Source organism: Hyperoodon ampullatus (genome assembly GCF_949752795.1).
Source record: "Hyperoodon ampullatus genome assembly, chromosome: X".
NCBI classification, from domain to species: Eukaryota; Metazoa; Chordata; class Mammalia; order Artiodactyla; family Ziphiidae; genus Hyperoodon; species Hyperoodon ampullatus.
The window spans coordinates 97,867,026-97,939,114 of record NC_136913.1 but is presented as its reverse complement, the minus strand read 5'-3'; the positions used below and the strand labels follow the sequence as shown (position 1 = coordinate 97,939,114).

General features: G+C 42.4%; 2 protein-coding genes across 2 annotated transcripts; both read left to right on the top strand.

Moving 5' to 3' along the window:
- Positions 1-15,154: 15,154 nt before the first annotated feature.
- Positions 15,155-60,793, top strand: AMOT (angiomotin; the record flags this gene model as incomplete). The annotated part of the gene is made up of 11 exons (XM_079727693.1): positions 15,155-16,026; positions 22,250-22,751; positions 27,748-27,892; positions 28,722-28,814; positions 31,344-31,489; positions 48,406-48,555; positions 49,519-49,709; positions 57,167-57,289; positions 58,298-58,530; positions 59,662-60,345; positions 60,696-60,793. 11 exons carry the CDS (start codon positions 15,155-15,157, stop codon positions 60,791-60,793), a joined length of 3,237 nt encoding a protein of 1,078 aa, XP_079583819.1.
- Positions 42,741-45,479, top strand: LOC307069370 (serine/threonine-protein kinase PLK4; the record flags this gene model as incomplete). The annotated part of the gene is made up of 1 exon (XM_079727694.1): positions 42,741-45,479. The coding sequence occupies one exon, from the start codon at positions 42,741-42,743 to the stop codon at positions 45,423-45,425; it is 2,685 nt and encodes an 894-aa protein (XP_079583820.1). The 3' UTR covers positions 45,426-45,479.
- Positions 60,794-72,089: the final 11,296 nt, after the last annotated feature.

The following is a 72,089-nucleotide window of genomic DNA, read 5'->3' as shown; positions in this document are numbered from 1 at the left end:
AAAATTCACATTCAATACTGTTTTGGATTTGGAAATTGAAATCTCATTTCTGGTTTATGAAGTAGGATTTATTAGACTAATGCATTAGTAAGGTGTCTTATGGAGTTGCTTTTTCTGAAGTTTTTGTAAAGAACGAATCAGTCTCTTTCTAGAAAGCCTTAAGAACAGTTTATTCAGAAAGCAGAGGGATGGATGCTATGACCTTGAGGTCCCACTGAGTGCCAGAATTCTAAGTGGGTACATCTGCTTCTGTGCCTCTCCTAAGAGCCCTCTCCCAGGGCCTGTGCCTTCTTTAAAAGGGTGTCTTTGTAATTAAGCAGCCCTTCTCCCCCATCCCCCTTTCTTCCTCTGATCCAACTTTTTAAGGGCTTTTTTCCATTTGGAGACAAGAGGAGTTTCTCACATTCTCCTACTTTCCTCTTAAGGTTTCTTTTCCTTCCTCCCCCCAAAAGTGCCCCAAAGTTCTCAGGATGGTTAGAAATTTTGTTTTATTGGGGTGAGGGGGTGTTACCAATGAGGAAGTGTTGAGGATATGTTCCTTCTTGAGAAATGTTTGTGACCAGGTAGCCTCCTCCATGGAGACTGAGCATTTGGAATGCATGAGAACAGTCTATTCTTAGGGACTGTCTGGAAGAAATTGTCCTTTGCACCCATTAAGCCCAGCTTAAACCCACTGAAAGGAGTGGAGAGAGGTGTGTGTGGTCGTGGCTGAGCCTTTTAGGATGGTAAATGGGTAAATGTTCCCAAATCTCCTATTACATCACCTCTTTCCCCCATGGATTGAGTGGGTTTGGAGATCTGCTTGACAAGTTAATTAGCTTGGGACTAAACCAATTTGTTTAGAATTGTGCTCCATTGATTTCCTGTCCCCAGGAATTTTCGTTGGTGGTTTACTACGATGTGTTGTCTTTAGTCTTGCTTACTTCTTCGTTTCTTGCTGCCTTTTGTGGACTTTGGTCCAAAATCTAGGGTCCCACCCCCAAGTCAAAGGTTAGAATTTGGTCTCAGGAACTAAGGGGGCATTAAACAAGCTGCCCATGCTGCTTTACTCTCCTCCATGGTGGGCTTCTGACCCCTTTTAAAACAGAGAAAGGAGGGATGTCTCCCCTTCCACACACAACACACAAAATCTGAACTAGAAAAAAGGAAAAAGCAGGAAAATAGGAGGTCATTTGCTTTATAAAAGAATCCACTACAGTTTTCTTTGAAAGAAATAGCTTTCCTAGTTAGTGCCTTTGAACTAGTGCCTTGATATATAAAAATTCACTATAACTGAGACTGCTCAGAAACATATTTATTGCATAAAGGAAGGCATTAGAATTTTGTTGTAATGATTATTTCTTGAATTAAGTGAGGCCATTATTTGGCCTTTGAAATCTTTTAGTTACATGGCATGGAGTTAATTGTCTAAATCATTCTGGCTTGTAATAATGCTGGCCACGTTTAGCCCCAGCCTACATCTACTTGTAGAAGAGAGCTAGTATGATTTTCTGGAAATATATCAGACTTCATGGATTTTGGTAAGTCTAAGGATGGGACTCTATCCCATATAGGTAAAAGATTTAAATTCTAGTTGTTGTATTTGAATAACCCAAGGATCCAGAAAATTTTTTCTGGTATTCTGTTCATGTATCTAGCAAGGCTGTCGAAAATAATAGCAACTGATGCCATTTTTAATCAAAGAATCCACAATAAGCTTTCCTAGTGAGCCTATTGGTGAGAGGGACTTGGCTCTGGGCCCAACTCTAAATCAGTTTACCACCCTTAGCAAGTTTCCTCCTCTGTAAATTGTGGGGGATTGGACAGGGTGATTTTGAGAACCAGTTATCAAAAGCTTATGGTTCTCTTCTTAGGCCTCCATTTCTGGTGTGAATGTGAATGATTCCTACTAGAATGAGGTGCAACGGTTGTTAGAAGTGCAATCATGTAGTCACCTGGATGTAAAAAAAAAAAAACCACAAAAAACAAAAGAAAAACCTCTAAGGAGATATCAATAATCAATATATCAATATAAATGCATTGTGTTTTGTATTTTAACAACATATCAAATTAAAAAGCTAAGACCCTGCCCAAAACTTCATCAAGAATCCCATCATCCTAACAGATCACCTGTTTTCATTTTTTCTAGTTCCTTTCAAGTCCTTGTTTCTGTACTTGTATGAATTTTACAGAGTGAAGGTCATAGAAATGTACAATGCTGCTTTTAAATTTTAAAAAGAGCTCACCTAAGACTTAGCTTTGTAAACCTATGTGGAGGAATGAAGTCAGAACCTGACTGAGTACATATGAGAAATCACACACGTTTGTTCCTCCAATGCCAGAAGAAACTAACAGATTTAGTAAGTAATCCCTAAACCATTTCTGTAATTTAGGGTGTTCATATATGTAGCAAGGCTTTTAATTCTACTCCCTTGACCTCATTACCCTTCCTCCACTCTTTTTAAGCAGCAAGAAAACTAAGATTCACTGTGTACTTTGTCTAAATCATTAGCAATGATTCTTAAATCACTGTATCATGATATCCCATCAAGAGAGTACAAATTTGGGTAGACTATGAAATCTCCCGAATGAGAAAGGAAAAGCGGGAAAGCACAAAAATTTTTAATAGCTTTGAAAATAATATGTTTAAATTAGAATAAATAATAGTAAGGAAACTAAGGGCTTTAGATAATTAAATAAAAGACATGTAGGTGTAGCAGGATGACCCACACATAAGAGGTTCTTCGTTGGAGGCTTTACCATATAATGAAAGTTCAGTTACACGGTCCTTTAATTTTCCTTTGTTAATGAAGGTATAGTATACATATGATCTCCAATTTTGGATGGACTCACTCCTGGAAACCAATGGCTCTTCATAAATTAGATTAAATTTCATTAGCCAGAATAGGAAAGTAAAGTATGGGTTTTAGTACTTCGAAAGTACCAAGTTAAGTACAGGAACATTTTTTATGATATGTGTTCATGGGGAAAATGCAGATGGATATATTTGCTAACATCTCCTAAGGTGATTTTTGAAAATCTACTTTTTTTTAACTGTATAGGCTGCCCTTGACATTTGTTAAGTCACTTTCACTATTGCCCCAACTCCATGAAATATCATTAGACTGCATGACTTGAAGCCAGGCTCTGCCCAACCCTTTCTGACTTGCCACGTGACCAAGGGTAAATGAATTAGATGCTCTGAGCTTCAGTTACCCTTCTGGGAAGCAAGGATATTAATATTTCACAGAGGTGTTTAGGCATGCTTCATATTAGGCACATGCTTTGAGGTCATTGGATGAAAGGTGTCTGCATGATGGCGGAGCAGGCTTATTATAGGGTTCTGAGCAGGTGTTCACTTTTAATGAGCTTTGCTCTCTTATACAGTGCCCTTTGGTGCCTCAAATCCCTTACTGCCTATAATTGATTGTCCCAACATTTGTATTATTGACCCTCTTGGCTTTTATAAAAAAATTAAGCATTGTCATTCTATGTGGTAAGTTGAAGTTCTAATAAGAGGACTCTAGCATCTGCTGGGGTGATGAAAAATAGCTTCAAAAAGAGACATTAGTTGGTATGTGCCATAGAGATCAGTGAATTCTTCAAAGCTCTTCCAAAAGATTAAAAAGAGTAAAAAAAAAATTCTGCATGTATCTGTGTGTGTGTGTGTGTGTGTGTGTGTGTGTGTGTTTTAAGGGGGAAAGTTTTGAGTAACATTTGCTTGTGACACATACTGATGATAGCCAGTAACTGAAACCCAGCCATTGTAGTGTTTTATACACAGCTGGTTTTTATTAATGATGGAATATTTATGCTTGCTGTACAATTCGTGGCTCATTTCCATGTGTATGTCAGAACTTAAATACCCCCCAAAGCAACATTAAGATAACATTAAGTATAAATGTGGCCAAGCTAGAAAGGGTGGATTGGGGGAGTCCTCTTTATTCTTTTTGGTGTTGCTTCAGATCACAATAACTGCCCCCCAACTTTAGACATTGATGCTGATCTTTTTTTTTTCCTTTATATATCCCATAGCAAACTTCACATTTTGATCCTTTTGATATGGACAAATGATCCCCCCCCTTTCATAATGCAGATGAAACTGATGTATGTGTTTTTTAAGAGCATATTTTCCCTGCACATGCTTCTCATTATCCGAGAGGCCTGGACTCAATCAGTAAAGGAGCAGAGAAACCACATAATTGAAAGGAGAATGACGGTGGTGCATACTTGGAATATTTGTGGGAAGGAGATTGCTGACATCAGAAAATGTAGTGGCCTGAGTGTTAACAGCATTGAAGAGAAATAAGCTTTCCGTGTTTCTGTGCATTGAGAATTATATTTAAGGGGATAAAAATATGGGCCAGGTTTGACATCCTTTTATGAAGTTGCCCTGGAAACTTTGATGAAGGTTGTTATAGAATGGTTCAATTAAAACCTTCCCCATTAGGAAGCTAATTAGTACATCACTTACTCATTTTGGTTGTTTTCAAGGGGCATGGATTTGCATTGAATTAATGACATTCTTTTCCATGTGATAGCAAACTAAGATAAAAATCACAGATGGGGAAAATTATTTAGATTGCCTATTTTGAAGAAATCTAATCTCCTCTTTATTACATTTAGGTTTTCAGTTCAGATTTTTCTTTCACTCTGTTTATATACAGTGATCACATTTTAGTTTAGTAGCCAGTTTTACTTTCTGGATCATGGGCTGTAAACCAAAGCTTGTTAATTTGAGTTTCCCATATGAATTGAAGAAATATGACAAATGACAATAAACCATTCTATTAAAATAACATTTGTTTTTTTTTTCTCCTACAATTAGTTTCTCTTTGCTGCGTGTGTGTGTTTGGTGGCGGCAAATTGCTTTTTAAAAAAATAAATTTATTTATTATTAATTAATTAATTAATTTATTATTTTTGGCTGCATTGGGTCTTTGTTGCTGCGCGTGTGCTTCCTCTAGTAGCAGCGAGCGGGGGCTACTCTTCGTTGTGGTGCACAGGCTTCTCACTGCGGTGGCTTCTCTTGCTGCAGAGCGTGGGCTCTAGGTGCGCGGGCTTCAGTAGTTGCGGCACACGGGCTTAGTTGCTCCGTGGCATGTGGGATCTTCTGGGACCAGGGATCGAACCCTTGTCCCCTACATTGGCAGGGGGATTCTTAACCACTGAGCCACCAGGGAAGCCCCTGCTTTCTTTTTAAAACAAAAATTTTTGGAGCTAAGAAAAATTTGATGACACCCCCTGCTTTACCCCCTAGAACATTCTGTCTGCCTCAGGCTCTCCGTTAGCCTTCCATTAGGACAACGTGATGACTTTTCTGTCCTGGTACTTTTTGTGACTACACTGAGTGGTTCTCCCTTGGCAGCCTGAAGGAGAGTGGTTATGATGGGAACTGGAGTGCAGGATTTCTAGCATGTGCTTTCTACTGTATTCCATCTTATTTAGGGAAATGAATACTTGCTCCTGAGGGTTCAAGGCCATTTGCAATAGAATAAGTGCTCTGTAGCTAAATATGTAACATGGGTCTGCTGTAGTCTCCTTTTCTCCCATAACTAGTGAGGGACAGTCATTCTGTACATATATTCCCTGATGCTATGCCTGCGGCATATGCCTGCACTAGTTCTGGAGAGTAAGTGGGGGGGGGTTGGCTGAGTTATCTAATTTGTAGTTTAACTGATTTCACCCTACCCCTTCCTGAGAAGTCAGGGTCTAGATTTAGTTTTGCAGTGGCAACTCAGTCAAGACAGGTTCCTGGGGCTTGCAAGTCAGAGGGAGGAGGGGCAGCTGCCTTTGGGGAGTGACTCAGGCCCTTTGGTATGAAGATATGAAATGCTGGCTTCTGTCCATGCACCTGCTGGATGCCACACCTGCAATCAGCACCTGAGCCCCACTCAGACACAAAAACCAGACTGAAGGCAGATGGAGCTCCCTTCAAAAGGGGTACAACAAAACGGGGAGCTCCCAATTATGTTAGTGGAGCACGACTGTGAATGATTACATCCAGCCATTCTAGTGTTGGTATGGGGAAATGTCTTAGATATTTTCTTACAGGTGCAGTGCACTGGCTTGCGAGAGAGAGAGAGAGAGAGAGAGAGAGAGAGAGAGAGAGAGAGAGAGACTGACTGACTGACTGACTGACTGACTGTTGGAGTCCCTAGGGAATTTGCTTTCCTAATGAATTTCTCCTGTGAGCTGTCCTCTTAATAATTGGAGATTCAGTTCTGTAGAGGTTTGTGTCCAGTAACCCAGCACAGGGCAGGAAGTCACAAGACCTGGGTTCTGATCCTGGCCTCACCAGTAAGCCAGAGTGAAACCTTGGTCAAATTAATTATCATGAGCTATCTGTCCTGGACTTAAGCTTCTCCGGTTGTAAAATGGAATTAATCACATCGGCCTTTATTTCCTCACAGAGCTGCAGAAAAGGACAAATAAGATAACAGAAGTGAAAGAGCTCGTCTCCTTAGAAGAAAGGCTGAGAAACTTAAGGTAAGAGTATTATTGTTATTGCTATTCCATGGCTTTCATTCCTTTTCTTCTCTTTCTGTTGCCTCTAGCAAAGTCTTTTCAAAGTTATAGGCAATTATTAAACATGCTTTATGTACCAGTTGATATTTTAGGTGTTGGGAAGGATACAGAGGAAAATCATGCACCCAGTCCATGCCCTCTAAGATTGCAACTTCCATTTCTGGCTCAGCCTATTATAATGATTTCTGCCTGGGTACTTAGAAGCATAAAAGACAAGAATTAACTTCATTTTCCCTCTCTGCATTGTAACTGGGGACTTCTGTCCCTGGAGCGGTGTACTACAAGGTCTAGATTGAAGATATGTGGGGGAAAAACCGTGCAGTGTAAATAAAAGAATTTCTCTCTCACTCCCACATTTGCAAAGTACCTGACCCTTGAATGATCACTTTTTTTTCAGGCGTCTATCCTTAGCTTCATCCTTGGTTCTGTTCTGCTCCTACTCTATATGATCCAGCCCTCTCTTTGACCTTAGCTGTTATCCATATGCTAATAACTCCCAAAGACGTATATCAGCCTATCTTTGACTCCTCCCTTTTCAGCTTCCCCAACATTGGTTATCAGATTCTATGTCTCCTACTCAGCTCATGAGTTTTTTCCTCTAGGAGGTTTTTTTTTTTTTTTTTCCTTGAGGTACGCGGGCCTCACTGCCGCGGCCTCTCCCGCTGTGGAGCACAGCCTCCGGACGCGCAGGCCCAGCGGCCATGGCCCACGGGCCCAGCCGCTCCACGACATGTGGCATCCTCCCGGACCGGGCACGAACCTGTGTCCGCTGCATCGGCAGGTGGACTCCCAACCACTGCGCCACCAGGGAAGCCCCCTCTAGGAAATTTTATTCAGGTGGCCCAGAGTTTTTTTGCAGGGTCCTCTGCATTGCCTGAGCTATCTGCTCGTACCTCTGGTTTCCCATTGGATTGTGACCCCTCTGCTTGACTGGGAGCTCCTTGAGGACTGGACCCTGTTTTATTTCTCTTTTTCATCCATCCTAGAGCCCATACAGTACCTGGCTATAGTAAGTGCTCAATAAAGTTTGTGGAAAATATGGTGATAAATGTTGTGATAGAGATGTGTGTCCAAAGTCCAGTAGGAAGACTGAGAAGAGAGAATTAAATTTCCATATTGAGCAGAGCTGGGGGCAGGGGGAAGATGGAGAAGGACTAGGGAAAAGTCTTCAAGGAGAAGGTGGAGAGCAGAACTGCCCTCTTCTGAGAGTTCTGACAAAGCAGCCCAGGAAAGAAATGCTTGTTGTGTCTGCTCTTGCTAAGCCAGGGGCATCTCTGGCCAGTTGCCTCCCCTGCCTTAGGACTGGATGACTTTTATGGTCGGATCTGCAAATAAACCTCTGTCTATAACACATTGACCATGTAAGACAGGTGCCACTTAGTCATATAATATTAAACAAAGCTGACCTTAAATGTGCCTCTTTAACCGTGGTTGAAAATAGAGGTACACACACAGGCTCATGGGTCATGTATGCTTAGTTCTATACAGCAAAATGTCCTTTAAAATATATTGAAGATTGGTTCTGAAAATTAACAGATTTAAGTCTCAGAATGTAGCACATTGGGTCACTAGAACTGAATGTCTTTGAGCTCACTGTCAGATCTTTCCAAGGGCAAAAATGAAACATGATATCAGCCATTACAGGCCATGAACCTGTTCTCACCCACCTGATGCTTTTACTAATTAGCTTCTTGGCTGGGTGGCAATTTGGGGCAAGTGCATGCAAGCTGGATTCACAGGGGAGCCCACATTCCACTCTGCCATTTCGCAAGCCACTGGGATACTACACTGCTCCTCTTGGCTTCTTTCCCTCCCAGGAGTCCTGCTCTGCCCTGGTGGAAAAATGGGAGCAGGAGAACTTTTCATTAAATGGAGAGATTTCATGGGGCTTTGGTGTTTTGTTAGTTTTATTTATTTATTTTTTAGTGGGTTGTCTGAAAACATTCATGTTCCTTGACCCATTAATTTCACTTCCGGGATACTATCATTAGGAAACAATCCAAAATATTGAAAAACAGGCTAAATCACAAAGATGTTTTTGTAACATGATTTAGACTAGCAGAAAATGAAAAGCAATTTAAATCTCTTAATAATTGGAGAATGGGTCGGTGAATCTTGATACACTGGTCTAATGGACTGTTACACACAATGTTTGTTACGAAGTCTATGCCACAGCATGGAGAAAGTGCTGATGACTAAATGAAATGTAGGACCCAAAATGATATGTACATTAATATTCCACTGCTTTGTAAAAACACAAAAACACATAGGAAAAAACTAAAGGAAATATTCTAAATTGCTAACAATGCTTGGGTTGAGGTGCTGGGATTATGAGTGGTTTTTTTCTCTTTGTTATCAACATTTGCATGTTGTGCTTATATTACTTGTAAAATAAAGTAAAAATAAAAGTGGGTAGTATGCCAGTGAAGACAGGAGATTGGTAAAGCAGGCAGCTTGTAGGTATATTCTTAAACTTTTCTCAGTTTATGCTCAATCTGATTTCACGGACTGTTTATACTTTTTCTGAGGCAAGAAGAAATAGGACATTACGGCGTGATCTGTTCCTCCCTTGGAATGGGTGTGCGTGGAGGGAGGTGGAGGGGTGGTGGCAACAGGATTCTCCTTGTTACTCAGTGTTTCACTGCTCATGTACACTTTAGGGTTAATCACCTTTGTTGCCTATTACCATGTTCAAGCTAATTGTTTTAGAGTTCAGAAGAGTAAAACTACCAAATTGACCACGCCTTGAGTTATCATCTTCGAAACATATAACTGACACTGATCCAAGATTTGGAAATGCCAAGGACTTACTGTGGTTCTTAAAATAATTTTCCAACCTAATCTAGATAGAAGTAGAGATAGGAGCAAAGAGGTGGGGCCGACTCAAAGACTGTTCTTAAGCTAGCGCTGAATTTAAATAACAGCAAGTGCCAAGTTGGTGTGATGTTGACAAGACCTAGAACAGGGTCCTGGAAACATTGATCAGTGGAGATTCCTGTTGCCCTCCAACCTATCTGCATATCGTGGCCTAAAGAGGAGAGATTTTGCAGGGTCCTTCTGCCATACTTCTGGCTAAACGCCTTCCTCTTACGTCTTTGAATTTTCCCTCCTGCCATTAACATTTTACTTACAATGGAATTGGAAAATTGAAGGTAGCATTAAGCCAGGTTTATAATCTGTTAAAACCAGAGTCAATTCAATTTAATTAATAATTATTAAGCATCTTCTATGTACGAGCTAATATGCTAGATAATATATTATAGTGGAAGTGCTATTACCCTAGGAGTAATAAAACCTGCACTCTGGTCCTGGCTCTGACCACTTTTAAGCTCTGGCAGCTTCATCTATAGAAAAAGAGCATTGAAGCACTAGATGGTCTCCCAAGAGTCTTTCTACTTCTAGCCTTCACTTATCTAAGGACACCTGCACAAAAGACCGAGTTGCAAATAAAGGGTTTAAAAGAAAAAAAAACCCTTACTTCATAAAATTGCTGTACCCTTCTAGAAAAAGACCCCTTTGAAAAAATGATATTCATAGATAATGTTTATTGAGCCTTTACTATGTACCAGGCTCTGAGCTTAGCACTTTACATAGATTACTTCCCTTAATCTTTATAACAACCCTTTGAGGTATGAGCACCGTTAGCCCTATTTTGCAGATGATGAAATTGAGACTTAGGGAGATCAAGAGACATGTATGAAGTCAGTTAGTAAGTCATAGATCCAGGATTCAGACTTGGGCAGTGTGACTCTAGACCCAGGCTTTTAACCATGGTATTTATACTGCCTGCCCATTACCCAGTGAAAGTTTAGGGATAACCTGCAAAGGGACCATTGTTTCTCACCTCCCAAAGGAAGCAATTAGTATCTTGCATTGCAAGACTCTTGGGAAAGCAGTTCTCTAGGACACTTCAGGCCACAATATGGACCAATATGAGAGGACATGAGAGAATTCAGTGGGCTGTTTTGCATCTTTGTGTGGGAGGTTGTGTGTGTGTGTGGGGGGTGGGTGGGGGTGCATGGGTGGGTGGAGACTCTGTGTGTGTTTTATGCACAAATATGTGCACGTAGGTATAGGGAAAACTTTGAACTGGCTTCTTTCCATTTAGCTGGAAGTAAAATGGTATGAAACAAGTTGACCAAGATTTAGCAGAGAAACAGGTTTCCTAGACTTAGATTCTTTATCCTGGTTGGTGGAGTGAGGGGTGGGGGCAGAATAGGAGGAGGAGGTAGAAGGGATAGAAAGAAGATCTTATAGGCAGATTTCGAAATGAATTGAAGGGTAGGAATTCAGTCTGCCCTGCCCACCTTGTAATGTTGATTTTCTGGGTCTTGGCTTGGGAAATATCTGGGCTCTCACTAATGTGTTTCATTTTGGCTCGGCCCCTCAGGTATACTGGGAGTGGCCGATGACTGCAAATGGAGTAAGAATTTAGCTTGGCCTTGCTGCCCTGTTGTTGTTACAAAAGAGTTGAATATATAGATTCCAATTGCATTTTTAAAGAGAGAGCCATGGATATCCTTTCTTCCCCTATCAAGTATCCTCAGGGACAGTCTGTTTGTCCAGGGGAAACAAGGTTATTTTATTGATTGAAGATGATGTCAGACCCCTGGCAGTGGCATGATTAAAGCTGTGGGCAGATTAAAGGTTGCAGAGTTCATAACTATTTTAATTCTTGCGCATGAGACAAGGAATCTTTTCCTTTCCTTTCTCTAATAAATAAATGGAGTAGTGTTCCCCTTCTTATGTGACTCTTATCATGTAGATGAACATAAGTTCTTTAAGGAAAAAAAAATCAGTAAACTGGAGAGGAATCAGCAAAGCTTTTTTCTTAGACGGATTTCTTTTCCTCTTTTAAACAGAAACAAAAAAGGCCAGGGGGCGGGGTGGTGGGGAGGGACAATCTGTGTCCGGTTGACATAAAGTGGTTTGGGTTTTGAAAAGGATATGGAGGAGAGGGGACAAAATTAAAGGAAGAGAGTAAGATTTTGGATATGTAAAGTTTTCTTGGTGAGGCGCTGGGTGCCAGGAGCAAGCCAGTCAAAATCAGCATGAAGAATCTAAATAGTACTGGAAAAGAATTGTAGTGGTTTCTCACCAGGGGCTCAAGTTTAAAAGCCTTGGGCTGTTTTCTGCGTGTTTCAGTTGAAGAAAAAAAAAAAGACAACTGTTTTGTTCAAAATTGGACAATAGAAGCACAGCGGTTATTTACCATAGCTCTGTTAATAGCCCAGCTTTGATTCCAATTAGAAGTTGTTCCTCTGTTTTGAAATTAGGGGAGACACCCAAAAATAATTACCTTGCATATTGGAGGTGATTTTGCTTTTGCTTGTGATTATACGTTGGACCGAAACAAGATGGAAAGACAAATTTCCATGTTTGTTCACTGTGTATCTGTTCATTTTATTTTTGGCAACATTGCAAGGAAATAATGTTAAATTAATCACTGTGTGGTTTTGTGGATTTTTTTTTTTAAACTTGGATGTTTTGGACATGCTCCCAAAATACAGGAACGCTTGTGTGCTTCCTTTGCATTGCTTTGCTCCTCAAATGGTGTCCCTGGTGCGGATTAAAGGCTTTTCTTTAAGTGATATGAGTGAGTCATGGCTAGGCCAGGGCAGAAAATAGGAATGTAGAACATGTGCCTCTCACCTAAACACAAACCCTTCAGTTTCATAACCATTTTGGTTGGACCTGCAGGGCTTTTCTGAGGGTCAAAGGAATAATTCGAAATGAGGACTATGTCAGATCCATATCTGGTGGGCGTTTGCATCTAGTCTCTATAATGTGAGTCCAGTAGTTTCCTTTTGTGGAGATACTGGGGCAGTGGAAGTGCTGAGAAAGCAAGTTGAGGCATCTTCTTGGAGAAGAGTCGCTGCTATGTGTGGAGAAGGTCAATCACTTTTGCTAAGAATGGATAGGCCATTGATCAGATTGTAAGCTCTGTGAGGGCAGGAACTATGTGTTGTGCGTCCTTTGTAACCCTCATTGTGTTTAGCACAAGGCTGGCAAATGTGTGGAATAGCCAGGATGCAAGAAGTACTTAATGACTTGGTTGAAAAGAAGCTTGGGTTTTCTTCTGCCCCTCTGAGGCTGTAGCAGTTAAATCAGGAGCTTCACTGAGTGTCCTTTTTTTGTCTAAAATCTACCTTTTGATGACTGCCTTCCCTTCTGGGATGTGGGCCAGTGAGCCTCACTCACCTTTCCTGCTACTGACAGCAGTTTAAATGTTGCACCCAAAAGGTGACAGTGGTTATAGCTTTTGTCGTCACCTACCATTCCAAGTCAGAATGGAAGCAGCTGCTCCTGGGGGCTGTGAGGCTAGAGCAGAGCAATCCTAAACATTTCCATCCCCTGGAGACTGGACGACCCCCTGAACACAGCCGCTGGAGAGTGAGGTTTCTTTTTGTTCTTGTGGAAATGGACTCTGCCACTCACATAAAAGGCAAGCACACGGGAGGTAAAGTCATCCCCTTGGAAGGACTGGTTTGGTTAACTGTTGGCCATTGGTGGCAAAATAGAAACGACGTTTTTATTTCTCCCTCCCTCCCCCTCCTGACCATTTCAGAGTGACCAGTGGTTGGACTCTTGGCGGCGCTTACCCTGAACCTGAGTGTTAGGGGAGAGGGAATCTGCCGTTGCGGTTTCTGGAGCTGCTCATAAGCAAGAATTCCCTATCCTGAGCAAGGCTTTAAGCCTAAAAGAAAGCAGAAATAGGTATGGACCATCGGTGTGAGTGGGTGCCGGTGTGTGCGTGTGAGCCCGGGTGTGTGCAGGGCGGGGCGGGTGTGGGGTGGGAGGGGGTGGCGCGCTCTTCAGAGTCTGCATTTCCCTGCCTTTCAGGAAGGGTTTCTAAGTGATTTTTGTTTGAACCATACATGCTCCCATTTCTATTTTTTGGAGAGAAGAGAAGTAGTTTTCTAGTCATCTTTCCAGTTTCAGGCACCAGCAGAAATTTATATGTTATACCTGTCAGCCTAACAGAAAATCGCAATCTGACAGTTTAAGTACAGGAGTCCCAGAGGGTCACTGTAAGAGAGGGAAAGTGGACTTAAGGGCAGGTTGCTCAGCCCCTTGGTGCGTACTTCCCCCCAAAATATGATGAATGGGATTTAAAAGGGGCCTTTGGAAGGTTAACTGTGGGGTGAAACTGCTCAATAGAACAATTAGAAACCAGGTAGCAGTAATCATGCAAGAAGTGCAAAAGGAGGGGGGATGACCTTTTTCCATCTACCACACGCATCTTCTGGGTCACTCCCTGCAAGACTAAAGGAAAGGGGGTCATGTTTCCAGAGAGACCGGAGACTATTTCAAATCATAGAAGTCAGGGCCTGGGAGCCAGGACTCCAAAGTTCTCATCTAGGAACCCGAGGCTGGTTAGGTTGACCTGATTGTGACCTTTTGTGTGACATCATGTCCATTCTCCAGCACTACTTAAGATCCTTGAAGTGAAAGTTTCACTACTGAATATTAGTATTGAATTGCAGGACTTAACATGACAGATTCTGTCCAAAGATTTTATGAGCCTCTAATGAACTTGCATAGACTATGCTGTGCAGAGAGAGAGAGAGGTCACCCACTACCACTTTTCAGGTGGGAAAACAGAAGCCAAGAAAAGAGGAATCAATTGCTTAGGTTAACCTGTAAACCCATAGCATGATTAGAATTTGAGTCTTAAGTTGTCTCTACTACTGATATCCATTTCACTCAACCCATATTATTTCCCTAAGAAGAGTTGGGGTGGGGGAAGGGATATGGTAATCATACCCTTTCCAGAAGGATGACCTTTTAGTTTTTCGATTTCTAAATGCTGTCAGTGGTACACTTCAAATAAAGAGGGCTTCCCCTTTAAGCTCCTCCTACCCAACAACAACAACAAAATCTCAATGACTATTTCTGGATGGCTGAAAGAGAAACTTTGTCAATAACAATTCTCCCAAGCCCTTCTCTTACTAAGCCAAGGAGTATCCAAAATGGACAATACAAAAAGGATTTTAAAAAAAAGATATGTTTCAGAGTTTTATGAGATCAGAGAAAAAGATTTGCATCAAGCAGAGATCATTTCTATCTGGTGCAAGCCAAGCTCTCTTCACTTTTTATTTATTTGAGTTATTATTTGGCATTTTGTAGCTCCCTCCACATGCTGAACAGCTTTACAGATCCTGCCTATGGGGTAATTTCCCTCACGGTCCTTCCCCCGCTGCCACAACCATAAGAGTTGGATTTTTCATTTCAGTAGAATACAGAGAGATGAACTTTGTAAGGACCTAGGAAAATTGCCCTCTCTGATCACCCTACTTGGCCACTTCACGTTTCCCCAGTGCTTTTAGGAGTTAAGTCAAGATTGAATACTTAACCCAGGCTAAAAGTAAAAGAGGAAACAGAGGGCTCTTATGCCTCCAAGTTCCTCATCATGTCAATGTTAGAGCCAGAAGCCACCCAACAATTAACTGATTAATTCTAGATTCAGTTCTCTACTTTGTCTCTGCAGTGGAATCCTCACCCCCAAATACTCATTTTCTTCCCCTTTAGAGGACTGATTTATCCATCACCTGGATGTTAAGCTTCCTGTTTCCCCTTCCCAGGTCAAGGGCAGCCCAGGTGCCCAATTTCTCTCTCTCTTCACAAGGCACCACCAGCAATAGAGATGAGAAATTCTGAAGAACAGCCAAGTGGAGGAACCACAGTATTGCAGCGTCTGCTACAAGAGCAGCTCCGCTATGGCAATCCTAATGAGAATCGCAACCTGCTTGCCATACACCAGCAAGCCACAGGGAACGGCCCTCCTTTCCCCAGTGGCAGTGGGAACCCAGGCCCTCAGAATGATGTGTTGAGTCCCCAAGACCACCACCAACAGCTTGTGGCTCATGCTGCTCGACAAGAACCCCAGGGGCAGGAAATCCAGTCAGAAAACATCATCATGGAGAAGCAGCTTTCCCCTCGAATGCAGAATAACGAAGAACTCCCGACCTATGAGGAAGCCAAGGTCCAGTCCCAGTACTTTCGGGGCCAACAGCATGCCAGTGTCGGAGCTGCCTTCTATGTCACGGGAGTGACCAACCAGAAGATGAGGACTGAGGGACGCCCATCAGTTCAGCGGCTCAATCCTGGAAAAATGCATCAGGATGAAGGACTCAGAGACCTTAAGCAAGGACATGTTCGCTCCTTGAGTGAACGACTAATGCAGATGTCACTGGCCACCAGTGGAGTTAAGGCCCATCCGCCTGTTACCAGCGCTCCCCTCTCCCCACCACAACCCAATGACCTCTACAAGAATCCCACAAGTTCCAGTGAATTCTACAAGGCCCAAGGGCCACCTCCCAGCCAGCATAGCCTGAAGGGCATGGAACACCGAGGCCCCCCACCAGAGTATCCCTTCAAGGGCATGCCACCCCAATCTGTAGTGTGCAAGCCCCAAGAGCCAGGGCACTTCTATAGTGAGCATCGTCTGAACCAGCCAGGGAGAACAGAGGGGCAACTGATGAGGTATCAGCATCCCCCTGAGTATGGAGCAGCCAGGTAAGAGAGTTCCCTTTCTGTCATTCCCTGACCTCATCCCCAACCAGCTTCTGCTGTGTGTTGGGAGTCTTAAGGGAAGGAATGGGCAGGTGTTTGGTATAACAAACTCTGCAGTGCATGGCTGGCCCCTGGCTTAGCAAATTTCCTGCCAACCTGAATTTCTAGCCTCTTCAGCCGTCACTAGCCCTGTATTATCATACCCTCGACTTTATAGGTTGAGCATGGCCCCAGCTGCCTAGTGGCTGAACAGGAGCACAAGTCTTGATTTCAGCAGCTTTTCGCTGTCCGGTCTCCTCAGATATTGAAGGGAGAGTCAGTGTTCCTCTTCTTGTGAGTTATTAAGCCCTTCTTTGAGGGGAAGTAAATTAGCTTGCGCTTGAGTCTGGAATATCCTATCACTTTCATTTATTCTCCTCCACAAAGCTCTCTTCACTAATTTTTGCAAACAAATCTTTCTGCAGAATTTGTGTGATTTTCTCAGACACTAAACAAACCTCCAGATATTATTGTTGGGAGAACTATATATGTGCAGGTTCAGAATGTGACTTGCCTTGTACTTCCTTGCAGTTCATGAAGTCTGGACTGCTTCATCTTTCTTCTGTAGAGAGTTTGTTAGCTGCCGGTGACATTTTTAAACATCTAAGTCAAATTCACCTCATATCATATAGATGCTAAAATGCAGAAGGAAAAATATTCCCATGGCTTCTGTACAACTTGCCATTAGTTCAGGAGGACTGTTTTGTATATTCATTAATTCCTAAATGTACTTCTGAATTATTCAGGGACCTATTGACTCACTGCTGTATCAACCAGACCTTAGGATTCTATGATTCTGTTCATTGTTCCTGTTGTTCCTGTTGGGGCCATGTCTCCAGTCAGGAGTATTTCAGCATATGGGACAGAGGGAAGGTTTCAACCTTGGGCAAAAATGATGAAAGTTATGTGTGGTATTCCTGCCTTGTTACCATGGGTGGTTATGGGTGGCTTTTTTCCATAGGCAGCCCCTAGACGAGGCCTGTGATCTCTTTGATGCCTAACTTTTTGCCTCCTGTCCCCTCTTACTCATTTGGGAAAGAGTCTCTTGGCTTGAAGTATAGTGGGTGACTCAAGAAAGAAGGCAGTCAGGGGGGTGGAGTAGGGTCAAGGTAAGAGAATGCACCTGGCATTTCCTGGTATTTCATTTTTTTCACCTCTAGGTCCTGTTTTTTAGCCAGAGGCAATTAATTCACTTTAGGCTCCACCTCTAACTTTGCCAGTTTAGGATTTTTTTAAATTCCTTAACCCAGGCTGATTTCCTAACCTTTTTCAACCTCCTCTGTGCAGCATTCAAAGGGCAGGAGCCTAATGTCTGATAAGTGGCTTGAAACAGGAAATGGGGTAATGGACAGGGCCCTTCCGGTTTAAATGAGCAAGAACCCAATTCCCATCTGCCCAACGAAACGGAAGACCCAGGGAGGGGTTGGTCCATTGGACTGCTTAGCTTAATGGAAACCCATCCAAACCAGCAACATGGCAGTGAAGCTGGGGGGTTTTATTTTGCTCTTCTCATCAGCATGGAAGAGTGTGTGGCACTCCCTCCTATATGTGAGTGGGCTGTAAATGTATTGCCTTGTGGGAGGGGAGTGTGTTGGCTGGGGTGTGGAGCAGAATCCAAGCCCCGCTCAACACATGGCCCGCCTTCCCAGGAAAGCTATTTTCAGAACTCATTCACCAGCATTGTTTGTGATCTGAAATGACTCCCACAGTGTTTGAAGCTAGATAGAAAAGCCCTTTGATCTGCCTAAAAAAATATTAAGGAGCCCAAAGAGAGATTCTTTTTTCCTCCCCATACTGATTAAACCACCAGAGAAACTTAGCTGCATATATTTAACCGAAAGGTATTTGTATTTTCTCCTCCCTCCTATGTTATCTGTGGCTCTCTCGCTCTATTCCCCAAAGCAGTAGATTCCAAGCTGATTACCCTCTCTTGAGCGGTATTTTAATACACAGGTTTGCTGGAACAGTTTTTATTTTTTCCTCTATGGGAGAGGAATAGGGTGCTTGATATGCTCAAAGAATAATCAAGCCTAAGACAATCCTAACCAGAAGATGCTCTTTGTGAGCTTTGGGTCTGCAGCAGACAAACTCTGGCAATAAAATTTTTGCAGAGCCTGGGGTGAGGGTGTGGCACCTATTGACAAATTACTGGCAAGGGGAGGTCCTTGAATTGCTTTCCGTAAGTATACCACTTTTAGGTGGTGGCACATTTTTCCTCCTTTATTTCCTTTAACCAACTAGCTGGACAGTTTGTGAGTACCTTTCCAAGTAACTGCCGCTAGCACCAAACGATTAGAAGACAAAATCCTTAGTTCTTAATCCACAGATTACAGATCAAGATTCAGAGTAAGCTCTTTGAACAAATTGTTCAAAAAACCTTTGTTGGCCTTTAGAGGTGCGGTGAAATGCTAGAGATTTGCTGTTAAAATGAACAAAACGTTATAAACAGTCTTTTTTATTACTTCATCTTCCCTATGCCCTCCTCTCCACTTAAAAAATAAATATCCTGAATGCCCAGAACTCCAGATGGGAAACAAGGCCAAGCCATCTGAAGAATTAAAACTTTTCTGAATCTTTGTCTTTCTAAGTGCTGAGCCTTTTCTGCATCCGGGGTTTATACATTTATCAACTGCTTTTAAAAATTAAATCCTTTCTGTTTGTAAAGCAGCCACCTCCTTTCAATTGTTGAAATCGTGCCCAGATCTGAGGTTTCTTGAAATCCTTTTTTAGTGGAATCTAAGGGTGACCTAACTCTGTAGTTCAGAGCGGAGCTGGTTGTGCAAGAGAAACAATCAGGAATTTGCAGCCCTCTCCAGGATTCAGAGAGTAACCATCACAGAGCCTGGGAAAGGCACAGTTTCTGTGGGGAGAATAAATTGGGTTCCAGGCTGTTGGCACCTGCTCTGGTGAGAGTGTGCTTGTGCGGGCTTGCACACGTGTAGGCCAGGAGTGTATAGTGCGCGTTGGGGGTGTGTGGGGGGGGCTGTGTGTCTCGGAAGGGCAGGGGCTCCAGTCAGAGAGGTGGCAGGGTGGAAGTTGCTGTGTCAGCTCAATGGATCTGCTTTTGCTTTCCCTTTGTGTCCTCACAAGCTGTCTCTGCGAGGGATTTCCCCCGGCTTTGAGGAGATGCTGATTTTGGTCGCTGGCCTCTGTCCTGCGTGTATGTCAGGTCTCCTTTTCCGCAGAGCACCTGGGGCCCAGGTTGTCTTAGGAAGGAGAAGGATGAAGGGAGGGAAGGGGCAGGGAGGCAGGTCAGGGCGTCCATGGGATCATGTGATTGTGTTGTGTACAGGCGGCTTGTTGTTCCTGGTTAATGTGTCAGTGGGGAGAGATTCCTGCTGCTGTGCAGTGGAAAGACCTGGGGAGTGTGCCGCTCACCCAGCTGCCACCTTTATTATTACTATTACTCTGATTATTTTTTAATCTTGAGTGTAGTTTCGCTTTCTCTGACATTCCCCCAGCTCGCTTCCACTCCCGTCATTCCTCAGTCCCCCTTCTCTCAGGGGGAAATTCACAGGAGTGTTAATACTGTCCTACTTTTTCATGGTGGGCGGATGCCGGAGTCCAGATGGAGTTCGTTGGCTGAAGGGCTTTCTCTCCTTTTGCGACTGCCCAAACCTTGCTTCGTGTTTGCAAACCTGCCAGGGACGGACTGCGTTGGTTTTCCCAACATCACGGTGCACTGAAATCTGCTCCTTTTTCCAGCCTGGGGAAGCCAAGGGGCAGCTGCCTTTTCTCCACTTATCTTTAGGCAGAGCCCAGAGTCGCGGCTGGGGCCACTGCCATCCTGGGCTTATCGTACTCTGGAGACCTCCTCCCAGAGACCTTGTGGTCTCTCCTTTCCCGAGGCCCCTGGGAGGCCATGTTCTGTCCAGGGCATGGAGGGGCCTTTCAGGAGGGAGGCCAGGGTAGGAGGGAGGTCAGTGGCCGGTCTGTTTGAGAGAGAGGTCTGGGTTGCTGATGGGACCCAGGGGAGCTGTGGGAAGGAGGCCCAGTTCACAACTGGGCATTCAGTCTTTAAAAGAGAACACCTCCCGGGCCTTGGGTTTCCAACTCGTGGCGCTGAGGCTGAAGGTTAATATGGTCATTTACCCCTTAAAGTTTGAAAGCTGGATTGAAGAACATGAAATTTAAGCCCCTCTTTTCTGCGCAAGATATACAAAGGCCCCAGCAAATCCCAGGACATCATGCTTTAACTCTAGGGATATATATAAATTATAATAGCTCTTACTAGAAGTGGAAGGAGAGCACATAGTCCATTTTACCTCTGAGGAAACTGAAGATCCACAGCATGAAAAATGCAGAAAGACTCTCCCCCAAATAAGTTTATAAACAGCTCCCAGGCTTTTGATTGAATGAGTGCTTTGAGCTCTTCGACATAACGGTTAGGTATGGTAGCAACTTTCCAGTTGTAATCATAAAAACCATGTAAATTCTTCTGTCTACAAAAACTTTTCCCTCTTCAATATTCAACAATTATTTATAGTGACAGATGTGTGAAATTGGAAGAATGTGGGTACACCAGATGCATTGATGGGGCTGAGAGACAACCTTCGGCTTGAGCAGGTTTGAGGGCTCCGGCGAACATCTGGGTTATTGGATATCTGTGAGCAAGTGTTTGGAATGGTTTTGTAGCTGTAAAAATCCCTCATAGTGAGGATCTCTTGTAGGGAGAGATAAATGAACAGTAATGACAACTGGAGTATGTGTGGGAGGGATGTGCTTTAGCATCTGGAATGCCTGTTAAAAGTTAATTGCTCCTGGTGATTCGTCCCAGTTTCACCACAAATTTTATGCAATTTAGTGCAAAGATTAAGTGGATATCCCATAAGTAAAATCACTAACAGGGTCAACCATTCTCATTGGGAGGTAGATATGAGACTCTTTGTAATTCCTATGGAGCTCAAAACTGAGAAGAGTCCAGTATTTTTGTAATTCATTTGTGACCTCGGGAACAAAATAGGTTCATGCAGATGAAGTAACTTGAGCAAGGTTACACAGCTAGTAAGCAGTAGGAAAGGTCTCCAAACTCTGTTGGGATCCAAATCCTGTGCTCTTAGCCATCTGTCTTCCCTGGATTGAGAAATATCAACTGTAGGACAGGCATCCACAGGATGTGGGAGTATATGAGGGTAGCTGGGCATGGGCTGGGGGGTGAACAAGTTTTTTTGCTTTCAGTGTATACCGACATATTCTTCCTGGCCGTGGTGATGGTAGAAGTGATCCATCTGCATACTCTGCTTGTTTCCCTTAATGGCTGATAGTCCAGTATTAGGTACAAAAATGGAAGAGTCACATTAAACCACGTACCAAAGTTCTCTTTCTAGAACTTTCTATAAGCAATAGGCTGGGAATCTGAACATCAGTGGAAATCATTGCATTATAGTAGTGGAAAGAACCAGAAAATGGGACTGAGGTTCTACCCTGGAACTGCCACTAACTCACTCTGTAATATATTTGGCAGATCACTTCCCCTCTCTGTACCTCAGTTTCCCCCTCTGTCCAATGACAGAGTTGAACTAAAGGATTTCTTTAAGGCCTTTCCAGTCCTTACATTTTGTGATTCAGTTAAGTCAAAAATAGTATGGTAGTGTTGCCTATAATCCCCTCCAAATCTTGGGATTATTGCTGCTAAAAGGCATCATTCAGTTATTAACTGTAATCAACAATAATTATTTGGTGTCTCTAATGTAATAAGTATCTATATATCCTCAAGTCATTTTTTGTGACTATATGAATTATCCAAGAGAGTTGCAGATAACACGATGAAGGGTTGATTTGGCGACGGTTTGCCGTTTCCTTCTGCGCAAGTGGAACGAACTTTCTAACTGTGACTCTGTGTGCTGGGCCACATATAGAATGCCAGCAAAGGGTTTGTTTAAAATCCTGAGGTGACAATTACCTAGTTGAAGACGAATTTAAAATGCTTCCCCTTGAATAACCAGTGTACAAGGATGCATCACTTAGATTTTCACAAAGCAACCCTTGAGATCATCTGGTTCCATCCTGCATGGGATCACACCTCTGTCGGTCAGGTATTCACAGGACCCCGTAGTCTAACCCTTCCTGCTCCTCATTTCTCAGCTGCCTGGGGGCCCTGGGAGCCTCCTCGTCTCCCTTTCTTGTGCCCCTCTCCCCAGTGCCTTTAGAGGGAGCTTAACCTGAGCACACCCTCCATGTTTTCCAGGCCAGCGCAGGACATCTCATTGCCGTTGTCAGCCCGGAACTCTCAGCCTCACAGTCCTACTTCTTCCCTCACGTCTGGGGGTTCCTTACCCTTGCTGCAGTCTCCACCGTCCACTAGATTATCTCCTGCCCAACACCCCTTGGTCCCAAACCAAGGAGACCACTCAGCTCACCTGCCTAGGCCGCAGCAGCATTTCCTTGCTAACCAGGCTCACCAGGGGGATCATTACCGTCTCCCCCAGCCTGGCCTGAGTCAGCCGCAGCCGCCGCCGCCACACCATCACCACCATCACCAGCAGCAGCAGCCACAGCAGCAGCCAGGAGAAGCCTATTCAGCTATGCCTCGGGCCCAGCAGTCATCTGCTTCGTATCAGCCAATGCCAGCCGACCCTTTTGCCATTGTTTCCAGAGCCCAGCAGATGGTTGAGATTCTCTCAGATGAGAACCGGAACTTGCGGCAGGAGTTGGAAGGATGCTACGAGAAGGTGGCGAGACTGCAGAAGGTGAGGCCCCACTATGGGGATATTTGAGTCTTTTTGAAATCTTATTGGTTTAATATCGATGTAAAAGTCTCCACTTGTGGGTCCCTGCATGACTTATGGGTGTGTCTTCAGGATTCTTATATTTCAAGGTTATAGATGGAGCAAACTTTGGAAAAGCCTTCTGCCTGTCTTTCTAGCAGAAGTAACATTTCGCAGACACCATAGCCCTCAAGAAAGCTTAATTGAGTGTTTGAGAAATACGAAAGGCAGAGAAACTGCTTCAGAAAGTCAAGAACACTGGAGAGGTCTGTGTAGGTGAAGGACCTGCCAGCATAAAGACTTTTCCTTTTGATTATATTTTCCCAAATACTGATTTTGAATGTTAAATATAAACCCATAGTTCCCAGAAAAATCTCACCACTGAAGTTAGATCCTGCCCTGCCTTGTTCTGGAAAGGGCTTAGAGTACTTTTCCGAGTGGCAGTTCTCACAGTAACCCTTTTTCAACACCCTTTCCTTTTCCGTCTTCTTGCTTTGGTCCTTCCCTGCAGATCAAATTCAACATCTGCTCTCTTTCTCTTGTGTGTGTGGGGGGCAGGAGGGGCTTAGCACCACAGCTGGGTGACAGGTGACAGCCCTAGGCTGAGGAAGTAGCAAAAGGAGTATATGTCCCAAGTTCACATTCTTTCCTGGGCCCCTCCTGAGTCTACTGCAGCTGGGACTTTAGCTCTTGAGTGCCCTAAGCTAGGAACCTTACCTTTTGGCTTCCAGTGGCTGTTGGTGAATGGGGTTATGCCTTTGGCAGCCTCTTTACAGCTTTTGTCATTGTGGAGCTCCTGTGGTTTGATCTCCCGACAATGCAGACTGTTCAGGGAGGTGAGGGTGAAGGTGGAGGAGGGAAGGAATGTTGCCTGGTATTGTTCAGCGACTCTGTCCTTAGGAGACACCCAGGAGTGGAAATTTCAGGGGCCTGAATGAAGCTGACAATATGTAAACACCAGATCTGGGTCCTAATGAAGAGGAGGGCTTACTATCAGCTAAGTATTTTTATGTAGCAAAAAATGCTTACCACCTACCCCGTGTTCCCCAGTCTGCATGGGGGTTGTTGGGTAAGAAATGTTTCTTCCCAGCTTTGCCCACAATTTAAAAATTTCTCCCTCCTCTCATACCTGTCCCCCCATCACATTGGTACAATAAATTAATCACACTCACACACTAGAAGCAGACTGGCCCATTGGCTGATTAGGTTTAACAGTTGACACCGCTCCCTAAACTCTCTATTCACGGTGGCCCTGGCCCCATCTTTGATGCAGTAAACAAAGGATGATGGACCCAGATCTGCAGGCTCTCTTTGCCAGAGGATGGTGAATTTTTTTTTGAGGGGGAGGGAGGGTGGCAGGGAAGCGGAGCAGAATAGGATTTGGGTTGTTGTTTTGATCCCCAGTATGGGGAAAGATGCCTCAACCAAGCATAATTGGGACAGCTTGAGTGTTGGGAGAAGTGAGGGCCGACCCAGTGCTGCAGTGCATTAGAGGCACAGGTGGGGGAGAAGAGGACAAGGAAAGTGGGGAGAATAAGGTAGATATCAGCTGGTGCTAGAAAAAAGAAGGCCCGAGGCTCATGAGGGGAATAAGTAGACAGAATAAGTCTGGAAACCCACCACCATCCTCCCTCTCCCCTGCCCACAGACCAAACCAATGGATACACCCTTCTGTGACTTCTCTTCCTGAAAGGTCCTGTTGACAGATGTACAACTTGCCCTTTTGGAGGGAACAGTATCTACAAAGAGGGTAGGGAAAGGATCGGTACAACATCTTGAAAGAGTCCTCTGAACAGCTTGAGTAAAGGGACAGCCTTCCACGAGGATGAGGAGAAAAGGGAACCCTTGTACACTATTGGTGGGAATGTAAATTGGTGTCGCTACCATGGAAAACACTATGGAGGTTTCTCAAAAAACTAAAACTAGAACTACCATATGACCCAGTAACTTCACTCCTGGGTATATATCCGAAAGAAACAAAAACACGAATTCAAAAAGATACATGCATCCTAATGTTCATAGCAAGATTGTTTACAATGGCCAAGATATGGAGGCCACCTAACTGTCCATCAACAGATGAATGGAGAAAGAAGATGTGGTATGTACACACACACACACACACACACACACAATGGAATACTACTCAGCCATAAAAAAGAATGAAACTTTGCCATTTGCAGCAACATGGATGGACTTGGAGGGCATTATGCTTAGTGAAATCAGTCAGACAGAGAAAGACAAATACTGTACATTATCACTTATATGTGGAACCTAAAAAACAAAACAAACTAATGAATATAACAAAAAAGAAGCAGACTCAAAGGTATAGAGAACAAACTAGGGTTAAGAGTGGGGAGAGGGGAAGGGGGAGCAGAGAAATAGAGGTAGGGGATTAGGAGGTACAAACTATTGTGTATAAAATAAGCTACAGGGCTTCCCTGGTGGCGCAGTGGTTAAGAATCCGCCTGCCACCTCAGGGGACACGGGTTCAAGCCCTGGTCTGGGAAGATCCCACATGCTGCGGAGCACCTAAGCCCATGTACCACAACTACTGAGCCTGCGCTCTAGAGCCCGCAAGCCACAGCTACTGAAGCCCGCATGCCCAGAGCCCATGCTCTGCAACAAGAGAAGCCAGGGCTTCCCTGGTGGTGCAGTGGTTAAGAGTCCACCTGCCGATGCAGGGGACACGGGTTCGTGCCCCGGTCTGGGAAGATCCCACATGCCGCGGAGCGGCTAGGCCCGTGAGCCATGGCCGCTGAGCCTGTGCGTCCGGAGCCTGTGCTCCGCAACGGGAGAGGCCACAGCAGCGAGAGGCCCGCGTACAGCAAATAAAAAAAAAAAAAAAAAAAAAAAACAAGAGAAGCCACCGCAGTGAGAAGCCCACGCACCGCAAAGAAGAGTAGCCCCTGCTCACCACAACTAGAGAAGGCCGCGTATAGCAACGAAGACCCAAAGCAGCCAAAAATAAATAAAATAAATAAATTTTAAAAAAAGCTACAAGGATATATTGTACACCACAGGGAATATAGCCAATATTTTATAGTAACTATAAATGGAATATAACCTTTAAAAATTGGGAATCACTATATTGTACACCTGTAACATATAATATTGTACATCAAATATACTTCAATAAAAAAAAACATAAACAAACACAAAAAATGGGGACTGCCTTCCAGGTGTGGCATTCTGTGGGGTACTGGAAAGCCTTGTACCCTAAAGGCTGCCCAGAGCAGACCAATACCAAGCCTGCTCTTTCAAATGGAAATGTGTATTTTCTCTACTGAGCACTTGAATTTCATGCAAAAGCTTTATCAGGCTCAGGCCTTGCAGATCTTGTCTCTAAATGCCATTCACCAGTTTTCACCTTCTGTGCTGCTATCTTGGTGCCATCTGCAAGGAGAAAAACACTCTCAAGTCTGCTCTTTTCTGTGGTGTAATCCTCATTTGTTTGCAGGCAGTCCTGCCTCAGGCATCATTTTGGAGCTGGGACAGGTGGAATCTAAGTTGTTTGGTAACCCCACCTTTCTCCGAGTCTCCCACGGGGGACCTGATATTTCTCCCCATAAAGTACCCTGAGCTTTGTTAAGGAGGATAGTGGAAAGCTGAGAAGGAATGCAGAATGGCTGCAGGAGTCAAATTTTATTTGAAAATTGCTTAATAGGCCATGAGGTTTACTTGTCTTATACAAATCATATGCAAATATCTCTGTGGTTGTGACATGTGCAATGAAACTCTACTGGTTCCAGAAAGACTCTGGAGTCTAATTTCTTATTTTCTTCCTGATTTGGGCTGATTCAGGGCAGGACCCTTTCTCTTTGAGGTTTTGTGTGTGTGTGTGTGTGTGTGTTTCCCTTTTACAAGATTTGCTGGGGTGTCATAAAACACAACTCTGATCATGAGTTTCTGTTAACAACTCTGATCCTGAGTTTCTGTTAAAAAATCTGTTCTGGTTTCCCACTGACTACGGGATAAAGTCCAAATGCCTGGCATTAAAGCCCTTTTATGATCTGACTCCAATCTGTCTTTGCAGCCAGATCTCACCAGCTTCCCCCTGTGTACCCCACAGTGTCCAGCCAAACTAGACTACTGGTCATTCTGGGAATGCATTCGTTCACTCAGAATAGAATACCCTTCCCCTCACCTCTGCTCATTGAAATCTGACCCAGCTTTCAGGATCCGACTCTAAATGCCACCTCCTCCCTGAAATTCTTCTCCTCTCACTTCACCCCCAAGCAGGAATAAGCTCTTCCTCCCCTACACTTTATAACTTTACTCCTACTTTTCTTAATAATGTATCTTTCCCTATATTCTTTTACTTGATTAGACTGAAAGCTTCTTGAGGGCAGTTATAATGTCCTCATTCATATGTACACACCCTACAGTACTTTAAAGAGTTCTTGTAATACTTGGCCCCTGGTAAATGTTTGTTAAATTGAACTGAACTAACTACATGAGGCTGAGGCTTCGGGTTTTTAGGGTTCACCTCTGCCACTGACTTGCTCTAGAAAAGGCCGTTGAAGTCCTCTCTGCTAAAATAAGAAGAGGTACCCTTGTGTAGGCCAATATCATCCCGGATTGAAATAAACATGAAAGCCCTTTGAGTGCTCTGCAATAACTATATACATTATTATTAATATTTTCAAAATTAAGAAATTCTTATTCGGAAAGGAAAATCATTTATAACTATACTTATGAAATTTATCCTCTCCTACCACCTTCTCTGAAGGCAGAAACATGTATTTGTTTTTAACCTGAGGAAATCTCGTGACCCGGTGAGTTAATTACTGAGCTCAAAGTTGAACTTAGAAATTCTTCCAGGAAACTTTTCTCATCTGACTGTGTTATGCTTGCCTCCTGGCCACCTGTAAAGCCCTGGGAGAAGTTGTCATTAAGGATTTACATACATGTTTTCAGATCGTCTTCCCCATCAACTTCCTGTCATCATCACTTATCTTTCATTTTTGTTTTTGTTCAGGTGGAGACAGAAATCCAGCGTGTCTCAGAGGCATATGAGAACCTTGTGAAGTCATCCTCCAAAAGAGAGGCCCTGGAGAAAGCCATGAGAAACAAGCTTGAGGGCGAGATTCGGAGGATGCATGACTTCAACAGGGATCTGAGAGGTGAGGGAATCACTTCTGAAGCATCAGTCAAGATGGTGAAGGGAACAATAAGGTCCTACTATAAACAACAAGGTCCTGCTGTATAGCATAGAGAAGTATATTCAATATCCTGTGATAAACCATAATGGAAAGGAATATGAAAAAAGAATGTATATATATAAATACGTATAACTGAATCACTTTGCTGTGCAGCAGAAATTAACACAACATTGTAAATCAACTATACTTCAATTTAAAAAAAAAGGATGGTGAAGGGAAGGGCTAAGCTAAGGAGCACATGGCGAGGCTTCTAGGTCTTGTCCAGCCCACTAGGATAGTCAGCAAATTGCAGAGCATAGACCAGGCTAGGTTTTTGTGACTACAATAGTGTCTGGTCCTAAGCTTTCTTAATCAAAGTGGGATGAACTGATGTGTGAATCAGACAGTATCCCTCCCGGGTCTCCTGGACCCACTTGGCCTGTCCCCATAGTCTGTGTTACCTCTCTTCCTTTCCAGGTTTAAAGATTTTGTAATAACTTTGATGATTTTTTTTCCTGGTGAATGAAAGCTATCATATATTCAGGGATGGATTCCTTGGTTGGAATTTAGAAATCTGCACTAAGGTTTTGTCAGTGAGGAGTGAAAGTATTAAAGTACTCACCTCCTCCTTCCCCATCATGGTCTAGTATTGTTTTGGGATCCACATTTGCAAACCTATATCTGTGTCACCCCTTCTTGTGTAACAAGAAGAGACAGGCTTGTTTTGCCCAAGATCACTGTTTAGAGGGCAAATAGCATGTGCTTGGAAGTTTGTCCTTAGGGCCCTGTTGATTGTCTCCAAATTCCACAGAGCGTCTAGAGACGGCCAACAAGCAGCTTGCAGAGAAGGAATATGAGGGGTCAGAAGATACCAGAAAAACCATCTCTCAGCTCTTTGCAAAAAGTAAGTCTGAAAGCTTCAGCAGCAGGTATTAATATGTGGGTGGGAGTGAGGTGTATGAAAAGGTTACACAGTTCTATTTAGCCTTCTAGAACAACCAGGGCAGAGTGAATGTCATCTAAGGATTCTCCTTCCTGTTCACGCATGAAGTTGGGAGATTGCGTTCTTTTCCTTCTGGCCAAGAAGGCTGCTTGCTGCAACATCTAGTCACATCAACATAACTCCTTCTGTACTGAAACAGAGGAGCCCCTTGGAATCCCTGCTTTCTGTCATGCTAGCTGAAAAGGACCTTGATAAGCTTGGGGTCCCTTAATATTGAAGGGATTTATCATTGAAGGCTCCATGTGTTGGCTCTGGAAGAGATGGGATTAACATACAGGATTGATGATTAGTGCTTAGAATACCCAACTTGTACCTGGGGCTCCCTTAAACACCCTGTATTGTATCATATCATTCCATGTTGGGGGATTGCAAGGGTAGCTGGAGGGAGACCACTGCTAAGGCCTCAACTAGTGACTCTGGTGTGGAGTTGGAGGGTGTGGGGGAGGGCAGAGCTATGTCTTCCTCCTAATAGTGTTTGCTTTGTCTGGAAATACTCCTAGGCCCCTGACAATGAATTAATCCTCTTCTTTATTGGGTCCCTAATGGACTCCACCCAGCTAGACAATGCCTCATTCTTTCCAATTGCCACAGTAAAACCAGCAATAAAAACTACACAGTGGATTGAGTCCGTAGGGAGAGTGAATTTCGGGGGAAACAGATGATCTACCCTGATTCCTGCAGATGCCCATAGTTGGTGTCCCCTACCCCTAGCCTCCACCAGTGTGGTTCCCAGCTGGAGGAGCGCTTGGTGGGGACTTGTCAGGCCCCATCTTTGCTGGGCCTCCACATGACCCTTTCAAGTCATTCCATGCGGCTTCCAGTCAGCTTTTACAAGTTGTTTGATCTTCACTTAACAACATCTCCCTCCCTTCCTGGGTTGTTCTCTTGTGCTTTGGCTTTAGAACTAGCGCTTTTTTTTTTTCTTCCTCATTTCCCTGAGCCTCCTGTTCCTCTGTCAGTATGTCTTAGAGAAAGGAATGTAGTTTTTCTGGTGTCATCAGTGCTTAGTGTAAATTGTTGTGAAGTTGCTTTTGCAGTGTCACAGTTATCTTGGAAGCTACTTCACTGGTGGAGAGGGTGGCAGCCTCCCAGTATAAAACAAAACAGAAAATGTATGGATTCTTGGCCCTGGATCTGCTACTTCACACTCCTCCCTGCATGGAGATGGTATTTCAGGTGTCCTAGGAGTTCTGCTGCTGTTTTATAAAATGTGGTAATTTAGTAGGTCAAATTGTATTCACAGCAGGGTGAAAGACTGTCAAATGGTTCTAGAAGGGAAAAGTGGACTCTACCTAGTAGGCAGGGAAGAGGACATGAGTTTAATTTCTTTTGCCTTTGGGTGTCAACAGGGCGCCACAGGGCTGGAAGTATGTCAGGAGCCAAGAAAGCCCTCTTGAAAAGGCCCCCTAGAGAGGCCAGACCAACGCAATCCTAGGAGAAGGCGGTGTGGTACAGTACAAAAAGCTTAGAACAACTTGGCCTTAAGTGTGGGCTCCACTACTTACTCTCCAATTGTGGGACCTGGTGCAAGTTACTCAAGCCCTCAGAGGCTCTGTTTTCTCATATGCATGACGGAGAAGAGAATAATACAACACCTGCCGTGTATGGTTGTTTTGAGGATTAAGTTAGTACAATACTCGGTATGCAATAAGTATTCAACAAATGTTTATTTCTTCCCAAGGTACATCTGAATAGATATGTAAAGTCAGAGTGGGAAGGAAGGTGAGGCTGTCCTATTAAAGTCTTTCCTACAAACTTATATATCAATGTCTTGAGAGGAAGGGCACTCTACCTCCCAATGAGAATCAAAACCGCTCATTTGAGTTTCTGGTATGAGGTCTGTCCTAGTTAAAAGGGGAGGGACCTAGAAAGGCACGAGGCATAACTACATGTGTCATGGTCATCTGTAGCTACAATGTGATCATGGATTGACCTCAGTTAGAAAATCATGTTAGTGAGTAAAGGGTGGCAGTTGCGGTTTTATACATTTTATGAAATACCATTTTTATATCAATTTAATATACTGTCATGAGGAAACAATGGGGAAAATTTGTGGAAGCTCAGTTGCTCATTGGCCAAGACAAGACTGAAGAAATAAAATTGAGGAGACAAGCCTACCTGTTCTTCTGACATATGTGTGTGTGTATGTGTATGTATGTATATTCTTCTTTGTATAATACCTTCCACAACACTTTTTACATCTACTTTCTCACTGCTTCTGCACAACCACCATTGTTAAGTGACTTCTGAATTTATACAGCAAGTTAGTGGTAGAGCCAGTGATAAGAGTCCAGATCTTTGTGTCCTCGTTCTTGTGGCTGTGTGTGAGAACACTAGAGCGTCTAGTTATGGGTATGATTGTCAGTTTTGCTCAGGTAAGGTTTTGAGCTAGCTCTGGAATGGCAGTATTGATATTTCATGTCCTGATAGATAAGGAGAGCCAGCGGGAGAAGGAGAAACTGGAAGCGGAGCTGGCCACTGCCCGTTCTACCAACGAGGACCAAAGGCGACACATTGAAATCCGAGACCAGGCCCTGAGCAACGCCCAGGCCAAGGTGGTAAAGCTGGAGGAAGAGGTATGTGTAGTTTCCTCGAGTAGCATATGAGCTTGAGGGTAGAAGAGCTGGGAAACCAAGGGCACTGGGGGCCCCCCACTTTGGCAAACTGGCAGCTACATCATCCCCCAACAGGAAGGTGCCATCTGCTACTTCTAGTTATAACTGTACTGATGTGAGTAGACTTTGATTTCTTTTTTCTTCTCTTCAAGTTCCTTCCTTTTGCTCCAGAATAGAAAGTCACCAAGGTCAAGGATAAATTTTCATTTGCTCATTCATATAATAAGCTAACCACCCGCTTTCCCTAAGTTCTGACTGTGTACCTAGCCCTGCCTTAAATTAAGCCTATGACAGATTTTATATATATATATATATATATATATATATACATTTACATATGTATATGTACACGTGTATGTATGTATATATACAAACACACACACACATACATATATATATATATATATATATATATATATATATATATATATATGTATGTATGTATGTATATATAGTCCTGCTCTTACAGGGCTTTAAAGCTTTATTTTGGAAGGGCTAGAAAATGATTCCAGATATTTTAAGGTACTCCAAGGATATTGAAATCAGAATGGTCCTTGTCTCCCCATGCTCAATGGGAAGTTGGTCCTCTCAGGCAAAAAAATGAATCTTGAGGGCTATGCCTCTTGTTGGATTTATTTTGCAGATTGATTTTTGAATAGAAGCAATCTTGGGGTGCCTGGCACAGGATGGGATCCAAGGACCATTTACAGTTTATGGTAGGCCAAGAGCTCTGCCCTGGCTCTTACTGGCTAGGTTCTGGAATGTAGGTATGTGGTAGGGTGAAGTTCTCAGTTATTTGTGTGCAGGGATGGAGACTTTCCTTGACAAATGCAAGGGCCCCCAAACTACTAAGCATCTGATTAGTATGTATCTGATTACTCTCAATGTAGATGTTACTCAATTGCAACACTAAGCTGTGTTTATATGAAATAGAGGGAACTTTGCTGCTGGCCTGTCATTCATTAATCTTGGATGTCAGTTGTCATTGTATTGGAATACTACTAGGTCTTAGATGTTTTGTACTTCAGGGAATGGGTATATTCCAGCAAAAAATGATGCTAAAATGTAACTTGGTAAAGAAAATTTCACATCTCACTGACTTGTCTATTCTAAAATTGGAATTGTTTTAAAAGAAAAAAAATAGCCTCCATTATAAGAAGCTGAAATCTTTATAAACTTGAGATTACAAAAAACTGTTTAGTGACCAAACCTTGAGCATTCTGGCTATTGCAGGTGAGGTACCTTTCCTACTTTCATGCATTGCCTGCTTCCTCTCCCTTAGTAAGAATGTCTAGTTCTTAAAGATCTCCCGACTTACAGATATCCTTTGATTTCTTTTGTGGGTGTTAACACACTTGTTGGAGCTATATTGTGGGCTCATGCTTTTCTAGTAGGTGATGCCATCTAACCTATGATGTCCTTTAACCTGAATTGCTTAATTGTTAAACTTCAGGTTGTATAAAGTCAGGCTGATGTTCTGCTTCATCAGTTGTCTAGATCAGAAACACTGCCAAGTTGCTTTATTGAAAATGAGGGATACTTGTACATGCTTGGTGTCCAGGTCTTAAGAGCTTAGCACACCCTTTAGCCAGCCCTTCGCCATACCTCATATATTCCCTTCTTGCAAGGAAATGACAGAGTAAATTACAGGATGGGGATAAGACTGTATTCTTTTAGAGAAGAGAAAACTGAGAGACCCGCTGAGAAGTAGTTTGCTGGTGGTCACATGGCAAGTCTTGGGCAGAGCCAGGAATAAAACTGGAATCTCATGACTCTTCATTCCCTAGACCCTGCTGCCTGTCTCCCCATCTGAATCATCCTTTGGTTCCACTCCCAAAAAGAAAATGTGGGCGCCTGTTCAGATTTAGTAACCTCTGCATCTTTTAATTTGAAAAGAAATTGCTTTATCCATTGGACCCCTGTTTTTCAACAGACTATGAGAAGCTTGTCTGGACTGCTTTGAGACTGGGGTATATAAACAGCCCCACTGCCCGTCCTGGAAGGGTGCCCATCCAGTTGGAGATAAATGGAAACAAAGATTCTGCAACCATCTTGGTTTGCAGTGTCTGAGGGCTCAGTGGTAACTGGTTGTTAATCATGGAAATAGTATACTTGTATGGAGAGGATCTTAATCTGTAGTTCCCACCGGGCAGCCCTCACTGAAACAGTTGCCTGACATATATTTCTGACTTCAGACTTCTGAGGCTTTTCTGGGAATTTGTTCCAGAGATTTTTAGTCATTTTCCAAGGCCCTGCTCCAAAATATGTAGATTTACAATTTAAAGAAGAAGCTCTAAATATTGGGCTAGGATTGAATGATGGCGTCTAGTGGTCAGAGACATCTCACATGAACTCATCAATTATTGTTAATTTTTTAGTCCTCATCCAACCTGTTCTTTTGCATGGAGTCTAGTTGTTGGGAAATTCTGAGTTGCTGTTGCTAAAGGAGGCGGAACCTTTGATGGGGAGAGCAAGCTTCTACCCGGTGGAATCAGAGGCAGAGGCCATGTAATGCCTTCCAGACTCTCAAGCCAGATCACCTCTAGCACATATAGGGGCTTGAAACCACATCTCAGGGAAAATCCACAGATTGCTATTTTCCTTTTCATTTTAGTAGCCTATCAGAGCTGAGTCTGCTCCTGGGTGGTATTTGTCCTATCTCCTCCATAATATTCAAAGGAAAACATTCCTTTCCCTTATCTTCAAAGACAGGAATTGATAACTGAAGTTTTGCTTTTTTGCTGTGACTCAACCCCCACTAGGTCTCATTTTTCCTGGGGTAAAATTTTTAAGTACAGAACGTTTAGGAGGTATTTAAGGTGAGTAGGTAGCCCTGGGACTAATCTAGTAAGGTTTCTTCATTGTGATTCCTTCACAAAATTAGTGAGCATTTCTAAATCTTATTAAGAGTATTCACAAATAGAAAATATATCCCTCTATCTGTTGGAGATGGCTCAAGTCAGGTCATGTTGGAAGGCAGAGGGTTATGTCAGATGCCTGCCTATGTCTCATAGAAACATAATTTAGTTATGGCTTACAAATGGCACCATGCATTTTCCTTAGAAGTTCTTCTAGGGAAAACCTCTCTAGTCTACTTAGCAAATGAGAGTTAGGGGAACTTTCCCAAATTAAGCCTTTATTCTAGGGAGTATTTTCTTAGCCTACTAAGTGCAAGGCCACTCAGGTTTAACTATTTTGCGTTGCATCAAGATGGTCAGGTTGACACTTGACACATATATTGACTCATTATGTTGTACACCCAAAACTCATGTAATGTTACAAGTCATTTATATCTCAATTAAAAAAAAAGATGGTTAGGGAACGGTTATGACTACTTTAATGGTCTGAAGACTCTTGCATATATTTATGTCTTTCTCTTTACAACGTCCTCATTTAGATACTTTTCCTAAAATCCATTCCATCTTTCTAATCCTATTAAGTCTTTTGCCCATGACACTCAACATTCACTGTGCTCTAAGCTCTATACAGAAATGGTGCCTCAGGCTTACAGAGAACTTTCTCCTGCAATCACAACTTCCTTCCTCTTCCAAGTTCAGCACAGATTCTCTCACGGACCCTGCTCTGCTAACATCGAGGGATATGGTATCTTGCTGAGAAGGGGATAGCACTCTAAAGAGCAGACCTGTTTTTTGGTGATTCACTATAATCCAGGTCTTGCCACCAATCTACAGCTTATGCAGCAGGCAGCTGGCTGGCGTAAATGGTGCCTTTCCATCCCTGCCCTTATCTTTCGGGACACGTAGGTCCTGCTGAAGTGGAGGTTCATTAAACTCCAAGTCAAAAGAATTCTGTGTCCTACAGCAACCATGGTATTCTCCCATTCAAAGAGACCTCCCTCTGCCCCCCACTAATTTGACCTCACTGGAGAGTTTTGACAGATGCCTGGCATATCCACTCGCAAGGCTCAAGGCAGCCCAGGCTTCTGGCCGGCTGCTGTCTTATGATGATCCAGAGCCGAGCCACTGCTTGGGTAATTGTTTCAGGGATGGTGGGAAAAAGGCCCTGGCAAGATCAAAGAGGGAAGATGCTGCGGGTGGGCTGCTTACTGAGCAGAGTGCATAGGAAGGGATAGAGCGGAATGTGGGAGGGCTGGCAGAAAGAGCCAGTGAGCCTTGTTCTTTGGCTTTAGGCTAGATTGACAGCCACAAAGATTCAGGGGAAAAAAGGACCCAAGTGTTAAACGTTTCTCAACTGCAATGTCTGGTGCAGACATTTAGACATTGCAGTGAAAACTCTTTGTGGCGGTGCATTTTCCAGAGTCATTTTGCCACTCCTCTCAACTCTCCAAAACTAAATTCATATTGTTTCACTTCATTTCCACCATTATTCTTCATGGTTCATATTTTCTCTTATTTCTAGATCTCTTGCCATTTATTTGATTTGTCTCTTTGGTTTTAGAGATACATCATTTTCTGCTATCACACCTATCCACACAGCACCATAACTAGTCTCCTTCTTTCCCAGTATTAGAGGAAGATGTCCTAGGCATAGACATTTATATATCTAATCCAAAATAATCCTCAAACAGTAGGATTTTTGTTGGTATAGGTAAAACTCATACAATTGTTATAATGGATTATAAATGTGATAGAAGATCTGAGGGTATGAATTGTGTGTGCATTGAGAGTATTGATAGGAATTCAGATAAAATACATATCTACCCAGGAATCTTCCAGAGTGTTCTGTTGACTTATTTGAAGGGCATTTCATCTAAGGATGACTTTTCCCATATTTATGGCAGCATATTTTCTTTGAAGTAGGTATTGCTCCACTCAGTATAAGAAATTATGTTCCCCACCCCCAGTAGAGGTGGAGCTACTTCTCAAAGCTTGATTTTTCTCAGCTTTTCCTATGATTTTGGCTTTTGAAATTCCCAAATTGAAAGTCTTGTGTATTTTTCTTTAGCCTCCTTAAGAGAATGAACTCCATTCCCTTGGTAGCAAGTTTCTAGGCGTGGTTTTTTTTTTTTTTTTTTACTCTTCAATTCTTTTAATATCTACCAGTGGACCACAGCTTCTTGGCAGTGGACACAGGCAACTTGCTAATACCAGGGTAGTGTTACCAAATTGCTTCAGAGGGAACTCTTACTTGGAGCCATGGGCTCCTGGGCAAGGCTAAATAAGATCAAATGGAAATCACTGAAGGCTCATGGAGTAACATATAACTTAGTTGTATGAAGGAGAGGAGCAAAGAAAGTACACTTCAGTTGTGACATTTGTGACACCATGAGTGTTTGGAGTTCTGGGCGATAGAAGGGAAGATGAAAATCAGACATAATGAAAGATGGCCTCTGTGACACTGGACTTAGTTCTGTATTATTAGTCTCAATGTCCTTTAGCCATCAGAGTGTGTGTATATGTTGGTGTTCATCTACCTAATAATAGTAGCCCACCCCCTCTATATCCATATTATATTTTTTTATTATTTATTAAGACTTTACTTTTTTAGGGCAGATTTATGTTCACAGCAAAATTGAGGGACACGTACAGAGACTTTCCCATATACTCATTGCTGCCACATATGCACAGCCTCCCCTGTTATCACCTTCCCCCACCAGAGGGGTACATATGTTACAGCTGGTGAACCTACATTGACACATAATCACCCGAAGTCCGTAGTGTACATTAGGGTTCACTCTTGGTAGTATACATTCTGTGGGTTTGGTAAATGTATGTGATTATATGTATCCATCATTATGGTATCATACAGAATATTTTCACTGTGCTAAAAATCCTTTGTGTTCTGCCTATTCATTCCTACCATGTATTTTTAACCTTTCAAAAATATTTCCAAATACTTACTACATCCACACTATGAAGCTTGGAAGTTTCAGCAGAGTAGGAAATTAAAGTGCAAACAGTTTATACAGTTAGTAATACATTTAGAAGAAAACCCAGATCTCTTAATTCCAAAATATCCCATACTATGCTTTGTCCACCAGTGAATAAATGGAGAAGGTTGATGATTAAATCACTTCCTTACAAATGGCTGATACAAATGGGTAGCTTCAGGGGCCCTAGAGGTAATTTTGTGTATAGCCATCCTTGAAAAAATAAATTTGAAAGACATCTGCAGTTGTTGGAAGGAGGGAAGAGATGCCATCACGTGGTATTCATTTGCAGGGATCAGATTTTCCTGAGTCAGAAGGGGGTTAAGAGATCTGCCAAATGCTTGGGAATGGGTTCAAATTATTGCAGAAGTGCAATGGAAAAACATGATTGACTGAGCTCAAGAGTATTTGCTCTATTCTTCAATAGGTTGCCTTCCTGCTGTTCTTCCTCCCAATTTTATGACTCCCCTTTAACAACTTATTTCTTAATAGGAATGATCTGAAACCCTTATCTTGACTTTCCAAGCAAAGTGAATACATTTATGAATGTGTGTGTTTATTATTTTTATATTTTCAGTATTATAGCTAAGCTATGCTTTGCTCATTTTTGTTTTTGTATTTGACAGTTATTTAATATTAACTGGTCACCAAGAATGTAGTGAAAAATGAACTAGATCCAGAACCTAAAAGAGATATGAAGGATAGAGGGCCCTACCCTTAAGTGGCTTATGGGATACTGCCCTCCAATGGGGCAGAGACTTTGTCTTGCCTCCCATTGCATCACTACTGCTCTCAGATGTAGAATAGGGCCTGGTGTGTGATAAACATTCAGTAAATATCTGTTGAATGAATGAATCCACACTTGAACAAAATCTTATAAAATGACTGCTAATAGAGTGCACGTTATAAGAGGCTCTAGGGAAAAGCAGCGATCAGGGTCAGGTAAGATTATTCTGGAAGAACTCCTTGAGAGCTTACTGATATGGTGAGGAAGGATGAAGAAATGATCAGACTGGGCTTCCCTGGTGGCGCAGTGGTTGAGAGTCTGCCTGCCAATGCAGGGGACCCGGGTTCGTGCCCCGGTCTGGGAAGATCCCACATGCCATGGAGCAGCTGGGCCCGTGAGCCATGGCCGCTGAGCCTGTGCGTCCAGAGCCTGTGCTCCGCAACGGGAGAGGCCACAACAGTGAGAGGCCCGCGTACCGCAAAAAAATAAATAAATAAAATAAAAGAAATGGTCAGACTAATATAAAGGTTGATCATTTGCATAGTAGGCCTGGTAGAATTGTAAGGCAGTAAGAACCCAGAATATTGATAAAGTCATTTCTAAGAGGCATATCTAGGATGGACAGGGAACAATGAGACAGTAGATCGGGAGGTGAATTGAAAAATACCAAGTGGTTTAAAATATGGATGAGAAAGAATAGCTGTGGTCTAAAGAAGTGAGAGTGGAGGTGTAAAATTGCCTTTGATATATAGTAGGTACCTAATCAATAGTAGTTCAATGGATGTGCTAGCAGTAGATTGCTTTTGTTCTTAAATAAGGCAATGCCATAATGTTCTACTTGAGCAAGTCTGTTATAGCAATTGTATGTCGGATGGACTGATTGTGCGTGTGTGTATGTGTGTGTGTGTATTCATCTGTGCATATGTGCTTGTGTGTAGATGGGAGAGGGCAACAAAGTAAGAAGATCTATTAGGTTATTATTCTAATTATTTAGTTGTGAAATAAGGACTTAAACTATGTAGGCTATGAAAATATAAGGGAATGAAAGAATATGAGAGATGTTATTTAAAATTAAGATATAGTGACAGATTGGATATGGTGGTCAAAGGAAAGAGGGAAGGAAGGACAATAATTCCAAGATTTGGAGACTGGAAAAACAGGATAAATGATTATAATGGCTGAACTATTGAAGGGATATCAGTTTGGATAAAGATGAAAGCAGTTTGGGGCGCATTGTGTCAGAGTGAGAAATCTTGCCCTCAGCTAGGGGTCTGTGACTAAAGAGAGCATAATAACATTAAAATATGAATATAAGCAGTTGGGAGAATTGTGGCATGAAGGAAATCTCCAGTAGTGCTGAAGTGGAGAGCAAGGTTTCTCAACCTCAGCATTACTGACATTTGGGGCCAGATAATTCTTTGGTGATAGTGATGGAGGAGGCTGTCCTGTGCATGGTGGGGTGTTGAGCAGTATCCTTGGCTTCCAGTCACAAGATACCAATAGCAACCTACCCCCAGATGTAACAACCAAAAATGTCTCCACACATTGCTAAATGTTCCCTGGGGGTAAAATCACCCCCAGTTAAGAACCATCAGTATAGAGGTAAAAGAGTAAACTACCATAGATTGGACCTTTGGGGTATAGCAGGAGATGGGGGTGAAATTGAAAGGGAAGGTGGGTCTAAAAGATCAAGATAGAAAGTAAGAATGATTTAAGGAACCATGTTAGGAGAACACACGTTTAGGGAAAGCTAGGGAAGGGGGTTTTGACAGGTTTTTGAAAATTGGCATTTGGTAAGAAAATTTAAATGGATGGAATGAGTTCCCCCATTCACTGAGTATCTAGAGGGAATTTGGTTCTGGCTTCTTCTAGAGATCTGTGGGTACTCGTCTCTGCACCAGAACCACTACCTTGGCTTTAGAAACTTTTCAAGTGAACTTTCACTTCCTTGAACACTAAAGACATAGAAAAATAAGTCATCTAGGATTCTATGGAGAGTACACACCTTATATGATCTGTCTCTTACATGTACATACACACAAACGAAGGCAGGACTTTTATGTTTTGTTTTTTTTTTTTTTTACCTCCAAGAATATGTCTATACAGATTTCTAGGATCCCATTTTGTCCAGTCCCCTTAGTTACTGGTCAGTGTTGAAGATGAAAAGGGGAAGCTTAGATTCATAAAATATTTGTGAATTGAAAGACTATTAGATAGACATCTGTCTATCCTACTGTTGCTGGTTTTTTGTTTCTTTTTTTAAACTTCTTAAAACCTAGTGGGCAAGGCGTTCCTAAGAGAGAGAATGCCATATCCAAAGGCAATGAGGGCTAAAATACGAGAGGGTCCTCGGGAACCTAAGGTTATTTAACCATGCTGAAGTGTCAAGTGTGGAAAGATGATGGAGTGAGGTAAGACGGGAAGCCCATTCTTTAGGGCAAACAGACAAAGCACAAGAACATGTATACAGTGGACCCTTGAACAACACTGGTTTGAACTGTGTGAATCCACTTATATGCAGACATTTTCAGTAGTAAATACTATAGTACTACTGTGGATATGGAGGAACCGCATATATGGAGGGCTGACTATAAAGTTATACATGGATTTTCGACTGCAGGGAGGGTCAGCACCCCTAACCCCCATGCTGTTCAAGGGTCAACTGGATATTCATATGTATCTTCAAAGATGTAACAGTCTTTTTTTTGAAATTAAGTTTTATGTAGAACCCTCATTGTAAAACACATAAAAGAGGAGCCACTTGATACAACTCACCCATTGTAGTGGCTTCTGAAGCACTCCTTAGAACACTAGGACTGTGGAACACAGTTTGAAAATCACTCCAAGGGCTGGCACCTTATCTATAAAGGACCAGATAGTACATATTTTCAGTTTTGTGGACCATAGAGTTTCTTTTGCAACTGCAACTGCTCAACTCTGCCATTATGGCAGGAAGGCAGCCCTAACCAATAGGTAAATGAATGGGCATGGTTGGATTTGGCCCGCTGCTGACCATTTTGGTTTGCTGATCCCCCAAAACCCCCGTCATTTTTTTTTATAAATGGGAACTCTGAGGCTGAGAACAGGGAAGCAAATTACCATTAAAAACAGAGCTAAGACTAGAACCCAAGTCTCCTGATTGCCACCTTATTCCTTTACCTTTCAATTTGCTGTCAAATAGAAATTCCTGGTGTGTGTGTGTGTGTGTGTGCGCGCGCGCGTGTGCGTGTGTGTGGCAGGGAATGAGCTCTGCCTAAGTGTCTTTAGTTAAACAGTACCTTTGACTATAGATAAAGTATCTCTCACAAAGTGGAGGTGCCCTCTAAATCGTGTCATTTTGAGAGAATATGGTGTCCTTGCAGCTACTCAGTACTCTCTTCTAATTGTATCTCCAATGAAAGGCCTTGCCCTATAAAGATATCTGAAGCTCTGTTGCATGAAGGGTTTGAGGCATAGTGTTATATGTCTTCCTGGGGAAAAATGGCTGTGTTTTTAATGTCTTAATTGATGTGTTAATTAGAGTTATTGAGATAATGAGAACCATGTCAAGGCTACCTGGAATGAATGTTCAAAGTTGAGAGGACTAGAGTATGTGTGAATTGGGATTAACTTTTTCTTTAAAAAAGAAAAACAACTCTGTGTACTTTTTGTGCCGGACACTCTACTAAGCACTTCATTTGTTATCTCATTTGCTCCTTTTAGAGGTATATCAAATTATCATCATCTCTATGTTATGTATGAATGAGTAAAGGGAAGTTCAGGGAGATTAAGTAGCTTTCCTCAGGTTGCATACCTAGTAAGTGGGAGAGCCAACATTTGGACTGGGGTAGCCTGAGGCCAGAGCTCATGACCTTAACCATTTTACTGTATGGCCTCTCTCTTTACCTAGAAGGAACCATTGACATTTCTGATGGCATTGAAAGGTGAAGTTGGGGATCTAGGATGTCTTAATTACTGAGCTAACATTTGAGGAGCTTAGCACAGGAGATAAGTTTATAGAAGAGAGGCAGAAAAGGGGATTTACCATAATGAAGGAAAAAGTGAAGCATATAAAGTTCAGGATAGTACAGGTGTTAATAAGCCACATAGACCTTTGTTCCTTTCTCTGTATAGATGAAATCTAGAAAACATAGAATATGTAACTTAGAAGATAGCTGACTTTGTGGATTGCATCTTTATAGGATCTTGCACTGGTAGCATCCAACAGTTGTCCTTTTGTACCCTAAATTACCTAGGTATTAAGCATTTAGTAGGTGATCTTGGTGTTTATGGCTGAGCTGCACTTTTTCTTGGTCCTGTATATGGGTATTGTGAGTTCATAATTGGCTGTAAAGTTAAGAGATTTGTTAGGGAAGATGTAAAAGTTTTCCTCAGAGAAAACTATGATAGGCAAAGGATTTTGTGAATTTTGAAATTATCTGGGGGAGTTTTTCAAAATGGGAGCGCGGAGGCGCCGCCGAGGCCTCGGAAGGTGCCCGGGAGACCTTTCTGTGGCTGTGGTGTCGTCGCCGGGAGCGGCGGCCTAGAGAGCCGAGCCTGATGGACGCCAAGACACGCTGCCTGCTTGGAGCGCTGCCTCTAAAGGACTGCGTGAAGGGAGTTAATCCGGGGCGCACGGACCGCGGCCTGGAAATATGGCGACCTGCATCGGGGAGAAGATCGAGGATTTTAAAGTTGGAAATCTGCTTGGTAAAGGATCATTTGCTGGTGTCTATAGAGCTGAGTCCATTCACACTGGTTTGGAAGTTGCAATCAAAATGATAGATAAGAAAGCCATGTACAAAGCTGGAATGGTACAGAGAGTCCAAAGTGAGGTGAAAATACATTGCCAATTGAAACATCCTTCTATCTTGGAGCTGTATAACTATTTTGAAGATAACAATTATGTGTACCTAGTATTAGAAATGTGCCATAATGGAGAAATGAACAGGTATCTAAAAAACAGAAGAAAACCATTCTCAGAAAATGAAGCTCGACACTTCATGCACCAGATCATCACAGGAATGCTGTATCTCCATTCTCATGGTATATTACACCGGGACCTCACACTTTCTAACCTCTTACTTACGCGTAATATGAACATCAAGATCGCTGATTTTGGGCTGGCCACTCAATTGAAAATGCCACATGAAAAGCACTATACTTTATGTGGAACTCCTAATTACATTTCTCCAGAAATTGCAACTCGAAGTGCACATGGACTTGAATCTGATATTTGGTCCTTGGGCTGTATGTTTTATACGTTACTTATTGGAAGACCACCTTTTGACACTGACACCATCAAGAACACGTTAAATAAAGTTGTACTGGCAGATTATGAAATGCCAACTTTCTTGTCAAGAGAAGCCAAGGACCTTATTCACCAGTTACTTCGTAGAAATCCAGCAGATCGTTTAAGTCTGTCTTCAGTATTAGACCATCCTTTTATGTCCCGAAATTCTTCAACAAAAAGTAAACATTTAGGAACTGTGGAAGACTCAATTGATAGTGGACATGCTACAATTTCTACTGCAATTACGGCTTCTTCCAGTACCAGTATGAGTGGTAGTTTATTTGACAGAAGAAGACTTTTGATTGACCAGCCACTCCCAAATAAAATGACTATATTTCCAAAGAATAAAAATTCAAGTGATTTTTCTTCTTCAGGAGATGGAAGCAGCCTTTATACTCAGTGGGGAAATCAAGAACAAGAAACCAGTAATAGTGGAAGGGGAAGAGCAATCCAAGAGGCAGAAGAAAGGCCACATTCTCGATACCTTCGTAGAGCCCATTCCTCTGATAGATCTGGCATCTCTAATAGTCAGTCGCGAGCGAAAACATATACAATGGAACGGTTTTACTCAGCAGAAATGCCTTCAAAATCCAAAAGATCAGGAGTAGATGAAAATGAAGAAAGATACTCATCCACAAACAGCAATGCTAATATTCTTCACTTCTTTAAAGAAAAGACATCCAGTGGTCCTGGATCTTTTGAAAGACCTGATAACAATCAAGCACTCTCCAATCATCTTTGTCCAGGAAAAACTCCTTTTCCATTTCCAGACCAGACAGCTCAGACTGAAATGGTGCAACAGTGGTTTGGGAATCTGCAAATAAATGATCCTTCTTCCGAACAAAGCAAGACAAGGGGTATGGAGCCACCACTGGGTTATCAGAAACATACATTAAGAAGCATTACATCTCCTTTGACTGCTTACAGGTTAAAACCAATCAGACAGAAAACGAAGAAGGCTGTGGTGAGCATACTTGATTCAGAGGAGGTATGTGTGGAGCTTCTAAAGGAGTATGCATCTCAAGAATATGTGAAAGAAGTTCTTCAAATATCTAGTGATGGAAATATGATCACTATTTATTATCCAAATGACGGAAGAGGTTTTCCTCTTGCAGATAGACCGCCCTCACCTACTGACAACATCAGTAGGTACAGTTTTGACAATTTACCAGAAAAGTACTGGCGAAAATATCAATATGCTTCCAGATTTGTGCAGCTTGTAAGATCTAAATCTCCCAAAATCACTTATTTTACAAGATACGCTAAATGTGTTTTGATGGAGAATTCCCCTGGTGCTGATTTTGAGGTTTGGTTTTATGATGGAGCAAAGATACACAAAACAGAAGATTTAATTCAGGTGATCGAAAAGACTGGCAAATCTTACACCTTAAAAGGTGAAAGTGAAGTTAATAGCTTGAAAGAGGAAATAAAAATGTATATGAACCATGCTAATGAGGGCCACCGTATTTGTTTAGCACTGGAATCCATAATTTCAGAAGAGGAAAAGAAAAGTGGAAGTGCTTCCTTTTTCCCAATAATCGTAGGAAGAAAACTTAGTAGTACTAGTTCACCTAAGGCCTTAACACCTCCTCCTTCTGTGGATCCAAACTACCCAATGAGAGAGACACCATCTCTGAACAGAATGATCATAAATAGTGCAGCTTCTCCAGAACAGGCACCAATACTTAATCCTTCTATGGTTACAAATGAAGGACTTGGCCTTGCAGGTGCAGCTTCTGGAACTAACAGCTCCCCTAGTAGTCTAAAAGATTGTCTCCCTAAATCAGCACAACTTTTCAAGTCTGTTTTTGTGAAAAATGTTGGTTGGGCTACACAGTTAACTAGTGGAGCTGTGTGGGTTCAGTTTAATGATGGGTCCCAGTTGGTCGTGCAAGCAGGAGTGTCTTCTATTAGTTATTCATCTCCAGATGGTCAAACAACTAGGTATGGAGAAAATGAAAAATTACCAGAATACATCAGAAAGAAATTACAGTGTCTTTCTTCCATCCTTTTGATGTTTTCTAATCCAACTCCTAGTCTTCATTGATTAAAGCTCCTTTTAGATATATATATGTTTAATAAATAACGTTTTTGTTGGCTTTCAAAAAAAAAAAAAAAAAAAAAAAAAAAAAAAAAAAAAAGAAATTATCTGGAAAAATTCCTAGGGATTTGGATATTATGTTGTAAAATTTTCTCTCTTATTAAAATAGTTATTTTGGGGACTTTAATGTCTGTGACTCTTGGTTTTAATATCTGCAAATGTCCTTGATTTTCCATACTACTAGATTGTTATTTGGATCTGTTGACATAATAGATTGGCACTTTGCACAATAAAAAAAAAGATATGCAAAAAAAAAGGAAGTAGAAGAATTATGCCAACAATAGAGGTCCTGGTACCTTGTGGAAAATCATCCCAGTGGCAAAGCATAATAGGATTTTCCTTGGCCTGGTTTGTGGAAGTTGTCTGACTTGTGTGACTATCTTCAGCCAACTCAGAAAACTCTCTGGGCCTTTATTGCTTTTCCCTTCCAGACAGTTGGCTCAGTGACTTCCACTGCTGGGGATTCCTTAGCTAAGACATTGAGGATTCCTTTCTCAAGAAAGGCAGGGCATAGAGAAATACACCTAGTCCTGACTGCTTATTTTTCAGTTCTCTGAGCTTACGTTGCGGTACTTTACCATCAAGGCAAGAACTGCATACTATCTAACTTTAATTGCCTTTAAGTATAACTCCCATAAGCCTCAGTAATGATAGTTAACACTCTCTGCATTAACATTGCACTGCTCCCCTAGGGTTTTCAGAGAGATTCACAAATAAATGCATTCAACTTTAAATAGCTCATCAGGATTATAGAACCCAAAAGGCAAAGGCTAGAGGATATTTCCTGCTCTCCAATTATTCAAAGCTTAGCAAATAGGAAGGCAGAGGCATCCATGGCCTAAAGGTCTTGATTGCCCTAGTCAGTGTTATTACAAATAGTTTCATATCCCAGGAAAGAAAGGTTTAAGCTTATTGAGAGGATGAGAATGGCAATTTTTGTTTCTTTTATTTCCTAGGGAAAGGTCTAATGGATAAAAACATTTAGACTTATAACTCACCTCAACTGGTTTACAAGGCAAGATTGAACTAGGCCTTGGAATGAAAGGAAATGTCAAGAAGTGTAGCACGAATTTTTAAAGTTTTTCCAGTCACCTAGGCAAGGCATAATGCAAGTCTGGTAGGAAAATGTAAGTTTTCTTCCACCTAGAGAAAGTTCAGCAATTCTAATTTGGAGAGAGAGCAGTTATAAGACAAGGAGAGTTTCCCCATTAGCACATGCCATTGCTGTCTGAGTGGACATTCTAGAGAGCAGTGATTTGGACACATTACCACGAAGGTCTTACCTGGTTTCTGCAATGAGGGTGTCAGGTTGGTTCTGCTGGTCTGGCCTCAGCTAAATGGATGTGGACAGTGCTGGTAAAGTGGGTAACCTTTTACATTGCAACTGTCTATCTAGGTATCTCAAGGGCTTGAGAATTTGTTGGAAAGTTAGAGTTGAGCTGAATTCTTGAATTTCCTTTGGACCACGTTATCAATAATATTTTCACATTTAAATCTTATGAGAGTATCCCTAACCACAGGTTTCACGAAAATAATAATAACAGATGTGACCAGCTTGGAAGAATTTCTACTTTAGAAAGAGTCCATGCGTTGATTTTATTAGCAAGAGAGGCACCCGTACAAGTATTATAGGTATGAAGAAGCACCATCTGCTCATCCCTAACAATTTGGGAAGGCTGCACTTCCCCTATCTTCTTAGGTGTTGAGGGTATGTATGCCTTCTTTAAAAAGCTCTGAAATTCTCCTCATTCCTTCATTTCAACGAGTCGATTTACCATGATGGGATTTGCCTTGGAAGTTACAAGGGTACAAAGAACTCAAACTCTTAGTCCCAGCCTGCTTCTACCTTTGTTTTTGGTTATGGTTCATAAGCTTGCAAAGAGGAAGAATCATATTTGATCTCATTTAGTCTTAGATTTGATTCATTAGTTTGCATCTTTAGATATCTTTAAAGGTCCCAGAGTGATAGTTGAGAGGTTACGGTCCAATGTTATCAACTCAGGCTCATGAGTGAGGCAGAAATCGCAAGTGACCTGTGTTCTTTTAATAAAGAACTGGGGCGGGGCAGTGCTGGTCAATGAAGAGACTAAAGATGAACCATTGCATGGTAGCTTCACTTTCTTTTTTTTTTTTTTGGCTACACTGGGTCTTACTTGCAGCATGCAGGATCTTCATTGTGGCACGCGGGATCATTAGTTGCGGCATGCGGGATCTAGTTCCCTGACCGGGTATCGAACCCGTGCCCCCCGCATTGGGAGCACACAGTCTTAACCACTGGACCACCAGGGAAGTCCCAGCAGCTTCACTTTTGAGGAGCAGAAACATTCCAGGAGAGCAGTGATGATTACATTGAGTAATTACCAGGACTATAGAGTTCAGAAAGACAATTCTGGCCTCCCTCTACCTGCAGCAGTTGACCTCCCTTTTTCTCTCACTTGGAGAGGAGACAGCTATATAAAGTGGGTAGGCTTCCTTTCCATTCCGAATTAAACTCTTATCCCTGGAGAAGCCCCCCTTTTATTTCTTTAGCATTCCCCTACTATAATGACCAATGTAAGATATACCCTCCCCCAGAATATTACAGTTTAGAGTGAAGAAGAGCAGAGGTGAGGACATCCATAAATGGGAATCTTAAGAGCTTGCCATCTAAGACAGACTCTACTGATAGAAATAGACTTGGGGAAAACATAGAGATGGGGAAGGAGGGAGAGATAAGAAAGGAGCTCCTAGTTCCTATCCCTTGAGACATTCTCTGTATGGTAAATACAAGGCAGCCCGATACTCATGAAGGACCTTCTTGCCATTCATGCCTTTCTGGAGCTGGACAGGAAGAGATCTAAACACAAGGCTGGATTTGGGGGCTGTATAACTGACCCTGTTGTTCTCTTTCCTTCTATCTTGTAATTCTCCCAACCTGGATTTTCAGCTGAAAAAGAAGCAAGTGTACGTAGATAAGGTGGAAAAGATGCAGCAAGCTCTTGTACAGCTCCAGGCAGCATGTGAAAAACGAGAGCAGCTGGAGCACCGTCTCCGGACACGACTGGAGAGAGAACTGGAATCCCTCCGAATCCAGCAGGTATAGAGAACTTCAAGAAAATGAGATTGCTCTTGATTGCTTATTTGTCAGATAGTGTCTGACATGAAAATCCAAAAATACACTCTTGCTCATCTTCAGGTTTTTTGCCCCACCTGATCTTACTCCAGAGCGCCTCCCAATTGTAAAGACGAAGTTGGCTTCCTTAGCTTCCTATCACAGCAAAATCCTTAATGCCTATTATCTTGCACTTTTTGTTTTCATATGAACCCCAGAAACAGTAGGCCCTATAAGAAGTGAAGACGGTATACAAATAGACTCCTGGACATTTTAGGATTGGAAATGGTCTTTAGAATCATTTGGCCATACATCTCCTCACTTTTAGATGAGAGAAAATCAAGACCCAGGAAAGGTGGCATGACTCCCTTAAGGTCACACAACAAGTTTAGGGGCAAGGCAGAGACCAAATCCTAGATTTTTAATTTCCGTTTCTATGGAGAACCATGCTGGCCGGCAGGGCTAGTAATTTTTTTTTTTTTTTTTTTTTTTGGTACGCGGGCCTCTCACTGCCGTGGCCTCTCCCGTTGCGGAGCACAGGCTCCGGACGCGCAGGCTAAGCGGCCATGGCTCACGGGCCCAGCTGCTCCGCGGCATGTGGGATCTTCCCAGACCGGGGCACGAACCTGTGTCCCCTGCATCGGCAGGCGGACTCTCAACCACTGTGCCACCAGGGAAGCCCCCGGGGCTAGTAATTTTTAAACCATTGGTCCACTTTCTGAGCAGCATGACCATTTGACATGGCAGGCTCCTTTCGTGATCGAGAGTCTCATACTCAAGCCCGAGGTAGAAAGTCCTATGAATTCCCCTTGCTTCTGAATCAGAATCCAAACTCAAGTGGCTGGCTTGGGCAGTAATCCTTTCCAAAAATAAGGGCTCTTCAAATGGGACTCAGCCACTATGGTCCTAACTCATTAACATCAGGGGTCTCGGCATCTCCTCCAACAGCGCCAGGGCAACTCTCAGCCCACCAATGTTTCAGAATACAATGCCGCTGCACTGATGGAGCTCCTTCGTGAGAAGGAGGAGAGGATCCTGGCCCTGGAAGCTGACATGACTAAGTGGGAACAGAAGTATTTAGAGGAGAATGTGATGAGACATTTTGCTCTGGATGCTGCGGCCACCGTAGCTGCTCAGAGGTAAGTGGCTGGCTGGTAGAGTCCCTGAATGAAGGGCAGGGGTGGTGTGGAGAACAGAAAAGTGACTGATTGATTAATAGGTTTTCCAGTGTTTTTTTTTCCCCCATAATGTTCTGTTTCTTTTTTCTCAGTTTCTGCTTAAGTGTGTGGTTTTTGTTTTCTTCGATCTGGTTATGCAGAGACTGAACAACTGTGGGGCAGAGGGTCCAGGATTTGTAAATTAAAGTTACTGATGAACTTACTGGAATCATAGTTCAGCTTTCTTCAGGAGCCAGAACACTTGCAGATGGGATCAACTGAACGTCCACACACCTCCTTCCCCAAAGCCTCAGGTTCTTTCAGCCACATGTGTAGGCTTCTTTGTTTAGCCCCAGGACTGGAATGAAAGCTTCTCCAGAGAAATGCCACTCAGAAACTAAATGTCACTCAGGAGTGGCTACTGCCATTTGATAGCTCTGGCTTGTCCAAGGTATGCCAAAGACTGTGCTGAACATGAATCCATCCCTGCCCTTTGAGAACGTCTATATTTGAAGCCCACATTCTCTGTGCCTCCAAGTTCATCACATGTAAGCAGTCACATTCCATTTGGTAAGGGAGAGAAAATGGCAGGAGGTGTTTTCATTTTTTGCCCTTTATGTGTTCCCCTTTTCTCATTATAAACATTTATTATTGTTCTTTGGAGGACACAGTGCTCTTATCCAGTTTGTCTCGCTGCTGTTTGTAATCATCAGTTGGGAAAGAAACAAAAACTAAATTCAAATCAGGAGATGATGTGGATTGTTGGAGATACAGACAGACCCATGGTCTGGAGTTGGGTATCTAAGGCAGGCTATAGCATATTGCACCCAGATAGGTCTCTATCCAGAAAGTTATTAAAAATCATCGCGTTGTTTTTAGCATTCTCCTAAATGTGGTGAGCCGGCAGAGTCTGGCAGCACTTGCCAGACTTTGGGTTGGAATATGTGTGTGGAGGGGGCAGTGGATACATTTATTTTCGAGTCCTTCTCATGTCAAATCAGAGGGAGGTCAATGCTTAAAAGCTGGACTGGTGGTTTGTAAACCTATTCCCAATTCTTCAGGAAGACATCTTACGTTTCCCTAACATGCTCTGTCTGTCTCCAGATACCCCCTATAAACCTTAAACAGATTGAAATTGCCTGTGCCTTGATTTTGAGGTCCTCATGGGCTTAAGCTTACCTGTCTTTGTTTTTTTTTTTTTTTTTCTGAGAACAGTGTGCTCAGTCCATGCCAGTGTAGTAATAGAGTGCAGAGAAGCCACAGCTGGGCTGGAAGATGGTTGAGAAGTTTGTAGGCAGCTTAGAAGCAGAATGAAGTGTAATTTTAGCTGCTGGTTCCCAAGAAAACACCTGTGCCCAGTGCTGGTTCAGAGGTTATTCAGGAAACCCTAACACTGACAAAGAGGTGCAGGGCATTTTTGTCATCTTTGGGCAGAAACTTAGAAAGATACAGCTCATGAAGGTGTGCGGTGTGAGAAAATGTTGGAAAGCCAGGGTTCTTGGTGCTGGGAAGTTCACTGTTGAAACTGACTTCAGAATAGACTCCAGGTCAAAATGCAGGAAAGCTAGGAGGTTGTCATTTGGGGGCCTTGTATAAAGAAACTACCCCTTTCCTTCCTCCCTGGAAAGTTTTGAATATTGGGAGAATCCCCTTTCAGATGGATTTCTTTCCAGAATCTGTTGGCTCCCATAAAATAGATTTGATTTAAATTGAATTCCTTTAAATCACCAGGTAGAAAGTTTCCATGCAATCACTGTTTTCAGTAAAATGTGCATGCTTATCATTTAATATGGTAAAAAGCAGCCAGTTCCCACCTAAGGAACACTTTGTAATAGTTCCCTGGACAAACATTCCATATCTGGACTGTGTACCTTTTGCATGCCTATTAATACAACCCACAGAAGAGACTGAGAGATTGTATTTGAATTCCTGTAAAATGAGAGAATTGGACTAGGTGATTGTTCCAGACCCTTCTATTGCTAAGATTATACTATTTTTCCAAAGATTTGCTTCTTATGCTCTGCCACAGAGATTAGTTTCCTACTCCTCCTTTCTTTCTTTCTTTATGAGATTTCAAATTTGGAAAGTAACATTCAGAAAACTTTGTTTCAGAACCTGTGGGCTCTTCTGCCTTCCCTTCCAGCATCTCTTCTGCCATTTCTTTTCTGTCCAGTGATTTCACTTTCCCTCCTCCCAACCCTAAATGTACTGACCAAGGTTCTGCTCTTCACCCCTTTCTGTAGTAAAGGCTTTATATTCTATTTTCTTCCAAAATACTTTTTAAGTGCCTAGGATATTGGCTGCAGATGGAAAGTGCTCAACATATGTTTGAGTAATGAAGGAAGGAAAAAAAGGAGAAAAAAGAAAGAGGGCGAAAGGAAGAAGTAAAAGAAGAAAGGAAATGCTTTCTAACTCTATACAACTTAAATCCTTAAATCTAGTGCCACATTGTACCAGCCTGCTCAGTTTCTGTGTATTCTGCTTATTATTCTGAGATATTAAGTATCTCAAACTTAATATATTTGTAAAATAATAGCTCATACATAAATAATAAGTTGCACAATTAGGAAATGTTGCTGGGGTCATACAATGGTAGTTGTTGAATTTTTTCAATTGAAGTATTGTTCACATATTTAAAAACCACTTATTTTAAGTGTCTGGTTTGGTGAATGTTGGTAATTGTATATAATAATGTAGCCACTACTACCATCAAGATAGAGGACACATTCTAAAGTGCCCTTATGCCCCTTTAACTTGATCCCTTCCTCCCATGCCTGACCCCAGACAACATCTGTTGTCATTGTAATTTTGCCTTTTCTAGAGCATCATATAAAAAGAGCCATATAATATGTACTTTTTTTGTTTGATTTCTTTCACTCAGCATGATTACTTTGAGCTTGCTCTAAGTTAATGCGTATACCAATAGTTTATTCCTTTTTATTGCTGAGTAGTGCTCCATAGCATGGATGTACCACAGTTCATGCATTCACTTGATGATGGATATTCGGATTGTTTCCAGTGTTTGGCCACTGTGAATAATAAAATATAGATTTTTAAATATAGGAATAGACATATGTCTTTTCTCAGGTGAGAAGACATATTGGGTTATCTGTTTTATACCCATTCCGGCATTTTGATTCTGTGAAGCATCTCTTGTCAAAGGGAAAGCTGTTAATGCAAGAAATCACATGTAGTGTTTACTATATAAGGTACACTTCTAAGCACTTTACAATTATTGCTTATCTTCACAATAATTCTTTGAGAGAAGTACTGGTATCCATTCTACAGATGAGGAAACTGAGGCACAGACAGATTAAAGAATTCCCCTAAGATCACACAGCTACTAAGAGGCAGAAGAACCAGGGCTTAAATCTACATTTTTGATACCTTAAGTGCTATATATACTCTGCTGCCTCCCAGATAGGATGATTTCAAAGATGGTGAAATAGGGAATACTACCTGTTCAAGAGTTACTATTTGAGGCTTATTATTTAGTTTCTTAGATTATCATAAATAATCACAAAAACATGGCTTATATTTTAACTTCATATTATTGTGTTCCTAGAGTATTCCTCTCCAGATGCTTAATGTAGATGAGGGAAATTACTACCAAGTAGGAGTTCATCTCAGAAGAACTGATTTGGCAGTGCAGATTTTTAGTTTCAGCTCACAAATGGTGATTTATTTCTGAATAGCAGCAAAAAGATAACACACCCGATCAACCAGTAATTTATTTCTTTGCATTTACTGAATCAGGTTGTTACCTTTCTCAGAATGTGCAATGTTTCGCTTTTATTTGGGACAAAGTAAATCTGGGAAAGAAGGAAGTAAAGAAAGGGAAAGCAGAAGGTAGAAACTGGTCACACACGTGACGCATGTCTACCTAGTCTTGCGCTGTGGAGGCCTTTCTCAGGTTCCGTTCTCTGCTTTCTTCTCATTCTACCTTCTGTCTTAGTTATCTTGTTCTCTACTATAGCTTCAGATAGTAACTCTGACATCTCTAAGATTAAAGTTAGAATTTTCAACAACTTGTTGGATGGATATTGTCATATGGCTATTCATAAGACACTTTAAGTCCACTGTAACTAAAATCAAAACCCATTATAGGCATTTTCCAAAAAGAAAGAAAGTTCTCCTTGGTTTCCTATCACAGAAAACGAGCAGTATGCCATCTTTTCTAGTCATTTGAATTAGAAACAACAAAGTCCTCATTCATTCTTCCCTCTCCCTAACACCCACATTTAAATAGTCTCCAAGTTCTAGCAATTCTGCTTCCTGTAGCCTGTTTCCATTTCCCTTGCCACTTCACCGGGTCCTGTTTTCAATATCTCTTGCTGGGATTATAACCTTTCTGACTGGTCTGCCCGATTCCAGTATTATGGCTCCTCTAATCCCTCCATTACATTTCAGCAGAGATAATGCTGTCTTCCTGAACCATAGCTTGGATCATTTCATTCCCTTTGAAAAGCTCTAATAAGCTTCAGTGCCTATTGGAATAAAGTCCAAACTCATTTCTGTAATAGTTAATTATTTACTTTTTTCCCCTCCCCTTGCAAGTTCCCTACAGTCGGGGACTAGTCTTATCCATGTCCATCCACTCTCCAGCCTCCCAGGAACTTCAAACACACTGCTCCACTCATGGTTGAGCTCCCATTTTAAATAAACAAAAGGGTGCTACCGATAGGAAAAAGATGGCCTTGAAGTTTAAAAGGCCGCTAGATGTTTTAATTAGGAGGTCATGGGTGACATTCTAGAAAACAATGTAAGTAATGTGACGGGGATAACTTCATCAGAGGAAGGAGAGAGAAGATGACTGGAGGAATAGTTGCCAGAAACCATTTACTTAAGAATTTGAGTTGCAGGATAGTAATTCAGGGATATGCGGTTTGGGGTCTCTAGGTTGTCATTTCAAGCCCAGCATCTCTCTACTGATGTGCTTAAGGGTAGGCTCAGAGTATTGGAAGTTAGCAGGTCAAGTTGCTCCCTCAAATGCTGTGCCTGCTTGCTTTTGCTTAAGCCATTGCTCCGTAGCCCCAGTCTTCTAGAAGGAAGATTGATGTCGAAGGCCGTCCTGGCAGCTCTGTAGGAATTCACTAAGTGCCCCACATTTTCAGGCTCCATTCCTCAGGAGTTCACAGTGTCCATATCAATTAGCTGGCAGGGCTCTGTGTCCCCAGAATGGTCTTTTATGCAATGAAAGTGGCTCCCCCAGGGACAAACCGTACGCTCAAGTCCCCAGTGTCCATAGACACTATACACTTTTTTTTTTTTTTTTTTTTTTTTTGCGGTATGTGGGCCTCTCACTGTTGTGGCCTCTCCCGTTGCGGAGCACAGGCTCCGGACGCGCAGGCCCAACGGCCATGGCTCACGGGCCCAGCCGCTCCGCGGCACGTGGGATCCTCCCAGACCGGGGCACGAACCCGCGTCCCCTGCATCGGCAGGCGGACTCTCAACCACTGCGCCACCAGGGAAGCCCCACTATACACTTTTAAAAGAGGCCTGCCTCTGAAGCCTCTGCCATCACATTGGAACTGCACTGCGGGGGTCGCCTCCAGGATCATACCAAGAGCTGGAATTCATTCAACTCATACTCTCTTGTATGTTATTCTCTTTCTACGTACACTTTTCTCTCTTAATAATAACTTGTTGAGTGTTTTTACTGTGCCTGGCACTGCATGTTTTACATGCACACTTTCATTTCATCCCCCCCAAAGTCCCATGAGATATAAGTATAATTATTATCTCAGTTTTGCAAACAAGGAGCCTGAGGCTTAGAGCAGTTAACCCAATTCCTGAGCTCATAGAGTTTGTTAGTGGCAGAGGACTAGGGAACGTGGAACTTGACCCTGGCGTGGCCTATAGTCAGGGCCTGTGCTCTCAACACTACACAATGCTGCTTCCTCTTGGGTACTTGGGAACACAGGGGCCATTCGCAGTAGGATGCAAGCAAGTGAACTGCACTAGAGCAAGTGTAGAATTCCGAGATACTAAAATATTTTGAATTTAACAAATGATGAAAGCCACTGTGGTCCTTTCCCTTCTTGTTCTCCAATTATTTCACCATTCAAATGAATTGTTTCTGCCTCGCATATAAGATGCAAGCATTTTGGGGAACAGTAATTTTGCAGAAGCTCACCAAAATTCCCCAACTTTAATACCAACTTTCTGCCTCTTCATTCCACTGCTCCTTCACAGCCATCTGCACTGGTCACAATCTCTATGCTAACAGGACATAACCAGCTGCCAGCAGAAAAGATGCCTGGAGTTCTCCCACAGATCCTCATTCTCAGAGGAAGTATAATGCAGCAGTGCCAGTTCATTGTTTCCTCAGCCTATAGTCTGGTTTTCTTTAAGATCAACATAATTACATCAACATTCTTCCTAAACTCGTTTTCTTTCCCTCCAAGTTACTCAAATACGATCCAGTTTTCTTTCTTCCCTTCCCTCTTTTCCCTACCACTAGTTCTAAATGAACTAAAGAAAGATGCATGACGTCACTTATCAGGAGGGTATAGGATTCCCATTATGTCTTTGACTTGTGCTGTAAACATCAGCCTTGCCCATGGGTTACATCCTTTCCCCTCCTCTCCTCTCCTCTCCTTTCCTCACTTCCCTTCTCTCTCTCTCTCTCTCTCTCTCTCTCTCTCACACACACACACACACACACACACACACACACACACACACACACTTTTCTCCTTATTAATTACCCCTTGAGTTAATGGCATGAGACACTTTCAGATGGAACATGATGGTCCCTCATGCAGTTGGGACTCTGGCAAGAGATTAGTCACTTAGTTGGGGGAGACTCATTGATTTGGCACTTGAATGTTTCAGATATAGCTTAGATAGGAATCAAGCAGCACAGACTCAAAGGCCCTGCTTCTCACTCAGCTCCCGTGCCCTGCCTGAACTTGGCTGTTGACATGTCTAGAGTTCATTTCTAGCAAACACTCAGGTGGAGTTACAGCTGTTGAATGTAGCAATAGCTCTTTGGTACTTTCTCTGACTTCCTTCAAAGTCTAGCCTTTTCCCCTTCATGACTGTCATGAGAATAAAGTGGGCATATCTCATATGTAATATAAATAATCATATAAAGTGGAAATATGAATATCTTCCTATTGCCTGGTCATGATCTACAAACTTGAAGGGACTTTCTGCCAGAGGTTTTGGGAGGGTGTCTCTCTAGTTCTGAAGGCAAGCCTGTGCACTTCTCATAGAATCCATCACTGACTTTTGCAGTTATGTCTGTCAATAACCTCTTCTAGCTCTGAAAGCTGAACCTTCCCATCTTGGAGATTCTTATCAGTAAGTCACCCAGAAACCAACCATTCCTAATAAGTTTGATTTCAGTGTAGGGCCTTCCAGCCTAAGGCTTTTGACTTAGGACAGAGATTTTGTTGCCCTCCCATCATTATCACTGCCATTTTCCTTCCCAGGGACACAACGGTCATCAGCCACTCTCCTAACACCAGCTATGACACAGCTCTAGAAGCTCGCATCCAGAAGGAGGAAGAAGAAATCTTGATGGCCAACAAGCGTTGCCTTGACATGGAGGGCAGGTAAAATGTTGATCTGGACTCTGGTGGATCTGAGAAGTTGGTATGGAGACCAGATAGGTCAGTAGGGAAGGGCAAGCATCTTCATTCACAACAGGGGAACCTGATAATGCAGCCTCCCCCCAGCCCTGCACCCCTGCCAGCCTGTTATTTAGGATTTGAGATGCAATGACCTTTACCTTGATCATTCCCACTAACTCTGGAATTCCAAGTAACACTGATTTCCCCATTGTCCTTGGTAAATTGCTTCCATATGCCCTCTGCCAGAACTGAATTGTTGGTATTTGCACTCTGAGGTATTCTTTCTAGCATTGCACCTCAACTCTGTGGTACAGCAGAGTGCTCAGTAAAAGAACATCCACTCAGGGCTTCCCTGGTGGTGCAGTGGTTGGGAGTCCACCTGCCGATTCAGGGGACGCGGGTTCATGCCCCGGTCCGGGAGGATCCCACATCCTGTGGAGTGGCTGGGCCCGTGAGCCATGGCCATTGAGCCTGCGTGTCTGGAGCCTGTGCTCTGCAGCGGGAGAGGCCACAGCAGTGAGAGGCCCGCGTACCACAAAAAAAAAAAAAAAAAAAAAAAGAACATCCACTCAAACTTGGAGATGGGGCATCTGATGTCTCTTACAAGCGCATGATCATTTACTTATTAGCCGAAGTAGCCCATTCTTAGAAGATCTCATCTTCTCACTGATTGACTCATCATTTCCATTGACTCAGATTGTTCACTAAGGTACCCACTACATCAGTTTACTCTCTCATATACAGCCCTTCTTTTCACAGATACTTTTCTTTGGCTTCCTAAGGTTTAACTGACAACTCCTGGATGTTCCTCTGTGCCCATATGGGTGTGCATTAAAAATTGTTGCACACTGTCTCTTGTCTTACAACTCAGAAATAAGTAGACCACCCCCTAGTCAAAAAGATAATGGAAGCTCAAGTCCATGCAGGTAGTGAGACCAGAACCTGGAGGTGGCAACAATGTTTTATATGTTCTTTGTCTTTGGCTCCTAGGATTAAGACCCTCCATGCCCAGATTATTGAGAAGGATGCCATGATCAAGGTACTCCAGCAGCGTTCCCGGAAGGAGCCAAGTAAGACAGAGCAGCTGTCATCTATGCGGCCAGCAAAGTCTCTGATGTCCATTTCCAATGCTGGATCAGGCTTGCTCTCCCATTCTTCCACCCTGACTGGCACCCCCATCATGGAAGAGAAGCGGGATGACAAGAGCTGGAAGGGGAGCCTAGGTAATGACAGTAAATAAGGAAGATTAAAGTGACACGTTTAAAGAGAGCCCTGACTTGGATACGTGCCCACGTGGCAATGAGGAGTAATGGTCCCACTTCTAGAGAGGAAGATATACCTGGTTGGGTTTTGTCCTCCTGAGAGGCTGACTGCATATTTAGGAGACACCATGAAGTCTCACTGAGAGAACACTGGTTGAAGCCACAGCCCTAGACGATAAGAATCCTGAGTTCTGTTTGGGTGGGAAAGAAGATAACTTCAATTTCCTCTTAAAAATTCTCAGCTTTGGCCTTTGCCATGTGGAACCTTTTGTCTTTGTCCAAAGCCCGTGTGGCTTTCGTGTCATTGAAAATTTCAAAATTCCAGCTTTTTCTGTGTTCTTTCCTCCCATATAATAGGAGGACACAGAATTCTAGTTAAGCTAAATGGAGCTGGGTGGCAGGTTTTTGTTACCAGAATATTCTGAGATGAGAACAGAATGTACTTTTTCATTCCATTCCTGTCCATTCCTTCCCCTCTAATCAAAACCCCAGAAGTATTGTGGATACCACGAGGCACATTTTTGGAGCCTGAGGAAACAAGCTATGTATATTTTAATTTTAGCTCTCTTTGTTGCTTCTAATACCTTTCTTGGTCCTCTGACACTTGCAGTGTCCTTTGCTTAGAGTAGGTATTTGGGGGACCATGGTCATGGTTAGAACCTTAGATCACACAATTACTATCACACTCCTCTGCGACCACAGACTTCTTTCCCTGATCCTTTCCAGCTGTTTGGTAATGGCTGGTGTTGGTTATAAGTGGAACCAAGTAGAAGCGTTCTGACCGCTCGTTGGAAATCAATCACCATTGGAAAAATAAATCAGAACAGATACCCAGGACACTTATAGGTTTAATACGTTTCGCTGGGGCATTAGAGAATGAGAACCAGAAGGGATCTGCCAAGTCTGAAAGAAGCTTTTAGCCACGGTGGGAGGTGCCTGACAAACTGATTCCTGGGTTCACTGGAGGCAAAAGTAGAGAATTTGGGACCGTTCCTATTCCTCCTGAACCTCCTGCAAGGAAGAAGAGGTAATCAGATGTCTATATTGGAATAGCCTGTAGTTTTCTAAGCTCCTTCCCTCTTTCCTCTGTAGGTATCCTCCTGGGTGGAGACTACCGTGCCGAGGCTGTCCCTTCCACCCCCTCGCCTGTGCCGCCCTCGACTCCCCTACTGTCAGCTCACTCCAAGACAGGCAGCCGGGACTGCAGCACGCAAACAGAACGGGGAACGGAACCCAACAAAACCGCAGCTGTCGCTCCCATCTCTGTTCCTGCTCCAGTTGCTGCTGCCGCCACTGCTGCTGCCATCACTGCCACCGCTGCCACCAACACCACCACCATGGTAGCTGCTGCTCCAGTGGCTGTTGCCGCTGCCACTCCAGCCGCCGCCGCCGCCGCCCCGTCTCCAGCAACTGCTGCTGCTGCTCTTGCTGCTGCTGTTTCTCCAGCTGCTGCTGCTGCTCAGATTCCAGCTGCTGCCTCTGCTGTTGCTGCTGCTGTTGTTGCTCCTGCTGCTGCTGCTGCTGTTCAGCTTGCTCCAGCTGCTCCGGCTCCGGTTCCAGCTCCGGCTCCAACTCCAGTTCCGGCTTCAGCAGCGGCTCAGGCTTCTGCTCCAGCTCAGACTCAGGCACCAACTCCAGCTCCGGCTGCAGCTGCTCCTCCAGCTCCAGCTCCAGCTCCAGCTTTGGCTCAGGCTGAGGCTCCTGCAAGTCCAGCTGCCGGTTCTGGACCACGTCGTTTGTCTATACCAAGTTTGAGCTGCAATCCAGATAAGACAGGTAGTAATTCTCCGGATCAGGTAGCCCTGGGTTCTGCCCTCAGTGACAGATTGGGTGGTTGGCCTGCTGTTTAGGCACAGCCCGGTCATATGGGCAGCGCTTTTCAAGTTCTAAAGCAGATTAATCAGAGGAGATAAGGGCAGAGAGTCTGTAAATGACTTCTCCAGGATAGAACGGGGATGAGTCAAGGTCATTTTCCCAGTAAAAGTAAATGCTCAGGTGAACAGCAGAGGGAGTGTAGTGGGCCAATGTCACTTTGCCATAGGCTTAATGGGGGCTCTAAAGCCACTTCTAAAATTTGAGTTTTCACCTTGTCCCTAAGTGTTTTCTAACCCCTTATTTCCATTTAGATGGCCCTGTTTTCCACTCCAATACTCTGGAAAGAAAAGCTCCCATTCAGATCCTGGGACAAGAGCCTGATGCAGAGATGGTGGAATATCTCATCTAAATGGCTTAATCAAGAGCTGCAGTTTATCAGCAAGAATGCTTTTAATCATTTTTCCCTTTTGTTTGTTCTTATTTTGAGGGTGAGGACAAGGGTTGGGTGGGGGGATGTTTTTTAAAGGGACTTTTTATTGAAACAACATAGTACTTAGGTAATACCATATGAACTCCAGTCTTCTGGTACACTTAGAGAGTACCTCTGAAGCCAGATCAATCAGAATGTGCTCTAAAGTTTATTGTTTGGATTTATACAAATTCTGGGACTCTTAATAGCTGGATATACATCAGTGTTTTCAATGTGCTGAAATTTGTTTAGCATTTCCATATTCTGGATCATTCTTTTATCGAAGAGCACAGTATGTTTGGAAGACAGTGTGTAACATGTAGTTCAGAAGCCAGAGAGGATTTGGGTGTGTGCTGTTCTGTATAGTTTCCATCTAGGCAGCATCCAGAGAGAGCTCTCGCCTCGGGCACATGAAAGGGAATAGTTTTAAGAGCTATGTAAACTGAAGAAAAGGTAGGGAGTATTGGGGTGTGGAAGGGTGCTGGAGCTAATTTTCCCTCCCAATTTCCCAGCTACCCTGGGCCAGGAGATTGTGTTTATCTTTATTTCAGTGGTGCTTTGGAAGTGGATTCTTTTGGTTCCCTCGTGGAGGTTCATACATTCATATATATACTGTGGAGTAATTTATGCATTTGGATAATTAATATATTGCTTTCAGATGCTAGGAGAGTAAATTAGCTGAGTGATGTACAACTTCTTCTCTCTTAGGGAGTTAGACCATCCGAGGCCTTGATGGAGAGTTGCATGAGGTGCTGTATGCAGACTTGTGTGGTCTGTGTGTAGCCAGGAACATAGCTCGCTTGCCTTTCCCGAGACCAACCTGCTTAGTGTTTATTTCTTCTCCAGCACAAATTCACTGGCTGTGTCACCAGTCTCAAATTGCCAATCATTTGCAAAATGAGGAAGCGTTTTCGTTAACAGGTTGAATGCTTTGAATTTCTGGTGACTACTTTGAAATAACTCATGTTGTTTGCCCAAATTCTTAGCATACGTCTTAAAAGGCATATATGACTATCACCTCCAAGGGAATAGCATCAGAAGCCCAAAGTACTATGCTGCAGTCAGCAGAGAGGGGGGCTGCAGCAGTATCCCCAGCTACCTCTTCTCACTGCCAGTGACACCATCTTGGAATACCTTTGGAGAGCAGCAGGAAACGCACATGTGGGCAGGGACCAAGGAGGCCATGGCTCCAAGCTTTGCCTTGGGTCTGCCTCCCGGGACACAGAAGGGCTGCCTATTGCCACAGGTCTCTGCCCTGTGTCGCCTCTCTGCCCTTCATTAAGGTGACAAATCCATAGACAATGTCATTAAGATCAGTTTTCAGGGGTATTGGGGGGGTGAGGGGAGTGGGGGGTATTAGGTAAGGGTGGGGGGGTAGAGGTTTGGGGATGTGTTAGTTAGAAACCAAATTCATAGAAGAGTAGGCCTGATATATTACATTGTGAGACATAGTGGCTGGAAGGAACTTTAGCAATATAGCCATACCCCCTCATTTTAGTAATGAGGAATCTGAGACCTGGAGAGGTTAAGTGACTTTTTCAAGAGCACACAACACAGCTTTCCACTCTGCCGATTACCATGCTTAATTTGGGAAACGCTTATATACAAAAAGCCCCATTTTAAGAAAAGACATTGACACGGTCCAGGGCACATGCGTTTTGGAAAATGTCCCTGGCTTGAGTAATTTGTCCAAGGTTTTGAATTCCTATCTTGCCTCTCCTGCAGTGCCTTTTGCAAGGTTTTCCCTTTCCTGATCCTTATTTCAACACTGAGCCACATGAAACATCCCCCTAAGAAATCAACCTCACTTTTCTTGCTATGGGATTGGCTATCTTGGATCATCTTACAGGGTTCCTCTGCGAGTATAGGAATGGTATATTTAACAATATTTTTTTGGTCATTCCTAAAAGGAATTATTTTGTATGTGGTGAGGGAGAGACAGGAGGGAAGGTGATGTGATTTTTCAGCCAGTCCCGACATTTTCAAAGATGAAGTGATCATCCTACACGAGTCCTCAGTCATCAAGTGAATCGCAAATAGAAATTAAAAGTGCAGTTGTGTTATAGTCACAGGGGGAAAAAAATCCTTCAAATAGTAGAAGCAACAAGTAGCAAACTTCAGGACTGCTACTTTCTATTCAAATAAATAAAAAATAAATAAAAAGAAACCTTTCATCTGCTCCTTTCATGGTTATGACACATTGCCAGAATTTTTGCTAGCTCTGGGAGCCATCGTTTTAATCACATTCTGTTAGGTGACAAATGTCATACATTCCACACTGTGGGGCAGCCATCTCTTTAGACTCATATATTTTGGGGAAAGGAGGAAGTTCTTGGCCAACTACTATTTTGAACTTTCCATAACTTCTCTGCCCCCTCACACCAGAGGCAGTTCCTTTTGGCTCAATTTTTTATCGCAGGTGATTTGCTAAAATAATATGGAACATCTAAGAGGTGGAAGAAGTCCATGTCAGTGTATTATGTTTACGAGGAAGATAGATCCAGCCTTTTCAGAAAATCTCTAATAGGTGTCATTTAAAAAATTCAGGTTTATGGGAGAAATCTCAAGTTAGCCACCTTTTCATGATTGTGTGGATGTAATAACATTTGGGGGATCTTTCTGGACTCCCATCTATCTATGCATCTTAACTGGCACCTCAGGACAGGAGGGTGACTTTGTTGTCTTAACTTGTACTGCCTGGTGGTCTCTGGGGACCTTCTAAGTCAGTTGTACACCAATGTCCCATGTACAGAAAAACTTCATTAGAACAAACTTTACTTGATATAAAATTCCTATTAACAATTTTTTTATTAAATAAAACTAGCTTGAGCTGTCTTTTAAGATCATGTATCTTGATTGCTGTTTTAATGAAGGATTTATTCTCAATGCTGCTTTTGAGCTTCAGGATGACAGGATAGCAGGAACCTGAAATATCTGCCGTCATCTGCCATAGGAAACACACCGAGAGCCCTGTCGTGCATTCTTTTTCTTGTTACACAGTTGGGTTGGGGACACCAATTGGAAAATGGAACAAACTGATTGTGCAGACTACTTTTTTTTTTTTTTTTGCGGTACGCGGGCCTCTCACTGTTGTGGCCTCTCCCATTGCGGAGCACAGGCTCCGGACGCGCAGGCTCAGCGGCCATGGCTCACGGGCCCAGCCGCTCTGCGGCATGTGGGATCTTCCCGGACCGGGGCACGAACCCGCGTCCCCTGCATTCGCAGGTGGACTCTCAACCACTGCACCACCAGGGAAGCCCCAGACTACTTTTTATGAAGAGCCTAAACACTCATAATGCGGCAGCTTCAAGTGTATACATATGCACTAACCTTTATAAATGATATTCTTATGTCTGTTAGCCATACCATCTCCTGTTATCTCAATTGCTCATTCACATATGGAATGTGTTACTTAAAATGTGTGCATTCTTACTGAACATGTTTTCAAAGGAAGGCATCAGCTATGGGCTAATTGCCACCAATTTTAGCCCGCCATGATCCTTGGAAATATAGCTTCCAAGTACCATCCATCATCAGTTGGACAAGTGTTGGGAGTTTGTTTATTTTTTTCTGGTAGCAACGATGGAGCCATCAAACCTCCTTCTGGCCTCCCTTGTGATTGATGGCATGTGTTTGTAAAATGGATAGCTGGGGTTGGCAGATGGCTAGACAGGGATCACCTTTGGTTTAAAATGTATGTGGCCCCATCATGATTGAGACCCCATTCTGTAATTGACTGAGCTAGTTCCAATAAAGTTAAGCAGGTTTGAATCCACTTTGTGCCTATCTTTTCACTGACAATAAACTTAGCTATTTTAAAATGCAATACTGTGTGGAAAATGCTTTGGTGTTTACCCAACAGAGGGTTTATTTACGCTGTGTCAGTGATTACTTTCAATTCAGTATGCAGTGAAATGGCCTTTCAAGGGCAGCATGTGGCAGAATTTGCATTTGCTTAAAGTATGGAATGTGATTATAAAGTATTAAGACAACACCACCACGGGCCACATGGTCTAATCAGTTCCTTTATATACTCACACAGCATATATTAAAAGCTTTGCATCTTTTTATCTCCTGGTTCCAAGGGATAAAATGATGGCCACCCAAAGCAGAGAATTCATCCTTTGGTTAGCATTTTGGAAGGCCCCTTGATGTTCCTTTTGTACCCTTGTTCTTATGCCAATTCATCAGTTTTGGTTGAGGGAGCTTGTTATTAAAAGCAAATCAAAACCACAAACAAGTTGGCTCTTTTCACTGAAAATGTTAAAGCTGCCTTTACACTGCCCTCTCTGTGCCTCCTGTTTACCACTGAGTCCCAGCCTGACCCAGGAGGATAAGATCCCCACAGGCTTTGAAATGACACTTTTCACAGTGAAATTGGGCTTGATGGGTGTTGCAGAATGGCTAGGGAGAGGGTATAGAATTCATTCCGTTCTAAATTTGATTTTTTTAATTAAATTGGGCTAAATTCCCTCCATATTTATGATGAGTGCTTTGAAAACTGTACGTGTGAAAGCCCACTCCTATTTTTCAGGACAAAGAAGACAGCATTAAGTTAACCACACCTTCTTACAAAGCTTTGTGAAGCATTTCTTTCAGAAATATATTGTATCTAGTTCTTAATGAGCAGTCACTCGTGGAGGGAAAAAGCAAGTATTCCTTTAAAAGTGACAAAGATCATATTGTAGGAGCATTTCTATATATTATCCAGTGTTATAACCAATCTTCTTATCTCTGTGGTACTGCACCTCCCATCCTGTGGGCCTCCCCTGCCATGATAAGCAATCTGCTCAGTCTGTATGAGTTACACATTGCAGGAAAAAAACACCTCTTGCTTCTCACCTTTTCCACTTCCATCTGATCCTGAAGGAAGGTTTTATTGGAGGAAAAAAGTGTAAGTCATTTGGTCTTAGAATAGTTTCCACATTGATTGGCAATCACTGTGGTATTTGAGTGAAGACACCTGAACGACAGGACAGTTTCCAAAAAGAGAAATGTTCTCCACGGCACCAAAATTTCATACCACATCCAAGTACTCACTCCTCATACACAAACTGGCCAAGTCCAGGGTATTGATTTTGGCTCCCATGTTTTGTCATTAGCTTATTGCCTCTATCAGTGGTTTCAGTTGGTGGGAGTTGTTGAATAACTCCATATTAGATGTTGCCATTATATACGAGGCAAGGGAGGGAATGATTGTTGGAATGGAACAGAGAGTGTATGTGTGTGGGAAAAACGAAACTGAGCTTTGAAGGATGCACAGGTGTTAACCTGGTGAACTAGGGGGTGGGAACAAACATTCCATGCAAAAGAAATAGCATGTGCAAAGGCAATCTCACTTTGTCAGACCTGCAACCAAATGAAGACTGTTTCCAAGATCAAAGTCCCTAGATAACTACTCTAAATTTTAACAACCTCTTAATGGAAACTTAAAAACTCACTCAGTAGGTGGTAGAACATACTGGTCCAGAAGTCAAAAGAACATGGAGTTCTGGTCCTAAATCTGTCGCTTAACAGATGTTTACCTTTGGACAAATCCCTTAACAGGATCCAAAAAGTTTATCAGTAAAATGGGGATAAATAGTTATCCCTGTGAACCTCATGGAGAGGGGATAAGAGAGCTTCACAAAGTGAGAATATAAAAAATGCAAGTCAAAACGATAGGCTGGATCTATAAAGATGAAGTGGTTTACTTAACTTTTATCAAAGAAAAATTCAAACTTGCACAAACAGAACAGTGCAAGGCACTTCCATGTCACCATTACTGGGCTTCAGCAGTTCTCAACACATGCCAAATCTTGCTTCATTTTTAGCTCCCACCCATCCATCCTATATTATTTTGAAGCACATCCCAGACATCATAGCATTTCCTCCAAAAATATTTTTGTATGCATAAAGATGAAATTTTTAATAGTGAAAAATTTAAAGTGCTACTCCTGGAACCAAAACGTAGAACTCACCAACCAAACAAAATGATATCACATTTGTGCTTCGTTGCTTGCAAAACTTGTTTGTTTGATACCACAACTCCTGCCTTAAACTGCAACTTCAAGGCTCAGCAATGGAGGAGTTCATTTTCCCACAATTCACATATCAAAGGGGAAGATATTTTCTTTAAAAGCTCCCCAGTGCAGGTTCTAAGCTGTTATTTCTCTGCCACTCGTATAAAAAGCTCCGGCTCCTTTCGAGTCCCTGTCATCCAGCTAGTCCTTGTTTACTCTCATCTAACAATTTGGTCACTATCCTAAGTGCGATGATGATTTTGGCCCCCAATCACAGTTGTCCTCTCCAGGCTCAAAGGCCCGGTTAGCGTCCTGGCCTGTTAGCTCGTTGCCCTCTCCAGCTCCACAGACCCCCACATCCATTCCACTTGAGTCCTCTGTGCCCATGGCTAACACAGACCTTGGCATCACGCAGAACCGCTCCACCGTAGAAATCACATACACCAGGACCCCACTTTCTGGTCACAGTCTCCCATCCTCCCAGTTCTCCTACTTCTACTGTATCTGCCCTTTGACTTCTGAGAGACTTCAAAGTCCTCTGACGTCCCCATTTCCTCGTAGGGTTTTAGCCTTGACCTACCTGATCTGAATCTCATGCTCAATCACTGAACCCTCAAATCATTCATACCTCTTAAAATGTCAATCATTCATCACAAGCCAGGAACTCATGAGTCATCCTTGACACCTCCCTCTCCTTCATAGCTGACATACGATCCATCACTGATCCTAACAAAATAAATAACAAAACCCATTCACTACTCTCCAACTCTACTGTCAGCAACATATTTTAAGCTATCATTATCTCTCCCTAGACTATTTCAATAGCATATTAACTGATCTGCCATGCCTGCTCTTGTTCTACTCTCTTACCTGTTTAGCACAAATATTTATATTTATATTTTTTCAGCAACAAATACAATTCATGTCACTCCCCTGCTTAAAATCTTTCAAAAGCTTCCATTGCAAAGTGAATAAAATGAGACCGTGAGAGTTAAACAACTAACCCCAAATTTTACAGTTGATGGTTGTGAAACTAAAATGCAGATATCTTGGGCTCTTATTCCAGTAGAATGATTATCGTGCTTTATTCTGAGTACCTTCTTTTTCTTATGCTTATAGGACACTACTGCTATGGCATCCTTATTTTCTCTGATACTAATCTAGAAGAGTACTTCTTGAAGTCCTCTCCAAACAATCTGTATCAGAATCACCTCAGGCAGGTGTTTATTCAATGCACACTCCCTGGCTTTGCCCCCAGAGAACTTACCCTGTAGTTCTAGCATAAGACCCAGGAATTTGCAATTTAACAAGCTTCCCAGGAGACTTTGATGTAGTTTGTCCTGAGAATACAGAACTTTGAGAAACATTGGCTGAAGATTTCCTGGCATTTATCTTACTTCCCCTCCCCTCTTCAGTTCCTCAAAGTCCAGTTTGAATATTAGCTATCACACACACCCTTACTTCAGTAGGCAGCCATTTTATTTTCTTCATTCACCCTTAGTACCTATGGTGAAATAGCTGCCTATTCTCCCCAGATATAACTCTTAAGTGGTTGGATTCACTGCTCTGATCAAACAAGACATGTTGGTTGCTTTTGTTATTGGTTTACAAGGTTTATAGTCCTTGAGACAACCACCAACATATTTATGATCTTGGTTAGCTCATTTAGCTCCAATGACTGTTCTATAATATGAAGTCACTGGATTACGATCTCTAATGTCCCTTTTTTTAAATTAATCTTTAATTTTTGGTTATTTACACAAGATGATAAATACATTGGCAATGAAGTGAAAAAACAGATATAATGTGGCAAGATATAAAAATATTATAATGCTTTCTTCACTTATTAACCAAAATAAAAAAGAGTGTCAAAGGCAAGAAGAGTATCTCAAGATACAAAATTACAGAATAAATACTACAGTATTTAATAATGTCCCTTTTGATTCTTCTATTCCTTGATTCCTTAAGACTAAATACTACCTCCCAGGTTATAAATTATTTCACATGCATCCAAAATTGGCTATGTGGCACAGATAAAAGACTTTAAATTCTAAATATATTGAAAATATTCTACAGGCCTAAAATCTATTAATCAAACTTCAATTTTTTTTCCCACTGGTTCTGCCCACACTTGACATTTTATTCCCCCATCTTGGCTATACCTACTTCATTCTCCTGCTATACATGTCATTTTCCAAAGAAGACACATCCACAAAAATAAATTTCCCAGAAAAATCTGAGGAGATCAAAACAGAGGGAAGGAAGGATAGTTTACATTTCTTTCAAGGCATGAGTCTATTGTAATTCACATTTATCCAGTTGTAGGGGGCTGAGTCACACAAACAAAAGAGGGTAAAGGGGGAAGTAATCAAGGCATGTGTCATGTTGCAGTAGATGGCCAAGAGAAGGATGGCATTTGCTGAGCCACCATGGTACCCATGGAACTAACTAGAGCTAGGAAAAGGGGAAAGGGAAATAAAATTTTTGTAACCTGCTAGGTGTTAAAAACTAGTTCTGTGACAAAAATGTAACATATGTATTCTTCCCAACAAGCAAAGTTAAAAGATCCAAAAAGCAAAAACAAATGTATCTTTTAAAACTCTTTTCTTTCTCTCACACCCAGGGGCTAATCCACATCTTGTGAATTGTGAAACTTAGACAGCTTGGAGGCCCTCTTTATGAAAGAGAATTTTTTTAAAATTATAAATACACAACCAGATAGTAAAGTACTTATTTAGAATGAGAAATCACAACTAACTACAAAATTTTAAAAGCTGGCAAATACCACATACATAACAATAAAAAAGAAAACCAACGCAGTATTTTTTTTTATGAATTAACTGCCCAACATACCTCTATAATACTTTTTTCCTACACTTTTGGCTTTATATTTTTGTTGGCTTCTTCATATAACAGTGGTTTTGTAATATCATTTCCTATCTAGAGAATAGGAAGATAACTTACTCTTTCCACTAGCATAGTTGATCAAAATGTATCGTTATTATTGATAGTTGGAAAGCTGAAGCATGCAACTTCACACACTTGAAGTAGAACTGATACTTGTAGAACTGATTCAGGTGTGTGCTCTATACACAGAAGAATTCTGATCAATTATATTTTATGCAACTCCCATCGCAGAATAAATAAAAGTACTGTGCATAGTTGTATACATTGTGTTATTGAGTACATTTCTGACAGAAGAAAACTTCCTCTGTTTTCAGGCATTAGTGAACACCGAATACTCTGCATACCATTTTGCACACCAGGGGATTGAAGAAATTTTCCTCAGATTAGCTTCTGAATCCATACATTTCAAACCTTATTTCAGTACCCACACACTTTCAGTGCCAAGGACCGTAAGATGCATTCCTACAGTGGTAAGACCTCTGGCTTTGCACCTTTGTATTACCATGCTGGATAAGTCAGCAGAGTGAGCGGTGGAGGTATTTCTGGAAGTCATTCCTTCACCAGGATGGTTTAGCAATGATTTATCTATACACAGGACTGACTGCAAACCACATAAATATGTCACTGAACACAAACTAAATATATCTACCACTGAACTTCCCCTTTGCTGGATCTCAAACATGAGAGAAAGTGTAAGGGAGGGAAATAAGAGTGGAATGAGATAGCAGTTATATGAGTCAGGGTTCTCCAAAAAAGCAAAATATAAGGGAGGGGAGAGAGGGAGGGAGGGAGACAGAGAGAGAGAGAGAAAGAGAAAGAGAAAGAGTGAGAAGTTATCAAGTTTGAAATATTGAGGCAGAGCTGCTTTTACTCGGGGAAACTTGAGTCTTTGCTCTTAAGGCCTTCAACTGATTGGTGGGAACTACCCATATAATGAAGGGCAATCTGCTTTACACAGTCTACTGATTTCAGTGTTAATCACATCTAAAAAAATATCTTCGTAGCAACATCTAGACTGGTGTTTGACCAAACAACTGGCCACCATAGCCAAGTTGGCACATAAAATTGACAATCATAGCAGTCTTAACCAATTTTAACCAAAAGGTTAAGCTCTCCTATGTTTGTAAATATTATAGAAACACACTACCATGTGAACCCACTGCTAGGAACTCTCCTAGGGCATTGGAATTCATAACCCACATCCAAGCCATCAGTAAAGCCCATCAGTTCCATCTTCAAAATATACCCAGAATCTGATCATTCCCTTGAGTTCTGCTAGTTTCACCTTCTATTATATCACTATCTCTTCCAGAATTTGTTCATCTCTGTTTTGTGTTCTTCATTCAGAGAGTTGTTTACCTCATTGTTTTTTAAATATATGGAGGAATTTTTGGAAATAATTTTCATCTACTCAGTGGCAACATTGTTTATGGTGTTTAGTTTTTGTTACACATTTCCACCTTTTAAAAGATAATATACTTTAAAAATTTTTTATTTATTTATTTTTGGCTGCATTGGGTCTTCATTGCTGCATGCAGGCTTTATTTGAGTCAAGTGGGGGATACTCTTCATTGTGGTGCGTGGCCTTCTCATTGTGGTGGCTTCTCTTGTTGTGGAGCATGGTCTCTAGGCATGCGGGTTTCAGTAGTTGTGGCACGCGGGCTCAGTAGTTGTGGTGCACAGGCTTAGTTGCTCCGCAGCATGTGGGATCTTCCCAGACCAGGGCTCGAACCTATGTCCCCTGCATTGGCAGGCGGATTCTTAACCACTGTGCCACCAGGGAAGCCCAGATAATATACTTTTATCAATACTATGTCAGTTCCCTTTTTATTATCCATCCTTGAATGATTTGGATTATCCTGTCTCAGCTATTTGCAGGAGATTCCAGGGATGGAAAATGGGCCAGAGTAGCCTTCCATGTTTCACTACCCCAAAGCTCTATCCCCTGCAGGCAAAGATATCTTACAGCAAATATGGCTCCTCTGTGAGGTTCTTGCTCTAGTCTCATTTTGTCAGCTTCTCTGCGTCAAACCTAGTCTAGGAGGATATCTGCCCCTGCTGTACTCATCCTAGTCCTTGGACCTGTTGTTGCCAACTAGGGAATTAGCTTTCATACCTCAGGATGTACCAGTCACCTTCAGGAAGTATATTTTGTTGAAGCTTCCTAAGATCTTCTGTGTTCTTTCTACACTCTCAGTGCTTCTTTACTTCCCATGCCTTCTTCCCATTCCTCCCCTATCTCAAATACTTTCGGCAGCTGCAGTTTGGAGTCTGGAGATTATATCTGTCTTGGTAGATAAGTGGAGTTTGGAGAGTTTTTTTCCATT